Source organism: Spermophilus citellus (assembly GCF_964194105.1).
Source record: "Spermophilus citellus genome assembly, chromosome: 15".
NCBI classification, from domain to species: domain Eukaryota; kingdom Metazoa; phylum Chordata; class Mammalia; order Rodentia; family Sciuridae; genus Spermophilus; species Spermophilus citellus.
The window spans coordinates 67494836-67554245 of NC_138195.1; the positions used below are offsets into that span (position 1 = coordinate 67494836).

The 59410-nt window shown below is 47.8% G+C and overlaps 2 protein-coding genes across 9 annotated transcripts; one reads left to right on the forward strand and one right to left on the reverse strand.

Annotated features, from left to right (window-relative positions):
* The first annotated feature begins 8374 nt into the window (after positions 1–8374).
* On the forward strand, positions 8375–34822 carry ZFYVE27 (zinc finger FYVE-type containing 27). Of its 8 annotated transcripts, none has more exons than XM_081268154.1 (13): positions 8375–8577; positions 9910–10101; positions 15031–15101; positions 16937–17123; positions 22149–22244; positions 23971–24083; positions 24794–24933; positions 26133–26204; positions 27547–27567; positions 27730–27874; positions 31747–31793; positions 32316–32397; positions 33347–34822. In XM_081268154.1, exons 2-13 carry the CDS (start codon positions 9911–9913, stop codon positions 33409–33411), a joined length of 1230 nt encoding a protein of 409 aa, XP_081124280.1. In that variant the 5' UTR covers positions 8375–8577; position 9910; the 3' UTR covers positions 33412–34822. The 8 variants fall into 8 exon arrangements, with proteins under 8 accessions (XP_081124280.1, XP_081124281.1, XP_081124283.1 ...); XM_081268156.1 differs by lacking the exon at positions 8375–8577 and adding an exon at positions 10908–11001 and having other exon boundaries at positions 9932–10101; XM_081268155.1 differs by lacking the exon at positions 27547–27567.
* Positions 34823–40422: 5600 nt separating this feature from the next.
* On the reverse strand, positions 40423–45771 carry SFRP5 (secreted frizzled related protein 5). Its single transcript, XM_081268163.1, has 3 exons — positions 45082–45771; positions 43313–43390; positions 40423–41273 (listed from the first exon to the last, which is right to left on the reverse strand). Exons 1-3 carry the CDS (start codon positions 45602–45604, stop codon positions 40927–40929), a joined length of 948 nt encoding a protein of 315 aa, XP_081124289.1. The 5' UTR covers positions 45605–45771; the 3' UTR covers positions 40423–40926.
* Between the last annotated feature and the right edge of the window lie 13639 nt (positions 45772–59410).

The following is a 59410-nucleotide window of genomic DNA, read 5'->3' on the forward strand; positions in this document are numbered from 1 at the left end:
TATTAAGCTTAGATATTAGAGAAATCTAAATAGGAAAGAGAATCTGAAGACATACATCAAACTTTTTTCATTCATTTAAAATTTAATATATAATTCACACAACACAAATTGTCACATAACAATTCTCATTTTATTGTGTACGATCAAGTGGTTTTTAGTATATTCACAAGGTTGTGTGACCATCACCACTATCCAATTCCAGAACAGCTTCATCATTCCCCTAAGAAATCCTGTATCCATTGTCACTCTTGTTTCCTTCCTTTTCCAAGCTCCAGCAGCCACTAATCTACTTGATCTCTGTGGACTGGCTTATTTTGGATGTTTCATATAAGAGTGATTGTAGAATAAATGGCCTTGAAGCCAGGTGAAGTGTCCCAGCAACTTGGGAGGCTGAGTTGGGAGGATTGAAAGTTCAAGGCCAGCCTCAGCAACTTAGCAAGACCCTGTCTCAAAATAAAAAAATTTAAAAGGCTGGGCATGGGGCTGGGCATGGGGCTGAGGCTGTAACTCAGTGGTACAGTGCTTGCCTCGCATGTATGAGGCACTGGGTTCAATCCTCAACACTACATAAAAATAAATAAAGAGGGGCTGGGGTTGTGGCTCAGCAGTTGAGCGCTCACGTAGCTTGTGCGAGGCCCTGGGTTCGATCCTCAGCACCACATAAAAATAAATAAATAAAACAAAGGTATTGTGTCCAACTACAACCAAAAAGAAAAATAAATATTAAAAAAGTTTTAAAAATAAATAAAGATACTGTGTGTTCATCTACAACTAAATAAATATTAAAAAAAAAAGGCTGGGGATGTAGCTCAATGATAAAACACCCTGGGTTCAATCCCTCAATCCCTAGTACAAAAAAAAAAAAAAAAAAAAAAAAAAAAAGAAAGAAAGAAAGAAAAAGAAAAAAGAATATGTAGCTTTTTATAATTTGATTTCTTTCACTTAGCATAATGTTTTTTTAGCATGAATTAGTACTATATTCCTTTGAAATGGATAGACTACATTTTGTTTGTCCATTATTCATTAATTAAAAAGTTTTAAATAGTAGCAAAATATACAATATAGTCTACCATCTTAACTATTTTTCAAGTGTGTAGTTCAGTGGTATTAAGTACTTTGATGTTGTTGAAAAACTATGATCATCATCCATCTCCAGAACTCTTCTCATCTTGCAAAACTGGAATTCTGAACCCATTAAATAATACTTCTTCATTCCCTCTCCATTTAGACCCTGGTAACCATCATGATGCTACTTTCCGTTGTGGTGAATTTGACTACTCTTGGTACCTCATATGAACAGAATCATACAGTATCTGTCTTTTTGTGACTGGTTTATTTCATTTGGCATAATGTTCTCTAAGTTCATTTATGTTGTAGCATGTGTCAGGATTTCTTTACAAGGCTGAAAAATGTTCCTTTGTATGCATATACTACAGTTTGCTTATTTGTTCATCTGTCTATGGACACTTGAGTTGTTTCCACTTTCTTTTTCTTTTATTTATTTATTTATTTTTTGTACTCAAGATCACCCAAAGGTGCTTTACCACTGACTATATCCTTAACCCTCTTTATTTTGAGAAAGGTTCTTACTAATTTTCCCAGACTGGCCTTGAATTTGCATCCTCCTGTCTCAGACTCCTGAGTCACCGGGATTGCAGGCGTGCCCCACCACACCCAGACCCATTTTTAACTAGTATGAAAAATGCTGCTATAAATATGGGTGCATAAACATCTCTTTGAAATCCTGTTTTTTATCCTTTTAGGTGTATATCCAGAGGTGGAATTACTAAGTCACATGGTAATATTATTTTTAATTTTTTGAGGAAAATGCTATACTATTTTTTCCACAGCAGTTGTACCATTTTACATTCCCACCAACAGTGTACAAAGTTTCCAATTTCTCCATGTCCTCACCCATACTTATTCTTTTCTATTTTATTCATTTATTTAATAAAAATTTTTTTAGTCGTTGATGGACCTTTATTTTATTCATTTATTTATATGCAGTGCTGAGGATTAAACCCAGTGCCTCACACATGCTAGGCAAGCACTCAACCACTAAGCCACAGTCCTAGCCCCAGTATTTATTTATTTTATTAGAGGGGGTGCTAGGGATCGAACTTCGGGTTTTGTGCATGTGAGGCAAGCACTCTACCAACTGAGCTATATTCCCCGCCCTGCATTCATTTTTAAACAATTATTGAGTACCTACTGTGCCAGGACTCTAGTTGGTAGAAGCTGGAGCTGCCAAGATGTTTGTTCTTGGTCTCCCTGCATGCAGGAACTCAGGGGACAGTGTGGGGAATGAAAGATCATAGGTGTCTACTGGAGAAGGAACAGAGTTCTATGTAGATGCAGAGAAGGAAGTGAAGAATCATTTGGGGAGGGCTTCACAAAGGAACAGACATTCAACATGGAGGTGAAAGGTAAGTGGGAGTTGGTCAGGCAGAGGTGGAAAGGTACCCAAGCTGAGCTACCAGCACCTGTAGCCAGCTGTCAGGATGGCCCCAGCTGGTCTCACCTCTGGCATTTATGTGCTGTGTGATCCTCGTGCGTATTTAATAGGACTGATCTGCAAAACCCATAGACTGTGAAAGTGATGCTGTGTGACTTGAGAATACATCATACAAGACTTTGGGCTTCTTGCCTTGCTCCCTGTGGATTTCTGGGGGAATCAAGCACATGTCATGAGGACACTCAAAAAGCCATCTAGAGAGACCCAAGTGAATAGGGACTTGAAACTTCTGCCAGCTTGACAGTATGAGGCTGCCAGCATCAATTGTTAGTCATGTGACCAATACACCCAAGGATCAATGCTCAGCCTCATCAAGCCTGCCAATGAGCGCTGCCCTAGCCAACATCTGACAGGAAACTTAGGAAAGTCCCTGAGCCCAAACTGCCCACCAACCCGATCTCAATTTCTTAATCCAAACCACCCCAAACAGGAGGAGTCTGGGGGGTGTTAGCTCAGTGGTTGAATGCTTGCCTAGCATGAAATAATGTATGTTTATTGTTGGACAGTTTAGAAGTATCTTGTTACACAGTTATAACTAATAAAGCTAGAAGCGTGAAAATAGCTGGCATGTTGTGGAAATGGTGAGAAATTCATGGAGGCTGACTTGAAGGATCATAGGCAGAAATCTGAAGTTGAAGGGAGTCTCTGAAATCTCAAGTTTCCCAGAAATAGGGGGCGAGGGAGCCATCTGGTGGCTGGAGGCATGCCTTGTTCTACTGGGCATTTCCACTTAGTATTCCTTCAAGGGACTTAGTTTACTGATGGTGGAATTTTAGGTAGTTAGGACGTTGAAGTAAACAATTTTCTTCTTTCAGTGGGGTATGGTGGCACCACGCGCCTGTCATCCCAGTGACTCCAGAGGTTGAGTCAGGAAGATTGAAAGTTCAAGGTCAGCCTTGGCGATTTAGGGAGAACTTGTCCCTAAATTAGATTAAATTATTATTATTTTTTAAATAAAAAGGAGTAGGGATGTAGTTTGGTGATAGAACCCTTGCCTTGCATGTGTGAAGCCTTGGATTCAATCCCCAGGACCTTCTGCATATGAGTGCTAGTGCGTGCGTGCACACATACACACACACACACACACACACACACACACACACACACGCACATGCCAGCATGATATTTTTCCAAGAAGGGAGCTCAAACACTGTCTGGAAAGCTTTCCCCATCCTTTTTCTTAGACTAAAGACTAAAACTTATTTTTGCATAGACTTTTATTGTGCTCACTGCTTCATTCTGTGGCTAAGTCAAGTCAGTGGAATTTGAGCCTTGTTTAGGTTTGTCAGTTTCATAGTCATCATTTTAAGAGATGGGCACTGTCCGGGGTTTTAGATCCAAGGAAATGTGGATTCTTCTCTCCAGGAGGTCAACATCCAGAGTGGGTGGGAAGACATGCTGTCTAGCTAGACTACAGGGAAGAAGTGGACGGGCAAGCACACATTCAGAGAATATTCCTTGGGGACCTACCTACTTTGCCTGAAGCTGGACCCATAAAAGTTCCTTCAGGACTCTCAGTCTAGTGAGACTGGCCAAGTAAACAAAGGCCACTCATCTGCCAAGTGCTGGGCAGGGCCAATACTTGAAACCAAATCTGAAGGGCACCTGACTCAATTGTGGCTGCTGATGGGGGAGGTGTCAGGTAAGTTTTCCTGAAGGGGCGAAACCTGAGCTGGGTTATGGAGGAGGAGTAACAGTAGGCCAAATAAAGAAAGTGGGGAAGGCCTCCTTGAACTTGCAGGAGGAATGGACAGGAGGATTGCAAGTTTGAGCCCAGCCTCAGTTAGCATCTCAAAATAAAATATAAAAAAGGCTGGGGGGCCTGGGGATGTGGCTCAAGCGGTAGCGCGCTCGCCTGGCATTCGTGCGGCCCGGGTTCGATCCTCAGCACCATATACAAACAAAGATGTTGTGTCCACCGAGAACTAAAAAATAAATATTAAAAATTCTCTCTCTCTCTCTCTCTCTCTCTCTCTTTTTAAAAAAAAAAAAAGGCTGGGGATGTGGCTCAGTGGTAGAACGCCCCTGGGTTCAATCCCCATACCCCCCCCCAAAAAAAAAAAAAAAAAAAAGGAAGGGGAGGGTGGTGAAGCTGGGTATGTAGTTCAATGGTAAAGCTCCTGGGTTTCATGCCCAATACCACAAGGGGAAAAAAAAAAAGAATGTCCGAAGAAAGTCCGTAGAAAGGCAGAGTAATAGAAGAAGATGTGACACATTTGGGGAACTTCCAGAAGAGTGTCCTCTGGAGATTACAGGGTAGCACTGAAAACTTTCCAGTAAGAGAGTGGTGTGAACAGGATACAAAAGGGCGGAAGGGGGAAGAGTTGAGGGTGGGAGTGGAAACGTTTCCTTGGGGTTCAGAGCTAGGGCTAGGTGAGGAAAGGGGGAGGTGGGGCTTCCAGGGGCTTTTTGTTTGAGAGACCAAGAAGACTTCTGGGAGAAGACTCATTCTAAGGGAGGAGAGGCAGAGTCCAGGGTTTTTACTGGATGGGCCACAAATCTGAGACCATTCCTTTAAGGAGTAGTGGGGGCACTTCTGAGTATAGCTGAGTGATGTGTGTAATCTGATTTGGATTTATGTGTAGTCCTTCTTGTCTGGTTTCTGGGCTGGGATGATGAGGTAGGGTTTTGAGTAAAAGTAAAAATAGTGATGATTGTTAACAATTCGTGAACACGCATGCCAGGATTTTCTATTCTTTATCTCATTTAATTCTCACCACAGCCTTTGGAAGTTGATACAATGATTAACCCCATTTTATAGTTGGAAAAACCAATCAAGCGACTTATTCAAGGAGAAACCCTCCTACCTAATTCACATTGGGACTAGTACATGCCAGGTAATTGAAAAAGTTGACCAAAACAAAGAGTCATTAAAAAAAAATTCCTACATATTGTAAACATTTAATTTTATTTTGAGATAATTATAAATTTATATATAGTAATAAGGTCTCAGAGAAATCCCATATACTATTCCCCAGTGGTAATATCTTGCAACCCTTTTTTACAGAATGCCTACCTAGCAGGTACCGCTCTAGTTGCTGAAGCAACAATATGGGCAACATCTGCTGACTGAAGATCTGAGATTAAATGAGAGCCTCTGGAAGAACACCTGGTGTCAGAGGGAAGAGAGTGGAAGACAGACAGCATTTGAAGGAGGAAGAAAAATCCCAAAGAGACCTTGAAAGTAGCTGAAGGTGGTACTGCAGGATATGGAAAATGATAATCCCCCCAAACTGTGTGACCTGGAGAAAGAGGGAGGAGGAAGGCAATCATTAATCCTCTCCCAGTTAATCCTTTCCCAGTAACAATGGGCCCCATGGGAAAAAAGCAAACTTTTATCCCTTCCCAATCACAATGGGTCCTGAAGGGAGGAGGTAGATACTGAAATGTTGAGCCCTGGACTTTTACCCTTTCCTACTGTTGATGAGTCCTGGAAGGAGAAGAGCAAATAGTGAAGCTCTGGGAAACAATGAATCCTGGAGAAGATGAGCAGTGAACACTGAGTTCTGAACTTTTCCCAGCGACAATGAGTTTTTACAACTTCTTTCCTGACTGTCCAAAACCAACATGTCCTACTTCAGTCTCCAGTGATTAATTCACTCTCATTGTAACCTATAACACTCAGAGCCCTCTGTAACTAGAGGCCATTTTCTACCCAGAAAGTGAGCCCCTCCAGTGCCTGATTGATTGACTCTGCTGCGGAATAAAGAAAAGCTTGCTGATCTGTTGGAGGTCTGCTTCCATCCTGGGTATTTGTGCTTCCATAATGGCGCCCAAACCGTTTTGGTCATTTTTGCTTTACAGGTGTCATGAAGGCTAAGATGGACTGTGGTGCCAGGAAGGGAGAGTAGTGAAGAGTTTCTAGAGCTGCAGAGATGACCTGGGAGGAGGATTGGAAGTACTCCTTGGATTTAGCAGTCAGGACATCTGCGGGCAGGTACCCTAGTGGTGTGGAGGGAAGCAGGACATAGTGCAGTGAGGTGTGAGCTGGGTGAGGAAGAGGAGGTGGGTGTACACAAGACTCATACTGTAATACTCATGGGGATGACGTTTCAGTCAGTTTCCCCGTTAATGTGACCAAAATATCCAACAAGAACAACTAAGAGGAGGAAGAGTTTACTTGGGGCTAACGGTATCAGAGGTCTCAGTCCATAGACAGGTGACCCCATTGCTCTGGGCCCAAGGTGAGGCAGCACATCATCGCAGAAAGGCCCAGTGGTGGAAAACTGCTGCCCTGGTGGCAGCAAGGAAACAGAGAGAGAGAGAGAGAGAGAGATGAGGAAGAAGGGGCATTTCCTCCTACCTTCCTGAGAACTTTCTAAGTCAGTTCTCTTTCCCATTTTCAAATATCTAGGAAATCTGTAAATCTTAGAGTAACCATAAATTCACACACTTATGAAAATTACCTTGTGCACTATTAATTAGACCATATAATAAATAGATGAAGCAGCCAGGCACAGTGGTACCTGCCTGTAATCCCAGTAGCTCAGGAGGCTGAGGCAGGAGGACCATGAGTTCAAGCCAGCCTCAGCAAAAGTGAGGCACTGAGCAACTCAGTGAGACCCTGTCTCTAAATAAAATACAAAATAGAGCTGGGGGTGTGATTCAGTGGTCTAGTGCCCCTGAGTTCATCCTCGGTACCAAAAATATAAATAAATGAAAATAAATAAATAAATAGATGAAACAAAGACATGATGTTATAAGAAACTTATAATCTATTCCAACATTATCTATTAATCAGATAATGGAGAAGACATCAACCTAAGGATCCTGAGAATTGACAAACCACCAGAAATATCACCTGATTGATAATCTTCACACACTTTCTATGCTCACCACCAAGTTTCCTTTAAAGTAAAAGTTTGAGAACCTCAAAAGCATCTTTCTCGAGGTGGCCTGCATTCTCCCTTGAATGTGTGTCTCTACTCCCTAAATAAATCTGTGTCTCTAACTGAAGTGTCCTTAAATTAATTTCTGTGATGTTCACCAAGAATTCTTTACACCTCCTCTGGTGATAAGATGGTGGTTGGATCTGGAAAGAAGCAAGGGTGGGGAAGGGTAGTCCAAGCAATGCAAAGAAACAGGAGTTCATGGGGCATTTGAAGGTAACAATAGAGGCCTTCGGTTGACTGAGGTCGAGCTGCAGATGAGATCAGTAAATGCAGACCAGAGTAAGTGATGGTACGGTTAGGAGTGCTGGTTTCAGATGATGCATGAGGTTCAAATCCCAGTTCCCATTTACTTATTTGCCATTGTGTTGAAGAAGTTCCTTGACATGTCTCAGATTCCACCTCTGTAAAATGGCGGTAACTCTAAGAGGGTTAGGAGAGGACTAGATAACTCCTCCCGGAGCTTAGTCCAGTGAGAGGTAGCTAATGAGCCCCCATAAATGAGTGCTGTCATTAATGAAAAACCATCGGAGATTAACTGGGCCACATGGTGCAAGGGGACTGAGCTGGGAAAAGCCCTCTGGGAAAGAACACAGTAGTAACTCAGGAAACATCGAACCGCCTTCTCTGCTAGTCATCAGGCATACAAGAGAAATATTCTGCCTTTCCTGGTTTCACAGTGCCCAGGTGACTAGTCAGGTAAGTGCCAAAGTTGGGAGGAAAATGGATGAAGGCATAGATTCTTCAGCAGAGCTTCTCCCAACTGTTCTTGCTGTAGTCCTTCAGAGCGAGGCGGGGCAGCAGGGTGCAGGGTGGGCTTCCAGGGTTCCACAAGATTTTGTGAATCCCGGTAGAGCAGGGAAAGGCGCGCAGGTGCACCACTAACTAGGGCGCTCACCCGCGCTCAAGTGGGTGGAGCTAAACCGGAGCGCGGGGCGGGGCGGGCGTGCTGACGTCACGAGCACGCCGCCTCAGATCGCCTCGCGTCCCGGAAGCAGCGGCGGCAGCGGCGGCGGCGGCGGCGGAGGTTCTTGGACCCGCGGCTTCGGAACAGCCCTAGGAGGAGGCGCGACGTCGGGGCGGGGCGGGCCTGAGGAAACGCTCCGGGGCCCAGCGGCCTTCCCGGTGCCCCCTGCCTGGTTCTGCCCCTTCCCTTACTACGCCAGCGTCCGGGTAGGTGAGATGCCCTCACGCCCAGCCTCGGTGCGTCCGCCGATTGCAGACTTGGGCGCCTGGACCCCGCGGGGTCTGCCACCTGCTGGCCCAGCGACCTTGGGTGTGGCCTCCTCTGCTTGGCCTAAGGAGCCCCCATCAGGCCTCTGGCACTGGAGAGTGGCAGTCTAGGCCTCTGCCCGCGCTGACCTGCCTCAGCCTTCCTAGGCTCCTATCTTATGCCTGCCTTGGGTTCTTGACTCGGCCCACTGGGATTTCAGGCTCTTGGTGGCTTCTTTGTCACCTCCTCTCCTTAGGTCGCAGCGCGTTGCTTGGGACTGGTTTATGTCGCTGCTGGTTTGGAGATTGTTCCCCATTTGCTGTTTAGTGCTCTGGATAGGACTTTGAAATTAGGAAAAAACACGAAGGTTCTTTGTGACTCTTTCAGATAGGGGATCTGGGAATGGGGCCTTGAAGGTGACCACTGCCCCTAGGGATGGTCCACGAGGTTGATGGGTAGAGGGAGAGGAATGAATGGTTAGAGGATGGGTGCCGGCAGGAGAGAACACAGTCGCGCTGGAGGAAAGTAGTTCATTTACTCGTTCGCAAGCAGTTATTAGGCTTGAATACAGAAACACTGATGAGTGTAGGACAGCCAAAGTTAAGAGGGGAGACTGGCAGAAAAGTAGGGAGTTTTACTTTGAAGTTAAGTGTTTTGTTAGTTATGACCCTATTTATTGCCTCAGACCTGGCTGGGGCTGTCTGCAAAAAACGTCCTGGAGCAAAGGAGTGGCTGTTTAAGCTTCCCCCTGAAGCAGAGTAGGAATTGACCAGGTAAAGAGTGGGCGAAAAATATTCCACGATACTTCTCCTGAGAGCACAGACTGCCTTTCCCCAGAAACCATGTGTGCCTGATCATTATGGGGATTATTTATTCTGAGTATTGAACCCAGGGGTGCTATACCATTGAGTACATTCCCATTCCTTTGAATTTTTATTTTGAGACACGGTTTCACTAAGTTGCTGAGGGTTTAGCTAAGTTGCTTAGGCTCCTGCTTCAGCCTCCTGAGTCACTGAGATTAGAGGCATGCACTGCCACTGTGCCCAGCATGGCTTATTTTGATGAGTCTGTGGAGAAGAGCATTGAATGGATTTTGAAGAAGAGGATTTTATGTCTGAGTAATTCACTTCACCTTGATAAACTTCAGTTTTTTTCTCTGTGAAATGGGTATTTCACATGTAGCCCACTTAACTTGCCCACTTTTATTATCAGTGTCTCAAGAAATAATTCAAGAAGTGTGTTGGGAACTGGGAGTGCATTACAAATGTTGGGAATAATTATTATGGTTACAGGATGCAGACATCAGAGGGGAGTGGGCCAGAGCTGAGCCCCAGCGTGATGCCCGAGGCCCTCCCAGACGCTCCACCTGCCCCTACCAAGTCCCCAACGTTTGATCTTTTCAACTTGGTTCTGTCCTACAAGAGGCTGGAGATCTACCTGGAACCCCTGAAGGATGCAGGTGATGGTGTTCGATACTTGCTCAGGTACAGACTTTATGGAGTTCCTCTGATCTGCTTAGCCTTCTGCCTCCTTGCTCTGTAGGAGGACTGTGGCTATTTAGGCAGTGGTTGGGCTCTCTTTTCTGCCCTGGTGACGACTGGTTCTGGGTGGACCATTTGGTAGGCACTGGGAACCATCTAGCTTTTTATCAGGATTCTTTGGTACTGGGTAAGCTCCTGTCTCAGGATTGTTAAGACAACCTTGAATATTGGCCTTCTATAGCTTAGAACAGGCTTAATTTTTTTCTCCTTCTCTTCCAGTATTTGCATAATTAACTAGTATATAATTTTGAGCAGAACTTAATTACAAATACTTATGAATAAGCAGGTACCATTTTTGGTAGTTGTTTGAGATTATGGGTCTCAATTTTTTTCCTATTCTGATTCGATTTTCATCCTGTATAATTTTCTTTTTTCCATCCTTCAGCTTACTTTACTTAAGTGAAAGTTCCTTTTTTTGTGTGTGTCATTGGGGATTTAACATAGGGATCCTCTACCACTGAGTTATATCCTCAGCCCTTTTTTGTTTTTGAGATAGGGTCTCAGTAAATTGCTGAGGCTGCCATTGATCTTTCCATCCTCTTGCTTCAGCCTTCCAGTTCACTAGGATTACAGGCATGCACCATTGCACCCAGCATGTGAAAGTGTTTTAAATTACAGGTATATGACATTCCACTCCCTAATTACTTTAGTTTTTGTATCTAAATAATAAAGGACATATTCTTTCATTATCAAAATAAATCGTACCTAACACAACAACAAATAATTCCTTGATTTCTTCTTGTACTCAGTTTATATTCAGGTTTCCCTAGAATGTCATGAAGAATTGTTTTGGCCAGATTGTCATAAAGACCTTCAACTCTCTAAAGACTGGAAGGAGGCAGGGTGAGTGGAGTTAGGCTGCATCTAAGCATGCTGTTAAGCCTTCATCTTTGCCTCAGACTGGAAGTCGTGGGCCATTTATTATCATTTATGTATTTATTGGAGACAGGATCTTGTTCAGTTGCCCAGTCTGACTTTGAACTGGGTCCCAGCGATCCTCCTGGTGCATTTACTATTAACTCTCTGACCAAGACCCTAAATTTTTCTTATTCTCCCCTTTAATTTATGGCAGTATCTCTAGAAATGAGCTAGTCAGTGTTCCAGAGCCATGTTCTATACTGTAAGGTTATTGTGTTCTTGGTGCAAGAGGTAGCTGGGAGGGGGGCTTTTATATGGTCCTGGCACCACCAACTAGCTGAAATGAACTTTGGGCTTCCTCAGTGGAGGAGGTGAAGCCTTCAGAGAGTAGGGCTATGCTTTCTGCATTATAATATGTGGGTGTATGTGTGTATGTTTTTCCCTTTTGAGGCAAAGCAGAAATGTTATGATAATCCTGCTCTTCTGTCTTTCCTCTGGTAGTCTGTAGGCTTCTTGGCACACTAACCTGTGAGTGTTTTTCCATATCATGGAATTAGAAATCTAAGGAAGTAATGGGATTGGTTAGAGCTGGATGGAGGAGGAGCATCAGACCTAATCCCCTTCTGTGACCACCCCCCCCCCAACCCTGCACCCCACATTGTGGTCTTCTTGACCCTGGCAGAAGGAGTACTGGTCTGTGAAAGAGACTGTCAGATTAGTTTGTGTTTTAATTGTTCTTTTCTTAGTAAAGAGGATTTAATTTTGAAGAGGGATCTAGCCTTGGGCTTTGGCTGTTAGGTTTGAAGCCTGGAGCTGCAGTCAATTTTTTAAAAACTCTTTTGGGATCAACAACTTTACTGGGTTGGTCTCCCAGGACCCAAATATTAGTAAAGACATTAGGTGGAAGGGGAGAAGCTTTGAAATGAAATTGACTTTTTATACCTGAAATAGGATTGACTTTAGACCTAGCTTTTGTTTATTTGTTTTGTGATACTAGGGATTGAAACCAGGGGCACTCTACCACTAAATTATGTACCTAGCTCTTTTTAATTTTTAATTTTTTATTTTGAGGCAGGGCTTCACTAAGTTGCCTAAGGCCTTGCTAAATTGCTAAGGCTAACTTCAAACTTGTGATCCTCCTGCTTTAGCTTCCTGAGTTGCTAGGATTACAGGTGTTTGCCACTGTGCCTGGCTCCTTATTTTGTTTTTACCTTTGGTGACCACCGGAGGTTCTGAGGCCTGATTAGGGTGGTACAGGTGGACTGTGATGAATTTCAGAAGAAAGGCAAAGAGCCTTCATTTCATTACCTTACTCATAATTTTTATTAAAATGCACACCCCCTGTATAAACTCATTAACATCATTTTTTAAAATAATTTTTTAAGTTGTAGATGGACACAATACCTTTATTTCATTTATTTATTTTTATGTGGTGCTGAGGATTGAACGCAGGGCCTCAAACATGCTAGGCAAGTGCTCTACCGCTGAGCCACAACCCCACCCTCATTAACATCATTTAATAATAGAAATTTTCCAATTAGAGTACAAGAAAATACATTTAGATTCTGAATGCACTTCTTATTGGCAGCTTACCTTTTGTTTTCAATATTTAGTTATAGGTGGACACAATATCTTTATTTTATTTTTTATGTGGTACTGGGGATTGAACCCGGTGCCTCACACATGGTATGTCAGCGATCTACATCTGAGCCACAACCCCAGGCCTGGCAGCTTACCTTTTTATTTTTCTATTTGTCTCTACTCTATCAGCTGGCCTTGGCTAGACTGACACTGATTTTAGAATTTGGGTGTCAGTGGCTTTATTATTAGAGACTAAGGTGCAGCTATAGCTTGTCTGCTGTGTTCTATATCCCTAATCTTCTTTCTACCCTCTTTGGCGACTTCTGTGTTGCCACGTGGTGGTGGTGGTGGTGGTGGTGACAGTGACTGCTGCTGCATCTGTTCCAGTTCACACAGTGTGTGTTTGTGGGATGAATTCTGCATCCTAGTTTTTAATATATTAAAATAAAGTCTATATTGTTTTTTTCTCCCTTTGAATTAATATATGTTCAAGATAAATTCTCACTCTGAAACTTATGAATATAGCAGAGGAAAGTCACAAATGGAGTGAAAGAATTCCAGGATTTGTTCTTTCTTGATTTCTGTATTAGGTGAATTCTTTTTTTTTCTTTTTTCTGGGTTTTGTTTTTTTTTTTTTTTTTTTTAAATGGGAATTTTATTTATTTATTTTTTTTTTAGAGAAAGAGAGGAGAGAGAGAGAGAGAGAGAGAGAATTTTTTAATATTTATTTTTTAGTTATCGGCAGACACAACATCTTTGTTTGTATGTGGTGCTGAGGATCGAACCCGGGCTGCACGCATGCCAGGCGAGTGCGCTACCGCTTGAGCCATATCCCCAGCCCTGGGTTTTGGTTTTTGAACTCAGGGGCACTTGACCACTGAGCTACAACCTCAGCCTTATTTTGTATTTATTTAGAAACAGGGTCTCACTGAGTTGCTTAGTGCCTTGTTTTGCTGAGGCTGGTTTTAAACTTGTGATCCTATTGCCTCAGCCTCTCAAGCTGCTGGGATTACAGGTGTGCACTACTGTGATTGGCTCTAGGTGAATTCTTATACCATGGTTGTATGTTCTTATGAAATTGTAAAAAATGAATAAAGGAAAGTATTAAAGAAGAATGTTTATCAGCTTTTTTCACAGGAGAATATACCCTAACAAAACACAGGTGGAATGGTATTAACTAGGTTTCTTTTCTTTCTCTTAGTACTGGGGATTTTATCTGGGGGCCCTCTACCACTAAGCTACATCCTTCCAACGCTCCCCTCACTCTTTTTTTTTTTTTTTTTTGGCATTTCTAGGGACTTGCACATGCTATACAAATGCTCTGCCACTGAACTACATCCTCAGCCATCCCTTCTTTTTTTTTTAGTATTTTTTTTTAGATGTTGATGAACCTTTATTTTATTTCATTTATTTATATGCGGTGCTGAGAATTGAACCCAGTGCCTCATGCATGCTAGGCAAGCACTCTACCACTGAGCCACAACCTCAGCCCCCCCCATTCCTTCTTTTTTTTAAAAAAAAGAAATTTGAGACTTAGCAGGGTCTTGCCACGTTGCTAAGACCAATCTCAAACTTGGCAATCCTCCTGCCTCAGCCTACTGAGTTGCTGGGATTATAGGCATGTGCCACTATGCCTAGTTTAACTGGGTTTCCTTTTTCATTTTGGTATTGGGGATTGAACTCAGGGGCACTTGACCACTGAGCCACATCCTCAGCCCCATTTTGTATTTTATTTAGAGACAAGGTCTAATTGAGTTGCTTAGTGCCTTGCCATTGCGGAGGCCGGCTTTGAATTTGTGATCCTCCTTTCTCAGCCTCCCGAGCCTTTGGGATTATAGTCATGTGCCACTGTGCCCAGCCCCACCCCTTTTTTATTTTAGTTTGAGACAGGGTCTTGCTAAGTTGTTGAGGATCTTACTAAATTGCTGAGGCTTGCTGCCAACTTGCTAACTTCTCCCTTAGCCTCCTGAGTCATTGGAATTACAGGGATATACCATTGTGTCCAGTATTAACTGGATTTCTGTTATTATTATTATTTGTAATTGTAGATGGACAGAATGCCTTTATTTTATTTGTTTGTTTTTATATGATCCTAAGGATCAAACCCAGTGCCTCACACATGCTAGGCAAGTGCTCTACCACTGAGCTACAGCCCCAGTCCTAACTGGATTTCTTAACAGATATTTTATACATTCTTTCTTCTGGGAGAAAGTCTACAGGTATTCTAGTTTTCTTACCCCAGAGCTACGATATGACCTCTTAACTCTTCTCCTAGCCACCTGTTGGAGAGACAGGCCCACTTTCTATTTCTCCTTGGTCTTCTGTGCCCCACGCTGCCACCTCTTCTGGTATGGATGTCCCATCTGTGCTGCCCAGGCTTTTCTTCTGGCTGGAGGAGCGGCTCTCTGGTGATAAGGACTCTCTGTGTTGTAGGTGGCAGATGCCTTTGTGTTCCTTGCTGACCTGCCTGGGCCTCAACATCTTGTTCCTCACTTTGAATGAGGGTAAGAATTGCTTCCAGGGACCAGTGGTTTTTATGAATAAATGTGGGGGGAGAATACCAAGTTGGAGCTATATGTGAGGGAGTCCCTCTTCTTGCCCCAGGTTTGCTTTCCCTTGTGTCTGCTTGGTGTCAGAACAGAGGCTTCAGAGGGACAATGCAGGCTAAGCTATTAGTGTGACCTTGGGCAAAATTACTTAACCTGACTATTGAGGCCTAATTTTTCTTACCTCCAAAGGGAAGATATAGTAATGTTTTCCTTATACAATATTTGTGAGGAATGAGATAGTCTCGGTGTGATACTTATTAAATCAGTGCCTGAAATGGAATCTGTAGCCAGTACATGATTGCTGTTGTCATTAAGTTTATTGTTTCTTTCTTGACTGCTGATGCATTGACCTTTTTCAAATTTTGCTTTCCTAGATGATTTCAGAGGCCATTGGGGGTGTGGCATGGGGTCAGGGTACTATAAAGATGAACTTTACTATATAGATGAAGGGATTTTTCCCCATATCTGTTATTTTTATCTAGTTCAGCAAGTGAACTGGTTTGTGGGTGGGTGGGTGGGAATGCCTGCTGGGCAGTTAGTGGTGGTAAGGAGTGGTTGGAGCCTTTAAGAGATATGTGGACAAGTGGGTAAATGCAGGGGTCTTGGGTGGTGATGTTTCCTGCAGATCTTTTGTTATGATGTTTTCTGGGACCCAGCCCTTTCCCTGGTTGGTTTTGGCAGGTGGTTGTAGTTTAAAGTCAGCTCCTTCAGGAAAATGAGTGAAGGGTCTGGGATAGAATGTTCTGAGGAGCTGGCCCTTTATTTGTGTACTCTTTCTTATATTGAACTGATGTTTCTCAAGTGCCTCTTTTGTTTCCTATGGAGATATGAATTCAGTGGGTTGAAAATAAACCTAGTTCATACAAGATCTCCTGTTTCTTAGTGGAACTCTTCTTGGATCAAAAGTTCCCAGGATGTTCGATTTTTCTGAGTATATTTCCAAAGTGAATCAGCTTCTATGACATGTTTAACAACTATTTGTTTATTAAAATTTAAACTTTTTTTTTTTTTGAAATGGGATCTTGCTGTATTGCTTAGGCTAGTTTCCAACTCTCTGTCCTCCTACCTCCGCCTCCCAAGTAGCTGGGATTACAGACATGTGCCACCACATCTGGCTTAACAAGTATTTACTATGGGTCTGTTGGCTGTCTTAGCTTGTTATTGGGATGTTCTGTCAACATAAAAGAAATTTCTTCTTTGAATTTTATTTCAGCCTCCTTATTTCTCAGTTCACAATCTATAGTGATCTATAGTATCCTAAAAGCCAAAAGAAATGCTTCCAATCTGCACTAGTGGCCCAAAGGTCTGAATGTTGGTCATCTGGAGCTCCTAGCAGCCAGACTGCAGGCATGAGATGCCTATTGTGTGCTAGAAGTATTTTTTGTTTTTGTTTTGTTTTGTGGTGCTGGAAACTGAACTCAGGCATACTAGGCAAATGCTGTACTACTGAGCTATGCCTATAACCCAGTAGCATTTTTTAATGTATTAAAAATGAGGCTGATGCTATCTATACTAATGGGTGGATGGACAGCATTCCTTCAAGAGTTTATGTTAGTGGAGGAGACAGTGAATGTACTTGTAGTCTCTTGTGTGGTAATAGGATCCACACGGAAAAGCAAAGCTGGGTAAAGGGGGCTGGAGGGTGTGGGTGAGATAAGGTATCCTATAGGGTGCTCAAGGAAGGCCCCTCTGGCCCCAGGGGAGGTGAGGGATCGAGTCTGTGGGCTCTGGGTGGGCAGCCTCCTGGGCCTTGCTTAACTGCATTACCTACAGTGTTTTTGATTCCTTAGGTGCATGGTACTCGGTGGGTGCCCTGATGATTTCAGTACCTGCCCTTCTGGGCTACCTTCAGGAGATTTGCCGGGCACGGCTTCCAGAGTCCGAGCTGATGCGGAGGAAGTATCATAATATAAGGCAGGAAGACCTGCAGAGAGTTCGTCTTTCTCGCCCTGAAGCTATGGCTGAGGTCAAGAGCTTGTGAGTATGGAAGACAGGCCAGGGAGGTGGGGGAACAAGCACATTACAAGAATAACAGTAGCCACCTAAAGGTGCTTGCTGGTGCTTGCTGTTGACAGATGTCGTATTGGGCAAACCACCAGTGTTACTTCATTTAATCTTTCTAGCAGTTCAGGACTGTGGCTCTTATTATTAGCCTCCACTTGTGGATGCAGAAAAAGACTTAGGTAGCTATGAAGTGTCTGAGGTAGGACAAGACTCCAGATCCAGCTAACTTCACAGCTGTGCACTTTCCTCTAGAGATATGGTCTAAGGCCTCGACTATGCATGTGCCAGCAGGCGCTGCTGCTTGGGTTCAAATCCTGTCTCTTCCACTTACTGTATAACTTCAGACAAGTCACTTAGCTTCCCAGCACCTCAAGCTCCTCATCTGTTAAATGGGCTGAGGGCAATCTGGGTGCAACATCTGACATCCCACTGATTTCCAGGGTTAATAGGGCTTACTCCTAGGGTGGTTGTGAAAATTTCTCTAGTGAGGGGTACCCAGGAACTGTTCAGTAAATCTTCAGTTAGCATCACTGCACTGTGGAGAAATTTCCTAAACATGATAGAGCTGGTACTTTGAGGAAGCATCTTAATACTGTTGAAATATTACTTGTGCCAACTTTGGTTGCAGCTGACCTTTGCCGAGTCCTTTCCTGAGCTGGGTTCTGCAGGTTCTTACATACAGTAGGAGTGAAAAAGTTATATACAAATGGATACCTGGGCCCTGTCCAGCAATATTGAGTTATCTGGAGAGGGGCCCAGGAATCTTTTTTTTTTTTCTTTAAAAAGCTTTTTTTTTTTTTTTTTTAACTTTGAAGTAATTTTAATTAACAAAAGAAGTATAGGAATAATACAGATAGCTCCGGTACACTCTTTACCCAGATAGAAGATTTATTAACATTTTGACATTTTGGTTTCAACTATCTCTATTTTTTTCCTGAACTTCTTGAAAGTAAATTGCAAACATCATGTCTGTTTACCCCAACTTCAGCAAGTATTTCCTAAGAACAGGAACATTCTCTTATATATTTAATACTTGTAATTAGAATGAAGAAATTATGTGTACACACATACATATACACACGTGTGTATGTATATGTGTATATGTATATAGGGTGCTGTACCACTGAGCTACATTCCAGCTCTTATTTTTTGAGTTTGAGACAGGGCTCACTAAGTTGCTGGCCTTGAACTTGTGATCCTTCTGCCTCAGCCTCATGAGTTGCCAGGATTAGAGGGATGGGCCAGGAAATTTAGTTGGTAATATTAACATTAGTATTATTATTTACTGTATAATTATATCATAATCATATTTTGCCAGTTCATTAATAAAGGTCTTTATATCAATTTTCCCTGATTCAGGAGCTATTATAGGTCACATAATACATTAATTTTTTTTTGTGTGGGGTAGGTCTGGGAATTGCAAACCAGGCAAGCACCCTACTGCTGAGCTGCATCCCTAGTCCATACCTTTAATTTGTATGTGTTTTTAGTTATATTTGACATATTTGAATAGTGTAAGCTTATTATTTTGTGGAGGCTCCCTCAGTTTGGGTTGTTTGGTTCCTCATGATTAGACTCAGGTTATGCATTTTTGATGGGACTAAGACAGATGATGGTGTCAGAAGTGATGTTGAGTTCATTGTCACTGCTTCCATATAAGGGCCCATAGTGTCAGGAAATACTAACTTTGCTCACTTGCTTACGGTTTTGCCACTCTAAATTGTCATTTTACCTTCCGTTGTTTATACTTTGTGGGGAGATACTTTGAGACTACAAATATCTTGTTCCTTATTGCTGAGAGCCATAGCCAAGTCCGAATGACGCATGGCATTTTTGCCAGAACGGAGTGGTTGAGAGGTGATGCCAGCAAGTCATTGAGATGATAATGGTTATGTTAAGCTGTGTATATTAGACCCCTGCTGTCCGCCTCTGCCTGCTACTTTGGAGTTTCCATTTGGTTGGGGAAGTGCTGGAGGAGGTTGCTGGTTCCTGGAGGAGCCGCATGGCGTTTGGGAGAATTCCCAGGGAGTGTATGTGAAGTGTGCTGGTGGAGTTCAGAAATAAAGTTTGTTCCTGCTTCAGTGGCTCGTGATTTGTGCCCAGCCAGACTGCGGCACCTTATCAAACAGTCATGCATTGCTTTGAAATGCATAATAGGTCTTTCCTTAATCACTTTATTACTGTGATGGTCACAGGTAGTTTTCTGATTACTTTATATCCACATTTGTTAGTGGATATTCTCCTCTGAGAAAATGCTCTTCTTTCTTATTAGTATGAATTCACAGATTTTCATTTTATTCTGTGGGTTTTAATCTTTTGCTGTTATTATTTACTTTGATCAAATTGTCCTAAATTTGGCAATTTAGGTCAAGGTCATTTTTTTTTAAGAGAGAAAGAGAGAGAATTTTTTAATATTTATTTTTCAGTTTTCGGCAGACATAACATCTTTATTTTATGTGGTGCTGAGGATCGAACCCAGCACCCCGTGCGTGCCAGGCAACTGCGATACCACTTGAGCCACATCCCCAGCCCCAAATAGGTCATTTTTGAGCTGGCATTTTTCCCATCATTTTCTTTCCTTTTTTTTTTTGTGTGGTGCTGGGGATTGAACCCAGGGCCTTGTGCATGCAAGGCAAGCACTCTACCAGCTGAGCTATAACCCCAGCCCTATTCCCATCATTCTTTAACACTTCCTTACTTTATGGTACAATAGAATTTTCAAATTTATCTTATATCTTTCCATGCCCAAGTCCTAGAAGCAGCTGTTTCTACAAGGCGCCCTTCAGAAATCCAGATCTGAATACAGGATATGCTTATGGGTTCTGGGGTATATCTATGTCTTTTAAATTTTGAGGCAGAGTCTAAGTTGCTGAGATTGACCTTGAACTTGCAATCCTCCTACCTCAGCCTCCCAAGTCACTGGGATTAAGACGTGCACCACCATGCCCGACTCTGGGATGTATCCATGTTTAAAACAAAACTCCCTAAGTGAGTTACGTTCCAGGTGAAGAGGCATGGATCTTCATCCTGCCATTTATCCTCACAGTTGCAGAGCAGCATTTTTTTTTTTTTTTGAGAACAATTTATTTTTTTTTTTATTGGTTGTTCACAACATTACAAAGCTCTTGACATATCATATTTCATACATTAGATTGAAGTGGGTTATGAACTCCCAATTTTACCCCAAATGCAGATTGCAGAATCATGTCGGTTACACATCCACAATTTTACATAATGCCCTATTAGTAACTGTTGTATTCTGCTACCTTTCCTATCCCCTACTATCCCCCCTCCCCTTCTCTCACATCTTCTCTCTCTACCCCATCTACTGTAATTCATTTCTCTCCTTGTTTATTTTCCCATTCCCCTCACAACCTCTTATATGTAATTTTGTATAGTAATGAGGGTCTCCCTTCATTTCCATGCAATTTCCCTTTTCTCTCCCTTTCCCTCCCATCTCATGTCTCTGTTTAATGTTAATCTTTTCTTCCTGCTCTTCCTCCCTGCTCTGTTCATAGTTGCTCTCATTATATCAAAGAAGACATTTGGTATTTGTTTTTTAGGGATTGGCTAGCTTCACTAAGCATAATCTGCTCTAGTGCCATCCATTTCCCTGCAAATTCTATGATTTTGTCATTTTTTATTGCTGCGTAGTACTCCATTGTGTATAGATGCCACATTTTTTTTTTCCATTCATCTATTGAAGGGCATCTGGGTTGGTTCCACAGTCTAGCTATTGTGAATTGTGCTGCTATGAACATCGATGTGACAGTATCCCTGTAGTATGCTCTTTTAAGGTCTTCAGGGAATAGTCCGCAAAGGGCAAATAGCTGGGTCAAATGGTGGTTCCATTCCCAGCTTTCCCGGGAATCTCCATACTGCTTTCCAAATTGGCTGCACCAATTTGCAGTCCCACCAGCAATGTACAAATGTACCCTTTTCTCCACATCCTCGCCAGCACTTGTTGTTGTTTGACTTCATAGTGGCTGCCAATCTTACTGGAGTGAGATGGTATCTTAGGGTGGTTTTGATTTGCATTTCCTTGACTGCTAGAGATGGAGAGCATTTTTTCATGTACTTGTTGATTGATTGTATATCCTCCTCTGAGAAGTGTCTGTTCAGGTCCTTGGCCCATTTGTTGATTGGGTTATTTGTTATCTTATTGTCTAATTTTTTGAGTTCTTTGTATACTCTGGATATTAGGGCTCTATCTGAAGTGTGAGGAGTAAAAATTTGTTCCCAGGATGTAGGCTCCCTATTTACCTCTCTTATTGTTTCTCTTGCTGAGAAAAGACTTTTTAGTTTAAGTAAGTCCCATTTGTTGATTCTTGTTATTAACTCTTGTGCTATGGGTGTCCTATTAAGGAATTTGGAGCCCGACCCCACAATATGTAGATCGGAGCCAACTTTTTCTTCTATCAGATGCAGAGTCTCTGATTTGATATCAAGCTCCTTGATCCATTTTGAGTTAACTTTTGTGCATGGCGAGAGAAAGGGATTCAGTTTCATTTTGTTGCATATGGATTTCCAGTTTTCCCAGCACCATTTGTTGAAGATGCTATCCTTCCTCCATTGCATGCTTTTAGCCCCTTTATCGAATATAAGATAGTTGTAATTTTGTGGATTGGTTTCTGTGTCCTCTATTCTATACCATTGGTCCACCCGCCTGTTTTGGTACCAGTACCATGCTGTTTTTGTTACTATTGCAGAGCAGCATTTTTTAGATGAGGGAACTGCAGCCTGGAAAAGTTAAGTGGCTTCCCTGATATCTGCAGCTAACAAGAGCAGGAACCTTCAACTTTCTACCTTGGCAGGGAGCTCCGGAAAGGAGACGAAACATTTTGAGTGTCTTGCCAGACCATTTTCTCCATGCTTTTAGGATCCATCTGGGTCTTTAAAGAGGTTGGCCACCTCTGGCTAGGTCCCCAGGACTTCTCTCCTGCCTGGTGGCTGGATAGGGCAGGGCTTGCTCACTCACAGAAGTCCCTGTGTCTGCAGCTTGATCCAGCTGGAGGCTTTCCTGACCCGCCTGTGCTGTACCTGCGAAGCTGCCTACCGTGTACTGCACTGGGAGAACCCTGTGGTGTCCTCACAGTGAGTGGCCCTCCTTTCCACCTTCAGTACTTGGCATGGATTTGCAGCTGTGTCCAGTTTCCTTAAGCAGAGCCAGTTGCCTTGAGTGTCGTTCCTGTGTCAGGAAAGAACTCCCTAGTACCCTGTGTGTCCATCTGTTGTTTGTTTAGATGCTTTTTTTTTCTTTTTAAATGTGTGATAAAAATATTTTAATAGATAAACAAGTAGATGAATAATAGACAAATAAGTCACCATTTAATCTACCATCCTGAAATTGTAGTTGATATTGTGTTTGGTTTATCTTTTAGAGTTGGTCATGTGCCATATACATTATAGATGTAGAGCTTCATAGTATATGAGGTTTCTTTTTTTTTTTTTAAATACCTTTATTTTATTTTATTTTTTATGTGGTGCTGAGGATCAAACCCAGCGCCTCGCACATGCTAGGCGAGTGCTCTACTGCTGACCTACAACCCCAGCCCCTATGAGGTTTCTTTCTCACTCTTTTTTTTTTTTTTTAAACTAATGACATCATAAGTAGTTTTCTTTGTTGCTACAAAGCCTTTGGGATTATTTGTAATCCCAGATTAATGTAGATTATGAACCTGTTATAATCTGCCAGACAATACTATTATGTTTAGTCAGCTTCTGCTTTTCATTACTAACTCTTAACATGAGTGTTTTTGTGGATTTAGCTTTAATCTTGTGAAATTTTTTTCTTAGAATAAATTAAGGATGAAACTACTACTTGACTAGATATTTTTGAGGCTATTTATATATGAATATGAATAATATTCTAACTTATTTATCTAGTCTTCACCTTGTGCCAGGCACTGTGCTCAGTAGTTTCTGTGTATTATCTCATTCTCTGGTAACCCTATGAGGTAGGTTTTTTTTTGTGTGTGTGTGGTGCTGGGGATTGAACCCAGGGCCTGTGCATGTGAGGCAAGCACGCTACCAACTGAGCTATATCCTCAGCCCCAGAGGTACTGTTTTGATCCCCCTTTTATACATGAAGGAAGTAATGCTCAGAGAACTAAGGGATTTGTCAACAATAAGAAGGAGCAGAACTAGATTCAGTTGCCAGTTTGTCTCTAGACTTCAGAGTTGAGACCCTGAGAGTGATAACAGTTGAACCAGTTCATGTGCTGCCAGCCTCTGATGCTGCCACAGCCTTACCAATGTCAGTTGTTAGCAACCAGTGACTTGTTTGGTACTTTTTAAAAAATATATATATTTTTATTTGTAGATGGACCCAATACCTTTATTTTATTTATTTTTATGTGGTGCTGAGGATTGAACCCAGTGCCTCACATGTGCTAGGCAAGCGCTCTGCCACTGAGCTACAACCCTAGCCTATTTGTTGGTACTTCTTTCTGTTTTTCCTCTTCATTATTTTCTATCTTTTCCCTTTTTTTTTTGGTGGAGGGGGGAGTACTAGGTATTAAGCCCAGGGTGCTTTACCACTGAGCTTCATTTCCAGCCCTTTTTATTTTTTGAGACAGGATCTTGCTAAGTTGCTGAGATTGGTATCAACCTTGTGATTCTCTTGCCTTAGACTCATGAGTTGCTGGGATTACAAGTGTGTGCTGCTGGGCCATCTCCACTTGTTTGATTAGCAGATCTTGCCACTTTATTAACCATGCCCAGAGCTACTTCTCACTTGAATCTATATATGATTGTGCTCCAAACCTGTTTTCTTCTGATCTTGTGAATTTTGATCTTATGGTTCCTGTCTGTCATCCAGGTTCTACGGGGCTCTTCTAGGCACAGTTTGCATGCTGTATCTGCTGCCACTCTGCTGGGTTCTCACCCTTTTAAACAGCACACTGTTTCTGGGAAATGTGGAATTCTTCCGAGGTAAGTCTTAAGGAGCCTGAGAGCTGAGGCCCAGGCCAGGTCTGAAGACCAGGTTAGGTGGGCTTCCTGGCTCATTTGTGTTTATAGCTAATCTTGTGTTTGCTCTGCCTTCCACAAGGGAGCAGCATCACACTAGGGTTCTCTCTTGGAGGGCCATCTCCTGAATCTCAGGTATTAGTGAGGCTGATGTCTCTCCAGGGGACACTACCACCAGAAGGTCCCCTCTCCTTTCCCCAGGCAGATTGAATCACTGCTTACTGATATAGTGGCTTCTGGGAGATAAGGGAGGGATATATTTCTAAAGATGCCACCTGTATCCCGGGCTGCAGTCACCTAGAGTTGCCACCACATCTCTTGTGTGATCCTAGAGTTTGTTGTCTGGCGTTTGAAGTGCGGAAGCAGTCTGGAGGGGCCCAGTGCTTGGGCATTTGTCATATTTGTTTTCCTCCCTGTCATCAGGTGATTAATTACAGAAGTCATAATTTATGGAGCACTTACTGCATTGAATCTCTAGCAGTCTTGGGTAGGTGATGGTATCCCTGTTTTGTTCATGAGGCTTAGGTTAGGTAACTTGGCTCAGGTGACTCTTTCCTGTAGCAAGGGTGTGGTGCTGGAGAAAGAGGCCAGCCAGTTGCAGAAGTGGGACCCCCGGAGTGCCACTCATTCTGTCTTATGTCTGCCTCTCACCCTCTTCACTTTGCCTTGGGTAGTGGTATCTGAGTACAGGGCACTTCTGCAGCGGCGAATGAACCCGAAGCAGGAAGAACATGCCTTTGAGAACCTGCCACCACCAGATGCTGGTGGGAAGCCTGCTCTGCTAGACAGCACACCTGCCCCCACACCCACAGAGGTAAATGTCCCTAACCATCAGCAAAATCCTGCTGTGTGTGGGTGATGTGATGGGTCTTCTTCCTACCAGCTTGTTCATGTTGCACAGCTCTTGGACTGGCCTCTCTTGTAATTCCTGCTTCTTCCCAGGCCTGATCTCCAAAGGCTTGATAACTTAATAAGTATAATAGAAATAGCTGCCCTGTGACACAGCCACATCAATGTTTATAGCAGCACAATTCACAATAGCTAAACTGTGGAGCCAACCTAGATGCCCTTCAGTAGATGAATGGATTAAAAATATGGCATATATACACAATGGAAGATTTCTCAGCAATAAAAGAGAGTAAAATCATGGCATTTGCAGGTAAATGGATGGCATTGGCGAAGATAATGCTAAGTGAAGTTAGCCAATCCCAAAAACACAAATGCCGAATGTTTTCTCTGATATGAGGAGGCTGACTCATAGTGGGATGGGGTGGGTAGCATGGGAGGAATAGACGAACTCTAGATAGGGCAGAGGGGTGGAGGGGAAGGGAGGGGGCAAGGGATTAGCAAGGTTGGTGGAATGTGATGGACATCATTATCCAAAGTACATGTATGAAGACACGAATTGGTGTGAACATACTTTATATACAACCAGAGATATGAAATATTGTGCTTTATATGTGTAATAAGAATTGTAATGCATTCTGCTGTCACTTATTTTTAAAAAATCAATTAAAAAATTAAAAAATTAAATAAATAAACCTTGAAATTAAAAAGAGAAAGAAGAAGAAGAAATAGCTGCCCTGTGCTTTACTGAGTACTGACTCTGTGTCAGATACTGTTCTCAGGGCCTCATAGATGTTGATCCCATTGAGTTTAGGTTCTGCCTGAGAATGAGATTATTCTCAGTGGCACAAGAGAAGACTGAGGCACAGAATGGCTCCCAAGACCCTGGGGCTAGTAAAGGGTACACCAAATCTGATTAAGCTCCGGTTTTAGAGTCCTGCTGTCAGCCACTGTGGGGCCAGCCCTGGTCTTATTCCCTTTGCCCTGGCCCCGTAGGGTTGGAAGTTCCTGTCTTTTCTGCAACTTCTTTCTTTCTTGGAGTTGTGTCATTTCCTCTGGCACAGAGACAAGTGTTTTGAGAACCTGATTGCTGGCTTGGGAGGGGCTGTCTTCTTTGGGGATCAGGGCTGTCATCCTTCTCCTCTGTCACAGAGTTTCTTTTCCTAGGATCTCACTCCCGGCAGTGTGGAGGAAGCTGAGGAGGCTGAGCCAGATGAGGAGTTCAAAGATGCCATTGAGGTGAGTGCCCTTTCCCAGCACCCTCTGATGACCAGGCCAAATATGGATGGCCCTCGTGCTATGGGATTTAAAAAATTCTCTTACATCCAAATGAGAAGCCAAAATTTGTTCAGAGCTAGATGGAACTGTTCAGTTGAAAGGGTGCCAGCAACCCCTGTTGTCTGTCCTGTCATCTATTCTGGGTGCTCAGGGCAGAAATGGCTCTGAAAGTCTGTGGGAGACACCCTGCTGGGGAGTCGATAACTTCTTACCATTATTGAACACTATGAACTTGGTGCCCCTGATGTAGGGAAGGCAGATTTGGAGGAGGCCAATGCCCTGAGTCTTTGCTCTTTTGCAGAGAAAGTTTCATAAGATATCCTTTTGGGAAGTTGGGAAAAGTGTTTGCATGGCCAAGTGCTAGGTTAGGGGAAGTTCAGCAGTCTTGATCTTAGAACAGTGCTTTAAAGTGGTGGTTTGAAGAAGTGTTTTATTTGGGTTGCAAACTTTAAAGTAGTTTCTTGAGCCATGTTTAAAAATGGGGATTGTTTTTTCCCCATAGTATTGGGGATTGAACCCAGGCCCTGCACATTGCTAGCACGTGCTCTGCCACTGCAGCAGTCAGAACAGCTAAGGTACCACTGTCTCCTTTGGAGAAGTCACATGTTGCAGTTATACATAGTCCCCAACATTTCCTGTTGTCTCCGGTCACTGAAGCCTAGTAGTGGTTACTAATCATTGTCACATTTTCACTATTGTTTTTCTTAGAGTAGATAATCTTTCTTTTCATATTTCTTTGTAAAGTGAGAAATTGAGATGGAAGCAATGGGCATCCTGTGAATTTTCACCTGGTCTGTGACTCACACCTGACTCGATTCACTGTTATATTAGCCCAGTCCCTGTGGGTATTTGCATTTTTGATGCTACAGAATTTCTCTAAGTCTTGATATACGACCATAGGCCATGACTCTGGGGAGGATGGAGATATTATAGTGGGGACTTGAAAGCATTTTTGTTAATTGACCCACAGTAAGAAACACATTTTGCATCTTGATGCAGTTCAAGTTTATTATCTGTAAGATATGTAAAACTTTAGTGAAGCCAGAGTTCCCTGAAGACATCTTAAGGGATATTTTCCTTCCTACCCTGTTCTGTTCTATTCCAATAATGACCAACCTGGCTTTCTCCAAGCTTCTTCTGTGCTGGGCTTCTTTCAGGGGTGGGCATCCATTAATCTCATGCAGTGGGTGGTGCTCAGAATTTGAGTTTCCTTTTTTCTGGAGGACCCCTTCCCAGCACTTTCTTTCTACTACTCTCTCTCTGTCTTTCTGTTTTCTCTCCTCCCCTGCACCTTGGGAGGCAGGAGACCCACTTGGTGGTGCTGGTAAGTAGGAGTGTTGGTGACATGGGCAGGGGCTGGGTGGGGGAGGATGACTGAGCCAGCTCTGCCACACTTCGTGGGGTCTGCTGTGCCTGGTTGCCTCTGCATGCCAGTCTTGGTTCCTTGACAAGAGGTGAACAGGACTGAAACAAGCTGTTCCCACAGGAGGATGATGAGGGCACCCCATGCCCTGCAGAGGATGAGCTGGTCTTACAGGACAACGGGTTCCTGAGTAAGAATGAGGTGCTGCGCAGCAAGGTGTCACGGCTCACGGAGCGGCTCCGCAAGCGCTACCCCACCAACAACTTTGGTATGGTGTAGGAAGAGAATGGGAATGGGAGTGGGGAGGCTGGAGGAACTTATGGGACTGTGTGTGTGTTGGGGTGGGGGGGCATACCTTGGCCATAGAGACAGAATCTTGAAATTGTGTGGGTTCTGATTTGTGAAAAGAGCAAGGAGTAAAGGTGTGTCTCTGGAACCCTGGGAAATTAGCAGATGTTCAGAGATATGAAAAATTGTGCTCTATATGTGTAATAAGAATTGTAATGCATTCCACTGTTATTTGTTTAAAAAAATCAATTAAAAAATTTTAAAAAATATTAGCAGATGTCCATTGGGGCTATCGAAAGAATGATAGTGAGTTTCTTCTTGTCCTTCCCTCCTTATTGGACATTAGCTTGCTGGAAGAGATCTCAGTTTGGGAACTTCCTTGCTAGTCTGCAGAGAGCTGTAATCCTGAGGCAGCAGATCCTCAGGATGCAGTCCAGCATTCTGGCCAAGCACAGAATGGAGCCTGAATGCCTGCTACAAATCATAGTTCAGCTGAGTGTTCTTTAGCAAATTATTTCCTGTCCCTGGGTCTCAGTTTTCCCTTCTATAATAGGGGATAAGAGTTCTCACCTGGTAGGGTTGTTCTGGTTCTCACATGTGAGAGTATGTATAAGGGTTTGCACAGTATCTGGCTGGTTCATGGGAAGTGCTTAGTAAGTGGGTACCATTAATATGGGAGGCCCTGACCTGTTCTGTAGGTTCCTGGGAGTCTGTCTTGGTCTGATAAGGTCAAATTTGTAGTTTGGCCAGCCTTTATTTTACTGGGTGGGTCAGGGAAGGCAGCTTGGAGAGGGGTGGACTGGACTGTTAGTACAAGTTGGAAGCCTGACTTGGGTTTAGAACTCTGGGAGCAGAGCCAGACAGAGCCATGGTGGAAGTCTGGAGTAGCTAGTGACCTGAGAGCTGTCATTGTGCCTGTACTGTTCTGGTGTTCAGTGAGTTCTAGTTCTGTGCCCTAGGAAAAGTCCCTGGGGTTTTCTTGAGGAATTTGACTCAGGGCCTCCAGGGACCTGCCTTCTGCCTCTACAGCCAAGCATAGCTGTTGTTTTCTCAGGATCAGAGATCCTGGACCTGCTTTTTCCTTCTGCTGTGTGAATGTCTCCCGGCATTCAAGATCCCTTCTTTTACTTGTGCTGAGACTTCTGTAGAGCACTCTGTACACTTGGTGCACTTGTACGTATGTGATCCCTGTGCTCATGGAAAATGTGATGGGCAGGCACTTCTTATGGACCCAGAAGCAGCCAGATTCCAGAGGTCATAAGTAATACTACTTAAGGGTTATTACTCCTGGTCCAGTAAATAATCTGTTTATATCTGTGCGTTTCAAGTAAAGCACTTAGGTGTTCCCATTTTGCGGATGAATAACCTGAGGTAAAAAAAGTGATTTTTCCAGGGGCTGGGGTTGTGGCTCAGTGGTAGAGCTCTCGCCTGGCATGCACGAGACATTGGGTTCGATCCTCAACACCACATAAATGTAAAATAAAGATATTGTGTCCACCTAAAACTTAAGAATAAATATTAAAAAAAAAAGTGATTTTCCAAAGACTTTAGTTAATAAATGGTAGAGCTGGATCCCTAGTCCAGGTCAACTCATTCTGCTCCTGCAGTTTTTCTTACCATCCTTACTCTATGATTTTTCTATGTTTTGGTATCTGAAGTCTCTTGTTGTATGTCCTGTTTTTGGTTTGAATATTCCCTCCAGAATGGGCAAAGGCTTTTTTTTAGGTTCCCTCAAGGATGGCACAAGCAGACATACTTCTTTTCTCAGGCCCCTCCTTGCTCCTCTTCCTTTGAGACATTTCCCTCCCCTGAAATGTCCTTGATCTCTTTGCTGTGAGGACAGGTGTAGCAGCTCTGCTTCTGAGATGTCTGCTCCTGGGTCTGGGTCCCCTGGTCTAGGTGAGGTGAGCTGCTCTGGGACTGTCTTTGTTTGTCTGGGCTGCTGTAACACAGTGCACTACACTGGGTGGTTTATAAACAAAAGAAGTGGATTTCCCACTATTCTGAAGGCTGTGGTCAGATCAAGGTACCAGCACGATTAGATTCCAGTGATGGCCTATTTCCTGGTTTAGAAAAGGCACCTGCTTGCTGTTGTCTCCCATGATAGGATGGACAAGGCAGTTCCCTGGGACCTCTGTGAAAGGCCTTCCTTTGTAATACTATCGTTTGGGGATTAGGATTCAATATGTGGACTTTGTGGGGACCATGGCAGGTGCTATTTCATCTGGCTGTTGGTACATGAGGCCAGTGCATGGGAGGAATGAGGACCAGTTGCCTAGGAATGTCTGCTGTGGCCTCCAAGTGGGAGGGTGCTTGTGGGGAGACCCCTTCTGTCCTGGAAGCTGAATGACCGTTGCCCTGTCAGGCTGTGTAGCCTTAGGCTCACCTGCTCTCACTGTCTCCATGCCATCGTCACCTGGTGAGTCAGTGTGAGTGAGTCCAGGCCTTTGCTGAGAACAGGGGCAGAAAGAGTGGGCAGGCATTGGGAGGAACAAGGTTGCCCGCCTCCTGTTGCCTGGCTGAGCTGTTGTTAGTTTCCAGATCCCTCCCTGGCCCTAGGCCTGTTTGTTGCTAGAGGGCTGTTTCCCTGGATTCTGTGGCTGCTACTGGCACTGATTCTCCATCCAGTTCAGAGGAATTCTTGGACATGGGCCACAGTGTCAGTCTTTGAGGCTCTCCTTTTCCCCTTCCAAAGGTCTTGCCCTTGCCAAGGGGAGCAGAGGCAGACTGGTTGCCTTCCTCTGATTCTTAGCATAGGAGCCAGCGTCTTGGAGAAGTCAGTTTCCTACACCACCAGCAGACATGGCTCAGCTCTTTTCTCTCCTTTCCCTGCCTAGGGCTGGGAGCAAACCAAGAGCACAGTGTGAGCCTCAAGCACCTTGGCCTCAGTCTTCCTGGCTCTACTTAGTCTTCCTTTCCTTGAACCCAGGGGACATTTACTTCAAGCACCTGGGCCTTAGTCCTTCCTGACTTTAGCTAGTCCTCTGTTCCTTGATTCTGGGAAATCTCCTTTAATAAGAGCTGTAGGTGATCCTGTCTGGGCAGAGTAAGGAACCACATGGAGCTGTCAGTACAACTTTGGGGCCATTGTGGAGGTGAGGGCTGGCCTTGTACCTGGCCAGCCAGCCATGTGGCCTGGGAGGCACAGGTGCTCCCTGAAGCTGATAGCAGCTCTGGCCAGGAACACCCCCCCTCCATCCTTCATCTCTCCTTACACCACCACCCGCCTCCTTCCAGCCATTTTCTAAGCTGCCTTTGCCTCCTTGGCTAGTTGGAAGCTTTGTCTTCGTACCTCTCCTGTTGTTAGGCAGGATCGCCTCTGGGCTTTGTCTTCTCGTAACTAGCATGCAGCTCACAATATGGGAGCATTCTGATTGACCTTCATGTTTTCTTGGAAGGTGCCTGGTTCCAAGCTGTTCTCTTGGAATCTTATGGTGACAGAAAGTAGGGATCTGTATTTTGGGAGGCATTTCTGCCTCTACCCCACGGGCAGAGTATTGATAAGGAGACGCTCAGAAGGGTCTAGTCAGGCAGGTTCATTTGAGGATGCCTGTGGTCAGGGCCCTGCCGGCTTAGCTAGATTCAGGGCATAGATTCTTTTGGTATGCTTGATTTCTGCTGACCCTATAAGCACTCCAGGGACTAGAGCCATGTTAAGGCTGGAGATGAAGACAGGGGCTGTCAGGTCTTTCCTTCTGGCTCTGAATCTCGGCTTCGAGGCCTTGCTCACTGTGCCCAGTCAAGGAGCTGGGATGGGCCTTTGTTCTCAGCATCCCATTTAGAAGAGCCAGGAGCAGGTGAGTTGAGAGGTCTGGGCTGGGTCAAGGCTGAATTGCTGCCTCTGTTTCTCAGGGAACTGTACAGGCTGCTCTGCCACCTTCTCGGTGCTGAAGAAGAGGGTAAGTCTGTTTGTGGGTGTGTTTGCCTGGGGCAGTATACTTGTGACTGTGGGTTGTAGGGGAGTTGAAGGAAGTCATTGAAGAAGTCTGACTGCAAGTCTTGTGGGTCCTGGTGCCCACTGTTTGCTAAAGCGTGCATGTCTGGCCTGCCCCTCTGCCCAGGCCTTCACTACCCTGACCATGAGGTGTTTTATCTACTGTCACTTCTTGTTCTGTCTGGGCACCCTCTCGGTCCCAGTTCTTTTTTTTTTTTTTTTTAATATTTTTATTTTTTTAGTTGTAGTTGAACACAATACCTTTATTTTACTTTTCTGTGTTGCTGAGGATCAAACCCAGGGCCTCGCATGTGCTAGGTGGGCACTCCACCTCTGAGCCACAACCCCAGCCCCTCAGTCCCAGTTTTTTTGGTGGGATTGTCCTGTAGAAAGGAGGGAGTGGTTGGGGGCTCCAGATACTGGGGCTGGGGCTCCAGATACTGGGGCTGGAGCTCCATATGACATTGACTTTGTTTTTTGTCTGCAGCGGAGCTGCAGTAACTGTGGGAATAGCTTCTGCTCTCGGTGCTGCTCCTTCAAGGTACCCAAGTCCTTCATGGGGGCCACAGGTGAGCAGAATAGGCTATGGGTTAGGGTGGTGGTTGGGGGTGGGCTGCTTCCTGCCCCTCAGGGGGAGGCTGAATTGTGGGAAAAGAGTGAGGGATCCTAGTCCAAGGTCTGTAGTCTTATCTCCTCCATCCTGCTTAATGAACAAAAACTGGAAACCATTTGTTACATGCAAAGAATAGGTAAAACAGACCTGGGGATTATGAAGCTCTAACAGAATGAGCGCCTGTGATTGCTGCCTGGGGTGAGCAGGCAGAGCGTTTGCCACATCTCCAGGCTCCCCACTGCCTTCCCAGAGGAAGCCCGTGCTGGACTTTATTCTTATTACCTCAATAATGTTTTTAACAGAATTTTTAAAAATTAGTTTTTTCTTTTATAAAAGCTATACATGCTTTTAAATAAAACAAATATACAGATAACCCTGTCACCAGCATGGGTGTAGGATGAGTGTGTGCCTGTGTTCTTAAGAATGTGGTCATGTCTTCCTTCTCACCTTTGTGAGGTGTTACAGTGTCAAATCAAGTTTTTTTTTGATCTGTGATCTCATAAGTAACCCATGCTTATTAACTAGAAAATTTGGAAATTACTATCCAGAAGAAGGAAAAGAAAAATAATCCTGTAATCTTACCACTCAGAGATAACTGCTGTTAAAATGTTTTGGGAAGTTCTCTGGTATTTTATTTTAAAAACATTTTAAAAGGTGTTCTGTTGCCAAAAGAATTGCTAATGGGTAGGACACCTGAAAGAGGCGTACTTTTGGCATTGTCACCCAGTGTCCCTGTTCTCCTGGAATGAGGCATATCAGAGGGCATGCTAGTGAGCTGGGTGAGGAAGGGCAGGTGCTGGGCGGTGGGTGGTCTGTGAGGGTTTGGGGAGGTTTGGTCCTAGTACCTGGGGCCATGAGCCAAAGGGCTCAAAGGAGTGTCTCACCAAGTTCTTTTTTCTTTTTAGCTCCTGAAGCCCAGAGAGAGACTGTGTTTGTGTGTGCCTCGTGTAACCAGACATTGAGCAAGTGAGAAGAAGCCAGGCTCTGACCCGACTGGCAGTAGTCCTGGGCCAGCAGTAGACCCCTACTCTCCCCACCCCTGGCCCCCTGTGGTGTGTGCCAGGCAAATGTGGCCTGAATGCTAAGTAGGCTTCTCCTTCCTTCCCCGCTGTCTCCACTTGGGGCTGGTGATGCTGCACTAAAACCCCAAGGGGAGAGGAGCCCCAGGGCCTGGCTGTTGGCTCTGCTCTGCCCTGGACTGAGTGGATTCAGGACTAGGCAGTGTCCACCAGAGGGTAGCAGTGAGCTAGGCTTGGTGTCAACTGGGCTCTGGTGGTCAGGGCCAGTCTGGTCAGGCCTGGGGATTCAAGGAGACCTGAGGTGGGGAAAAGAGGCTTTCCTTATGGGGTACTGGGCCAGTTCCTAGCCTCAGCCTGTAGAAGACCATGGAAGTGCCACACCCTGGCTCTTCTGTTTGAATGTCCCTCTTTCAGTTATCAGGATCTGATCATTTCCCCACCAGAAGGTAGCCAGGGCTAATGAGACCAGGGAGATTCTAGAAAGAGTTAAAGTTCCTAGGTTCCCCCCAAGGGAATGTGTATGGGTGTTACTGCTGACTGAGTCTTTCAGCTTCAAGTGGAACACAGCCTGGGGAACCCACCTTGTAGGGACCTTGACTTGTGAAATCTCAGTCCACATGCTCTGGTGCCTTCTGCTCCGCTGGGCAGTTACAGGACACTCCCTGCCCTGAGTCTAGGGTAACCCTTCTCCAACCTTCCTTCCTTCCTCTGCCCCTTGTTCCGTGGAATGTGAGGCCAGGTGAGTGGGCAGAGGTCCTGAAACGCTTGACCTTTGGGGTCCTAGGAAGTGTAGGATCTTGCCAGGCTGGATCCTAGATTCCAAGGCTGTTTCCTTCAGTTACGGCATAAGACCACTGGGGTCCTCATCCTCTTTGCAACAATTTCACGTTCCCTCCTGGACTCGGGGGCACCTTTGTCTCCCCCTAACCTGTGAGCTGGCTCAGGCCCTCTTCCTTTGCCCTAGAGCTGCCCTCCTTTTTGAAGTATTTATTTATTTATTTCATGGTTCCTGGGAACATTCAGTATAAGGAATGGGATGAAGAGCATGAGGGGCTTCTCCTGCCTTGTCCTCTTTCCTGGGGTCATGGGCTGCCTGGGACCCAGAACCCCAGAGGTGGAGATGCTTCTGATTTTTAAGCAAGTGAGGGGACAGGCAACCTGTCCTAGGCCAGTACCCTCTCCAGTGCCAAGCACTGGCAGCCAGTGAGGCACCAGGTTCTTGGGGACCAGGCAGGCCTTGGTGTCCCTTCTCTGTCCCGTTAAGAGATGAGGGTTATGTTCTCTGTGCTTATTTACACTGGAAAAGAGTGGAAAGGATCTCTGTGTGTGTGGAGAATCACCAATAAAAGGCCTCAAGCTTCTTGTGTCTTCAGCCTGTCCGTGCGTTGGTGCTCTCCCTGGGGCTGGAGGCCCTGATCTCCCTGCACTGTCTGTATTTGCAAACCTGCCCTGGGCCTGTGGACCAGCTTTGCAGGGTGCTCTTGAGCACCCTTAGTGACAGAGATGTGGGAGCTGCACCCTCATTGCCTGGTCTGAGTGTGAGCTGAGAGGAGGAAAGCTGTGCTCGAATGGGGAGGGCTCAGCACGTGTCAGTGGGATTGACTTGGGCTCCATCTTGTGACTAGACTGAGGGCCCAGGCCCAGGGTTAGGCTTTGGACCAGAACTTGGTGAATGTTAAACAATGATGCTTTAGAATGGAAAGATTTTAGCTAATCCCTCTGAGAAAGCCAAAAAGGGTTAGCAGGCTGGGAGGCTGGGAGTAGCAGGAAAGAGGATTCGTGTCAGGTGGGACTGCAGGCCAGCTCGAGATCTGGTGCGGGCTGGGTACTCATTAGGCGCTAGGCCCTGGGCGAGCGCTTTACTTCTTACTTGGTGCTCATTACAAGCCTTCGACAAAGGCACTGTTCTTCCAGAGCAGGAGCAGAGTTCAGCAGCAGCAGGTGGGTACCTACCGTGGCCTACTCCACACTTGGCCCTCTTAACCATGTCCTTTACCATGGACTGGAGCAGTGTGAGAACGAGTTGCCCCCAGTCTGTGCTGCTTTCCTCAACTGTAACATGGTCACCATGGTGACACCGACCTTGTTGGACTGCTGTGTGGGTTAAGTGAGAGTCCATAGGAGGCGAGGAGCCCTGCCCCTGACATCCAGTAACCACTGCATAGGTGCTCACTTGGCGTTGCCATCGACAGCCTCTGGGGAGAGAGCCAAGCAAGCACTGCCCGCATGCTCTGCAACAGCGTTTTTTAAGTTTCAAGCCAGAGAATAATTTTTAGATTATTTTTCAGAGAAAATGTCAGGGAGAACATGAGTGTAGTTTGAAAAAGTAGCGTCAATATCATTTTATTTTTGGAAAATGAAAACAGAACCTGCTGTTGGTGGCATGCTGCCTGCTGCAGGAGGAACTCGGAGGTTGTGCTCCCAGGCGTGGGTTCCAGAGGTGGGAAAGGGAAAGCCGGGGCCACCTCCTGGGCTCCTTGAGATAGTGCGACAGCAGGCCAGGGGTGTTCTCTTACAGAGAGGTTTGCAGGATTGTGTGGGTGCTATTGCTAGTCGGGGTCAGTGTGTGGAGAGGACCACACATGGATATCTTTAAAGAATTGGATGCCTGCTTCAAAAGACACCTCCTAGTTCGTTTTTAGGCACCTGGTGGGAGGGGACAGCTAGCAGGTTCTGCCGCAGCCCTGGCACCTGCTCGGGCAGACCTGGAACCCCAACCCACAGCCTGGCCTGGCTTCGGGGCTCTGCCAGGCCTTTTGTCGTGGTGTTGAGCGGCTCTGGTGAGCCCTGGCAGACCTTGAACCGGGAGTGGTTTCTGGGATCATCAGGATCTGTGGCCTCAGGGGCTGAAGCTAAGGCGAAGCTCTGTCTCCATCTCTCCATGGGACCTTCAAGGTACCCTTTCAGAGATGCCTGACTTCTCTGCACATCTGTCCTCAGCTGGTGGCCACAGGATGATAGTGGTACCTGCAGTCAGAGTGTTAATGCCAGGGTACCTGCTGAGTACCCTGATAGTCCCTGTAACCCCGGGTATTCTTAACTGGGGAGAAAATGGAAGCATGGGGAGGTGAGTAACCTGCAGGAAGTGAACTGGGTTGTAGATGCTGGTGGGGCCCGTGTAAGAGAACTGGATGAACACAGCACTCTGGGCACTCACCCTCCCCTCTCTCCTGCTCGCTCCCCACTAACTCTAGAGCTAGCCTCTGAGCCATCAGAAGGGGCCTGCCCGCTAAACACAGCCTTTCTCTCTTCCCCCATCTCCAGGGAGGTGGGCTCAGCCTCCAGCAGAACAGAGGCAGCCTTGTGGCAGAGCCCCCTCCCCCAGCTCCTGCCACCCCACCTTCTGTCTTCACCCAGAGCAGCACATTCCATTCTCTGGCACAGCTGGGGGCTGGGGATTTCGGGCTCCCCTGGCTGCTTGCTTGCTTCAAGGCCCCAGCAGAGCCTGCAGTCTGGGCTGGGACGCTGGGTCCCAGCCACATACATTCCAACACCAACTACCCCCCACGTGAGATTTCCTAAGGAGTGAACTTTAGCCAGGATTACAGCCGACTAAACAGTTGTGGGATGTAAGCTTCCTTTGTGGGGACTTCAGTCTGGATGTTGGCAGGGGTTAGAAGAGAGGAGGTGGGGTAGGCTGTCTGGGAATCTGGAGAAAAGCCACTAGCTCCTCTGCTTGTCAGGGCCTTTGGAGTGGGATTGGAACAGGGCTCCCAGAAATCTTCTTGTGAGGCAGATTGGTGGGAGCATGGCTGCCTGCACCCCTTGTCTTGTCCTTGGTTTTGCCTGTGCATACAGTAGTGTGCTAAGAATGTGGTCAAATTATAGCACCAACTTGTATGCCATGTGACCGCCAACAAGTTCTTAACCTCTCTGAGCTACAGCCACTATCATTAAATTACACTACCCTGAAGAGCTGTTGGGAGGCTTAAATTAGAATATTAAGTGATTTTTTGGGGGGAAGTACTGGGGATTGAACCCAGAGATATTTTATTACTGAGCTATGTCCCCAGCCTTTTAAAAATATTTTTATTCTTAAGACAGGTGTATATCACCATGCCTGGCTGTGAAAATGTTTTGAGTAGTGCCTGCTACCCATCATGGCTTTGATATTTATGAATTACTAGTATTAGATGTTTTCTTCCCCGTATTGGCTGATACACCACCTGGGGATGCAGTTCTGAAACAAACCTCAAATGTATGTTCTGTAATTCTGGCTTTAGTTAAGATGCATCTGCTTTTTCTCTTCCTTTCTGACATTTGTCTCTTAGTTGGTTAAGGGAGCAGGAATTTTACTGAGCACCTACTATGTGTAGGCACTGCTTGGTCATGGTTTTTAGTTAATAAAAATACAAATTACCACTTAATGAACATTTTCTAAATGTTGTGTGTTATTTCCAGGTATTTTCCATGCATTTGACACTTAACACTGAGCAACACCATCTTACAGCTGGCAATGTTCCCAATGTCACACAGTCACTAAGTCACAGGGTCAGAAGCCAGAATCGGGCTGTCCTGCCTCCTCTCACACAGCCTGAGTGTGCAGGTGCCTCCCCTCAAACCTTCCTGCTTTACATCAGAACTCTTATTATGTACTGAATTGAAAAACTTCATCCCCTACTCTCTGGCCACAAGAGGGTGGCCATGTGACTTAGTTCTGGCCATTGAGCTACACGTGGAAATCTACCCGGTAGGGCTGGCTGGGAAATTACTGTTTTCCTGATCAAGAGGGCTGGAGGCAGCTGGCGTGTGGTTTTTGCTCTTAGCTCTTCCCCACCTTGCTGCCCAGAATGTGGTTGAGACCTCAGGAGGCAGATGCATCATCTTTTAACTACAGCCCTCCCCCACTGAGCAGGAAGACGAGGAGTCTAGGGCAGACCTCCCACCTGTCCACCTGCAGACCTCCTCTGTGGAGAAGCCCCCAAGTTCCTGTGCCATTCCACGTGGTCAGGGGCAGGCCTTTGCTGACCCGCTGGGCCCAGGTGCTCTCTGGGCAGCACAGCTGTGGCTTTCCATGCCGGCCAGGAGGGAGGGCCCGCATCAGGCAGGGCCTGAGAGAATGAAGGCTGGGGGTTGAGGCCCTGAAGGACCTCTCTGGTACTTTGGGAGGATTCTTGTTTGCAGAAAAGAGAGTCCCAGGGCATGTGCTGACAGCAGACGGGGACATGCCTGTGTACAGCAGGGCCTGGGTCCCTTTGTGAGGGTGGGTGAGAGCAGAGAGCCTCACTGGGCTGCATGGGATGGCTGGAGGGAGCTGCCTCCCGCCTGCCGGCTGCCTCTCACTACTGCCAGTGCCTGACAGATCAGCATTGTATTTCAGCCTGAGGTGGGCTCAAGTCCTGTGCTCAGCGGAAAAATAACCCGGTCCTGGTTGACCAGAGAAGTGTCCGTAAATATTTGGTCGGGGTGGGAGGCTGGGAGACAAGGGGCAGATTCAGGGAGCCAGGCAGGCCCGGCCAGGTTGGCAGGGTGGATGGCAGAGGTTCCCTCAGGGTGAGGAGGAATGGGGAGGCCTCTCTTGCTCCCGCCCTGTGCTGAGAGGCCACCTGGCTGCCCAGGGTCATTCGCAGGCAGGTTGACCACCTGTTTGTGAGAGAGAGCTGACATCAGAAAGGCCAGGACACCGTGCGCTGGTCCCACTGCAAAGCTGGCCTGGGTCTTTCTGGAGATGCCACCTTCCCCCAGCACCGTGGACTTCAGGCTCTCTGTGTGTGCCAGGCTGGCCCTTGTCTTGGAGGAGCAGCAGACCTCCAGCACCAGGAGGAAAACCCTGCAGGGGTGCCTCATCCCTCATTCTAGGGGCAGCTGCCCTGTCCTTCAGCTTCTGCTGACCCTGCAGGGAGCTCTTTCCTGGGACCACCCTTTCCAGATGCTGGCAATTTGAGAGGCAGCCGCTTCTTGCCTCTGTTCAAAGCTTCACGGTGGCTGCCTCCATCTGCTCTGAGCCCCCTGAAAACCCGTTAGCCCCTCACCCTCTCCCTGCCTCAGATGTTACCTTATCTAGATGGAGGTTCTCAGCCCTGGTTACTCATCACCCGAGTAGTGCCTAGAAATACTGATTTCTGGGTGAGATTTGACAGAGTTGCAGTAGAGTGGGGCCTGGGTTTTTTTTTTTTTTTTTTTTAAAGCTCCCTGGATGATCCAGTGGTGATGTGTTAAAATGCAGCTTGATACTGTAGGCCTGGAGTGGGGCCCGAGATTCTGCACTTCTAACCAGTTCCCAGGCAGTGCTGCTGCGACTGGCCTGGGGACTATGTTTAGAGGAGCATTAGTCTACAATCTGGCACCTAAGGTGGGAACCGTGTCCAGAGATACCCAAAAGCCACAGGGGAGGAGTGGCACACCTGAGGCCTCTGGTTCTCTGGTTGCTCCCTGTAGCCAGGCCTCCTTGGACTTGGCACGCAAAAGGGGACGCTGTGTGACTGTGGGAGAGTTCCGACCATGGGAGCAGGCTGGGGGACTTGGTACTTTGGTCCTTCCTCAGGGACAAAAAAGGGTGATCATCTTTATCACTCGCTTAGTGATTGGGATGCAGGGTGTCCCTTGCTATGTACTCTTGGGAGCCTACAAAAAAAAAAAAAAAAAAAAAAAAAAAACGGCATTGCTTTTCTGAGGCTTCCCAGGGAGGTCTAGGTGGCCAGCCTGTGGGGTTAAGATAAGGGCCTTTTGCAAAAGTCCACTCTACACCTCCCTTGTCCCACCCTTCATAGCCAGCTAATAAACCACCTGATCTAAAAGAACTCTTGTTTTTCTTTTTTATTATTTAATTAAAAACTTAAAAAAAAAAAAAAGAAAAGCCAAACCCTACCTGCGTCTGTTGTCTAGAAGCTATGGCCTCACAGCAGTAGCAATAACTTACACCATCAGAGTGATGCGGAGGCTGAGGAGTGGGCCGGAAGGAGAGTGCCTGGGGGAGGGGGCCTTGCTGTCCGGTCCAGCAGGGCTCTAGGCCTGGGGTAGAGAGCTGGGTAAGAAGGGAAGCAGGGTGGGAGGGCATCGAGGCAACTCCTTTTCTTTGGAGGGCTGTGATGGGATACATAAAAGGGGAGGGGGGCAGGGAGACCTGATCCCCTGGGAGCTCAGCCTAACAGACCCCTCTTGAAGTGAGGCCCCACCAGCAGCAAAGGGGAGCTGTCACCATTGTCCACTCTGGAAGCCCCTCCTCAAGCTGCCCGAGCCCTTTATCCTTCCCTTGCTTTCTCCCCCCTCTGCCCACTTTCGGAGACCCCGGGGCTTCCCCCAGTAGAGAAAGCCCTTCTCCTAAAAGAGATGCCCAAGACCCCAGGACCCCTTGGTCAAGGAGGATGAGTTCCAGGCCCCAGGCCCCTCCCTTGGGGTCTGCACAGCTAACAACTTTGCTTGAAGCCACCCTCTGCCGGAGACTGGGTCAACCTGGGAGTCGGGGCAAGGCCAGTGGCAGGGACAGCAGGCAAAGCACAGCTGGCTGGGTGGGACAGGGAGCACCTTCAGTGGGGCTCTGCAGCACCGTAGAAGAAGGGGTAGTAGAGGGAGCAGGGGTAGGAGAACATGAATTTGACTGCAAACTTCATCTCCTTGTTCTTCTTGTCCCAGCGATAAACAGCCATGAGCAGCAGCTGTCCATCCACTTTGCGGCCCATGACCAGGAAGCTGCCCGCCAGGCTGTCCAGCTGTGGGCAGGGGCAGCCCGCACCGTTCTTCATGTGCAGCACCAGCCTCTTGGTGTCCTTGCGCTTCAGGGGACCTGGTTTGAGCAGCTTCTTTTTTTTCTGGGCTCCAATCAACTTCCGGTCCCCATTCTCTATCTTGATCTCCTTGATGCGCATTTTGACCACTGTGGGAAAGGAGGGGCAGAGGGACAGCCTGAGAAGGTCAGTTCCATTCAGGACAGTGGTGTCCCCAGATTGGTGTCAGTGTGCTCTGGGTGTTCGGAGTCTGGGAGTCAGGGGCTTGGAGGGGTGTGACTTACTGGGGCACATTTTAGTACTTAGGAAGCTCCTATCAGATACTGGACTTTGTTTCATCCTCAAAGTCCTGGAACTGGGGAATAAGGGAGTGTCCTTCCAAATTGTGGAGCTTAGAATGAATCAAGTCTGGCTGACTGCAGGGCTCGACACTTTCCAGGGCACCAAATGCCAGGGGGCAGCTCTGGATGGGCAGTGAAGTGGGTGTCGGGCTCCCCAGGAAGGGGAGGTTGGGGGTTGGGCTGACCACTTGGAGGGGGTCCTTGTGATGGACTTCATCATCTCTGGAAATGGCTCCAATGGATTTCTTTCTTTTTTTGTGATAGTGGGTTTTTTATTCAGGGGTGCTCTACCACTGAACCCCCCCCCCCGCCTTTTTTTAATTTTTATTTTGAGGCAGGATCTCAAAAGTTGCCTGGGTTGACCAGGAACTTGTGATCTTCCTGCCTCAGTCTCCTGAGTCACTGGGATTATAGGCATGCACCACTGTGCCTGGCTCCGGTGGTATTTCTAGTTGTGTGTGATCAACCAGGCTGGGTGTGCGTGTGCGTGCGTGCGTGCGTGCGTGTGTGTGTGTGTGTGTGTGTCTGTGGTGAGAATGGTAGGGCAGTGGTGGACTGGTAATGTTTAACAGCCAGCTTTGGGGAGGACAAGCCCTGCTTGGTGGCATTTCCTGAAACCCACTAAGGCTGACCACACCACTGGGCATGGAACTGGGAAGAAGAGATGCCCACAGAAGAGCTCAGGTGTGGACACACCACTGTAATCTGTGTGTGCGAGGGAGATGGTGCAGTGGGGTGGGACTGTGCATGTGCTAGATATCTCTGTGTCTGAGAGTATGTCTGGGGTCAGTATAGGACTATGAGTGTGGTGTTGGGGACACATGGATGAAGGCAGGACCCTTGGCCAGGAAGTCATGGTCCAGGTCACTTGAGGTAGCTACAGAGAGCTTAATAGTTGGGAATAAGCAGTCCTGGGCTGAGGGTTGGAGTGAGGAGTCCCTCAGGCTGGTGTCTCCCTTCTTTAGATCTCTGGCCCTCTTCTCTGAGAAGCCAGAGAATAACTTGCCCATTCAGGGAAGGCACCTGTTCTCAAATTTCTTTTCTGTCTTCCCTCGTCCCTGCCCCCTTCTCTCTCTCACACACACACCTCTTGCACCATAGCACTATTCTTTTTCCAAACAGGCTACTAATGTAAAAGACTCATCTGGGCTGGGGATGTAGCTCAGTTGGTAGAGTGCTTGCCTTGCATGTACAAGGCCCTGGGTTCAATCCCCAGCACCACAAAAAACAAACAAACAAAAAGACTCATCTGAAGTAAGGATATTATTATTATTTGCCTTTTATAGATAGGGAAGCTTAAACACAAAACAGGGAACTAACTTGGCAGATCACTGGCAGAACTGTGTGGTCCCTGAGTTTGCTAGATCCTAACTAGACTTGGCCTGGACTATCCCAGGGAGGTTCTGGGATGGCGCTGTGGGGACAGATGACCACAGTACTCCTGGCCAGAAGAGCCCTGAGGCCCAGAAATGAGGAGCTCCCCTTCCATGTTGGAGCTTTCTCCCCACTGTGGCCCCATCGTTTCTGGGATAAGCCTGCCTCCCCCAGTGAGACTTTTCAGCAAGGGGGGCCCCACTCCAGATGGGGCCAAGGTGGGGATGGTATACAGGAGCCCTGGCCAGGGATGGTTGCTGAGGCCCATGGACCATGACCTTGAGGGGTTTCTGAAGCCCCTGGTATGATGTGCATAAAGAGGTTCATTTCTCTGAGGAGAGGGCTCATGATTATCATCAGATTCTAAAAGGAGTTGGTGATGCAAAAGCTCTTTGGGTTCATAGATGTAGGCACATGTGTGCATGTGGCAAGGAGGCTGCTGGCGGCAGTGGCCAGGTGGGCACCATACTCACCAAAGTCGCTGGAGCACATCTGCTCCATGAGGCCATCTGCACTGTGCTCTATCTCACACTGGGCGCAGGTCTTGGTCACTGAAGAGAGAAGGTGGGGGTGGAGTGGGCAGTGGTTTGTCAGGGGTTTGGAGTCCAGAGAACCACTTAGGGTGCATGCTTCTCCACTGACCATCCATCCCTCAGCCCCTCAAATCTCCACTTCCTCGTCAAGAAATGGGGTGATGGCAATAATACATCAACTGGTACTGACTGATTGTGACAATCACTAAGAGACAAGATTATGTAGGTGTGCACAGACCCTGGCAGCTGCACCATGATGCTCATTGTTTTCTAAGTTTTATTCCATTTAATCTTCAGCTTATGAAGCAGGTATTATTTCTATTTCAGAGAAAAAGAAACTGAGGCCCAGAGTGGTTACCAAGGTCTGCAAAGCTTGTGAGAAGCTGGCTTAGGATTCAGGATGGGTGGGGGTTTTCAGGGGCCATGCTTGGGGGTAACCAGTGAAGCTGGCAGAGCTGGGCTGAGCAGTGCCCCCTCCAAGGTGCTCAGCTCAGCATTGCTAAAACTTCTGAGTTTTCAAGGAACCCCAAACTCCTCATTTTTATATGAAGTATTCTTGAATTTCATCTTTTGGCCACACAAACACTTATTCAGGCCAGTTGTCTCCTGCTTCCCTGTCGATTCTCAACGTCCAGGATAGGGACTTTGCCTTGTCTCCACACCCCAAGGCACATCAATCTTGTAGGACTGGGCAGATGAGGGTAAGATTAGCCCAGGAGTGGGTCCAGTTATTTTTTTGGGAGTAAGTACAGGAAAAGAGGGAGCAGTACTGCCTCTTTGGGGAATTTCAGCATTAGGAGTTTCTTGGTGTCCTTTATTAACTGTCCAGGCCAGGCTTGCCTGCTGGATGGGGCACTGGGTACCCAGCCCCCCTGGAAGGAGGAAGTGGGAGGGTGTGCAGACTCCATCTGGGAAGAGCTGCATGTGGCCTAACACAATGAAGTGGAGGTTGAGACCAAGCAGATATTAGGAGTTACTGGAGAGCAGGTGGAAGGGATGGCTTAGAGTCATACAGGTTTCATGAACCTGAGATCCTTTATGGAAAGGATATTAACGCTCAGAGAAGTCAAGCAATTAATCTAAGGCCTTCTTCCTAGTAGGGGCAGAATCTGTTGCACTGAGTTTCCCCAGAAGACTTCAGCCCAGGATTTGGGGAAGCAGGAGAAATAAGGGTTCCAGGCATAGAAAACGAGAGGGGGATAGCCAGGGAGACCCTTATATAGCCACCCCCCCCCACACACACACACATACATCCCCTTCTCCCCTCCCTCTTCCTCCTTCCCAAGGTCCCAATACCGGGTAGGGATGATGCTTGTCTTGGTGAGAGGCACTGTCCAGGTGAAAGGCATTGTTTAGCGACCTGGGCATTTGGGGACTCTGGGAGGTGATAAGGCATTTGTCCCTAGGGCACCCAGAGATTTAGCAGTTTGGGAAGGCAGCTCTGCAAGGGGCGCGGGGCAGGAGTTGGAATAGAGAACCAGTGGGAATGTCTAGAGTGCGGCCTCCCTGCAGCCGTGCTCTGACAGACCACGGGAAGGCGGAAGGCAGCAGGAGACCTTCCCCGGGGCTCAGGGATGAGTGGAAATGGCGTGTGTGCGTGTGCAGGGTGTGGCACCTGTCGGGTTCGCAGATCTGTGCTAAGGGGTTGGGGAGCCCAGCTTGCGCTCCAGGGCCGTCGGAGCGCGCGGGGGCGGCCGTGGTGGCGCTACCTGGAGGCGCGGTGGCAGGCAGGTGCCCGAACTGCACAGCAATGCAGAGGTCGTTGTCCAGGGGGAACTTGTGGCAGTGCAGCATCTCGGGCCAGGGGAAGCCGTAGGCCTCCATGAGCGGCGCGCAGCCGGCGCGCACGGCCTCGCACAGCGAGCGGCACGGGTAGATGGGCCGGTCGAGGCAGACGGGCGCGAAGAGCGAGCAGAGGAAGACCTGCGTGTCCGAGTGGCAGCGCTTGGCCAGCAGCGGCAGCCAGCTGCTCGCCTGCTGCTTCACCTCGGCCAGGCTCTCGTGCTCCAGCAGGTTGGGCAGCCGCATGCGCTTGTAGCCCACCGTGTGGCAAAGTGGCAGGTCGGCGGGGATGTCGAGGCACTGCGGCGGCTTGGAGTAGGAGCGGCCGTGCAGAGGCTCGGCCTGCCAGCCGTAGTAGTCGTACTCCTGGCCTCGCGCTGGTGCCCCGTGCAGCGCCCCCAGCAGCAGCGCCAGAGCGGCCGCCCGCGCGCCCCCCGCCGCCGCCTGCATGGCCGCGTTGTCCCCAGACGCGCGCCGCAAGGCCCCCGACGCTCCCCTGAAGCCGTAGCGGAGGTCGTCCAAGTAGGTGGCAGCCTCCGCTCAGCTCTAGGCGCCCGGAGTGATCCTGGCGCCTCCCACCATGGGGCTCCAGCCTTGCCGAGCACCCCAGCCAATCTCCAGCCGCCCGGCCCCCGCCCCAAGGCGCGGAGGCAGGGTGGGGCCCCTCGATCCCTCCCGCCCAGGTCCCGCTGGTCCCGCCCAGCGCCATTCCACGCCCCTTTTGGGTCACAGTTCCCTGGCCACTGCCAGGCCAGGCTGTGCCTCTCCCCAGGGTTCCCTCACCTCCCTCAGCGTTGTGCGCCCCTGTCCTTCTCCATCCTTCCTCCTTATCTCTCTTCGCCAAAGTCTCTCCTGTTCCTTTTCTCACTCACTTCCCTTCTTATCTCTCTGCTTCTGCCTTCCCGCCTCCGCTCTGCGGTAGCTTCTGGGTGCCCACTGTCTCCCCGTCCAAGCCAGTACTGCTTGGCCCTTGTCTTAGGACATTCATTGAGCTCCTGACTGGTGCTGGACCTTTGTGGCTGCGGGGGAACCAGACAGATAAGACCAGACATCACAGCTTAGTGGGGGGTGAAGCTCATTACGGTATCTCCGAGCTCCTACTAAGTGTCGGAACAGTTCTCTGCATGGATCAACCATATAGACTTCTATTTCTAATGACATAGCTAGTACCTCCTGGCTTCTGTGCGCCAAGACTATTCTAAGCACATTGCACAAATTACCTTATTTAATTGTCAAAGAAATGCTTTAAATTGGGTAGGCTCTATTATTATCCCCACTTTACAGATAAAGATACTGAGACCAAGAGAGAATAAGTATGGATTAGAGCCAACAACTGAACCCAGATAATCTGGTGCAGGAGTCAGAGCTCAGAAAACATCAGGAGGTTTGGATTCTGAATCTGTGGGGTCAGATGGCTACAGAGGGGCTCAGAGAAGTGAAATGACTGGCCCTTGGTCAGAGTCAACTGTGAAGGAACCAGGACTTGAATCCATGTATTGGGCTCCCAAGGTCAGGGCTTAACCATGCTGCCAGAAGATCACTTCCAACCTGGGGTAGGAAATGCTGTGGGAGGAGGAAGGACATGACAGTGTCTCTGGGAGGGCATCCAGGGAGGCACCTGAGGATTTCAGCAGTGCCATGCTTGGTGTCTGGGCCTTGCCTTCCTTGACTTTCCTGTGAGAGGAACTTGGAGGAAAAACTTGGTGGGAGCAGGGACTCTTTCTTGAAAGCCCTGCCTAACTCCTGACACCCTAGCCTTTGGTGGGGAGGTACCCTGGGAGGAACCTCACATGAGGCCTTGGGAATCTGAGGCTGGCTCTGCTGAGTGGCAGGAGTGCTGCGGCCCTTGCCTCCTGTCCTCCTCCCCTCCTCCCTGCTCTCTAAATATTTCCAGGGCTCCACCACTTCTTGCAGTGGGGGTGGAAAAAGGGAAGGGACAAGTCCTTAATACTCAACCAATATGTATGGAGCACTTGCTGTATACAAGGTATGGGGATACAGATGTGAGAAGACACAGCCCTGCTCTATCTGATCTAGTGAGAAGTGCCAAGGCAGGGCAATGGAGGCAGAAGAAGTGAACAGACAGCCCAGCATGGGGCAGGGCATCTTTTGATGTCCAGGATGACCTAATTGGGTCCAGGTAGAGCAAGCTGGGTGCCTTTCCTTCCCCTTCTCCCTCTCTCTATCCTGAACATTAAGAGGTTCTGTAGATGACCAGTCAGAAAGAAGGTAAAGGATGGGTCTCCACGGGGCCAGGCAGCATGGTGCAGTAAGGATACAAGAGCCCCAACTCGGCAGACAGAGCCAGTTTCAATTCCTGGCCCCTTACTAGCTATGTGACCTTGGGCAAGTACTTAACTATTCTGATTCTTAAATCTTTGTTTGTAAAGTGGAACTTCCTTAGCAGTTACTGTGATGGGCAAATAAAATGAACAAATCAATGAATAAAAAGAAAGTCCCCTGCATAGAGCCAGCATGTGAAGGGCACCTGGGAATGTTAGATCCCCAGAGGATTGTGAAGTTGGGATAAAAATGTGGAGTGTGCTCTGAAAGCCTCCTTAGATACCTTGGCCCTGGCTTTGGCTTGGGACTCTGAGCAGTGATTTTGCTCCCTGCACACTGGCTCCCATACTCTGGCTCCCCCACCTTTCTTTGGGCTTGGCAGGCTTCTGCCCTCCAGGGAGGTGTGGCCCTGGGCACTGGTGGGGGCGTTAGGACCCCCCAGGTGGTTGTGCAAGGTGCTGGCTCCTTAGGTAGCTGGTTGACTGGGCTGTTCTTGGCATCCCACTGCTGACCTGGACAGAGCCAGGCATTGTTCCCACTCTGGTTGTGTAAGAAGAGCACATGGGAGCCAAGGGAGTACCTGGCAGCTCTGGGGGTTCCAAAGGGCAGTGGGGCCAATCTGGATGCCTCCTAGAAGAAAAGAAGGGGCAACTTTGACTTTGAGACTCCTGCATCTCCCTGATGTGGACTCATGATGGGAGCGAAGAGGAGGGAAGCCCTTCGCCACCCACTGAGCCAGTCATGGCTGTGCCAGGGGCAGTCATGAGGGGAGCTCTCTGTCCGTGGCTGGCCTGTTTCCTTGGCTCTGTGGCTGAGAAGAAGGCCACTCTCTTATGTGGTGCCCTTTTCCAACTACATTTCTGGCTGAAACAGGGCTGAGGCAGTGGGTGGAACACCTGGTGTCCTGGGCATGTGTCCATTCTGAAGTGTCTGTGGTCTGTCCTGGCATGTGTTTCCCCAGCTGATGGAGGGGACCACTTGTTCAAAAGAACCTGTACTTGTGGTTTGTTATGAGCAAAGTTCTATACAGATGTCCACTGACACCTCTTAGGTTATATGACCTCTTTGATCAAACTTGTTAATTTTATTATCAAATCCTATATTTTCCTACTTTGTTATTGTCTATTTCAAGTGGTTTCCAAAATGTGGTCAGGATACCCCAGGGGGTTCCCAAAACCTTTTCAGGGCTTTGTCTACAAGGTCAAAAGTATACATACATAATTCAAAGTTCTATTCAAAGTACAAAATAGAACGATGGATTTTTAAAAAAAAATTTTTTGTTTTTAGTTGTAGTTGGACATAATACCTTTATTTTACTTAATTATTTTTATGTGGTGCTGAGGATCCAACCTTGCACATGCTAGGCGAGTACTCTACTGCTGAGCCACAACCCCAGCCCCGTGGATTTTTTTTTTTTTTAATACCAGAGATTGAACTCAGGGAATGCTTATGTGCTGAGCCACATGGCCAGCCCCTTTTTTGTATTTTGTTAGAGACATTGTCTCACTGAGTTGCCTAGGGCCTTCCTAGTTGCTGTTGCTGAGGCTGGCTTTGAACTTGAGATCCTCCTGCCTCAGCCTCCCAAGCAGCTGGGATTATAGGCATGCACCACTGTGCCCAGTGAGACCAATGGATTTTTAAGATAATAGAGTAAGAAAAGATTGTTAATGTGGCTTTGGATTCTATATTTCAATGAGCATTTAAGAAACTACTATATGTCATTTTTTTTTAGTGGTATCAAAGAGGAATATCCATGTTTATTCAAAAAAGCTATTAAAATACTCCTCCTTTTTTCAACTGTATTTCTGGGTGAGGCCAGATTTTCTTCATATACTTCAACCAAACCATATGTGGCAGCAAATTGAATGCAAAAGCACCTATGAGAATGCAGCTATCTCCACCCTTTGGCTCCCATTGTTCTTGGGATACAGTTCTTACCCAAGCTCTGGGTAGGCCAGGGCTCCTTACTGGGCACTCTCTAGAACCCTGAAGCTTCATTTGCAGCCCTCATCACACTGATGATTATGTAATCATGTTTATTTGATCAGTTTCTGGTTTCCTGTTGGACCAAGAACTCCACAAAGCTGTCTCTGACACCATCCATCACATGTAGGTGCTTAATAAATGGCGCACAATTGAATGACTGAATGGCTGGATGAAGACTTGGTGGAAGGAAGTGGTAAACAAAAGGGTCTTTGGAGTCATTTGGTTTCAGGCTGGGGACCAGAACCTTTTTTGGGCTCTGCCAGAATTCTTGGGAAGCACAGGAGAATAACACGCTAACTTCAGGGGGAGTGAGTGGTGTCTGAGTGGAGTAAGTTGAGTGCTGTGTCAGCTGCTTGTTTTGGGGGCGGGGTGGGGAATGATGGACAAGCCCCCTAAGCTTAGGTCAGCTTCCCGCTACCCTTGGATACTTGCTTGACCTCCTAGGTACCTGGTGTTAGCGCTCTGCTAACATTTCATTATCCCAATAGCACCGTGACAGAAGCATTTTCGTTCTTTTTATTACATGCAAAAACCAAGGCTCACAGATAGTAGGTCACTTGCCTGGGATCACACAGGCAAGAAGCAGAATCAGGACTCAAACCCAAGACTTCCTCCTATGGTTTGCAGATTCTTGGCTGCATGTGAGAAGTGCCAACCTGAAAAAGGCTGACCCAAACTGCCTTGCAGGGAAGAGGGCCTGAGGGGAGCAGACCCTTCAATGAGACTCAAGGCACTAAGGCTGCAGCAGGCCGCAGGCCGCAGGGCCTGTGACCTCAGGGAGGTCACAGTCTAGACTGGAGGCCAGCTGAGGAACAAACACGAGAGGTGCTCCAGAGTCACTCTGTGGAAGGTAGAAAAAGCACTCAGTGCAGAGTCAGAGGCCCCTCTGCCTGCCTTGACCTCTGTGGCTTGCAGGCTAAGGGAATTCAGAAAAAACAAGACTCCCTGGGCCTCAGTTTCCCATCTGCAAAACAGGGACTGGAAGAATTTCTTTGCAGATTTGTTGGGAAATTAAATGAAGGTGGGAGAACCTGCTGTGTAAGTGCTGAGGGGGTCTGTGCCATCCCAGGAAGTGGATGTGCAGGCCCCCTCTTTCCTAGCCTTGGCTATGGGGATGTGGGCCCATGGGGCCCCAGATTTATAAAATGTGGTGGCTGAAAGCTGTCCTCTACTCTGTGGGGCCCGACCACCCAGGGACTGTGAAGGCAATGCTAACAGGTCATAAACTATTCTCCGTGTTTCCCCAAATCAACACAGAATGGTTCATTAGGCTGTAAATAAAAGAGCATATTTCTTTGCTTTGGGCTGGAATGACATGCTCTCAGGACTGAACTCCAGCTCTCAAGCTGAACAGAAGTCAATTGGCAGCCCATGAAGCTCTGATTAATATAAAAAACAGAGGCTTAGAGGGGGCGGTGACTGGGTCAGCAAGGGACAGCAGGTCAGTGGGGCCTCTGGGACTTTGTGCTCTGGGTGTAGGAGAGGAAGTCAGGAACCCCTGGGAGGACCCCGGGGGCAGGACTGCCAAGGGGAAACTCAGGGCAGGAGCATTAGGAGTGGGGGCCAGCTATTGGGGGAATCTTGGGCAAACAATGTCCTCATTAAGGAGAGGGTGCCGGGCAGGCGGAGCTGCGAAGGCCACAGCCAGTGGGGCGAGGACATGGTGGACTGACCCTCCTCTCCTTGACTCCAGCCAATGGAGCAATTGTCCTCGGCAAGGAAGAAGCTGGGGCCGTGGCCTGGGAACAGCTGGATGGGTCCTGGCCTTCTTGACTGGCCCCAGAATGGCCCCTCTGTGCTGGCTGCTGAGAGTTCAGGCCCCAGGGGGCTACCTGGTCCTCATCCTTCAGCCTGCATTCGGAGCTCATGCTCACACAGCCTCTCTGGAAAGGGCTCCTTCTGCCCACCGTGGGAAACCCATTGGTCTCTGAGACCTGGCTCAGCCCACTTCCGGTCAGCGCTCCTGTTGCAACTCCACCTATAGCGGGGGGCTGGTTGCTTCTCATCTGGGCTGTGGCCTGGGCTGGGTCATCAGGACCACTGGGCTGCTACTGGCGTTTAGTGGACAGCGTTGGCACAGCCTTCCCCCACCCAGAAACGTCCCCCCCAAATGCCCACAGAGGCCCTGTGGAGGGACGCCTGGCGCATGGGCTTTCATCACTGCTGTTTTTAAACTAGAGCTTGCAGGTGACAGAGGCGGTGCGTGGGAACCCGGCAGATAAGACAGATAAGGGGCAAGTGTGGCTAGAGCTGGCACAGGCCCAGAGCCCTGCCCACGGTGGCCCCTGCCCAGTGTGAACTCCCTCCGGGGCCTGACATCCGGGGCCTCTGCAGCTCGGCTGTTCTTGGTGTTCTGATGGGTCAGGGTCTATTCTGATTGATGGCTATCAGCTGGAGTCCGTCAGTGTCAGTGTTGTCCCGGTGGCTACTTCTTACCCTGCATATACCTCCGTGGTTTTTGGTGTTTAATCCTAAGAGGGACGATGGATAGATGAAGATTGGGGATTAACTTCTTTTCATTGTGAATGGTCCCTGTACTCTTGGGCCTTCCTGGGCTAGGTTGGCTGATTTGGGCGTATCCCATAGTAGTTCACAAAGTACTTTTTTTTTTCTTTAATGCGTGGACACAATATCTTTATTTTATTTTTATGTGGTGCTGAGGATCGAACCCAGTGCCTCACCCATGCCAGGCGAGTGCTCTACCTCTGAGCCACAACCCCAGCCCCCCCCAACTACTTTTATATTGCAAAGCAATATAACTATGGAAGCTGATTAAAATACACATTGTTTAGATTGCTGGGCCACCCACAGGGATTCCAGTTCAATGCCTGTCTCTTCCAGGGGCTTTGGACGCAGTGAGCTTGGGACTTGGATAAGAAATGATGGCCTGGGTGGGAGTGGGGGGGTGTGTGTGCACCTGGTCCCCTGTTCTGCACCCCTGCTGGTCACAGTGTCTCTCCAGTGCCCTGCTCCTGAGCCTCTTCTGACTGAAATGATGACTCTTCCCTTCTGGGAGCTCCATACAACTGGAATTCCCTCCTGTGCCCTAGTCCCTGTCCCTTGTCCCTTCTGCTTGGAGTGGTTAGTTGAGTTCACGCCCTTCTTATCTGCTCAGACCCAGAACAGGGCCCTGATGGATGATGGTGTCATCAGACAGTTAAGTGTCAGGCCTGTGCTGAGTGCGCTGTGGTCTCATTCCAACCTCCATTCAATGCCCTGAGGTAGGTGTTACCGTCCTCATCCTCCTCCTTGTGCTCCCTGAGAAGGCAGAGGTGACAAGGTCACACAGTGGGGAGGCTCCCAGCTGGATGTGACTCCACCACACACACCCTGAGTGCAGTGAGGCCCCAGCCTTTGCCCCTGCCTGGTTGTCATCCTTGCCCCCAGGGAGCCTGGCCTGCTGCTGTCATTGGACTATTATTAATGAGGATTTACCAGGAGTTCCTGGGTCAGGAGAGATTCCAATGCGAACAGTAGCTGAGAACTCTTGGGATCCTGGTGAGGCCAACTCAATCTTTTTTGGTACTAAGATTGAACCCAAGGGTGCTTAGCCACTGAGCTATGTCATCAGCCCATTGTATTTTATATTTTGAGACAGGGTCTTGCTAAGTTGTCTAGGCCTCGCTGAGTTGCTGAGGCTGGCCTAGAACTTGCGATCCTCCTGCCTCAGCCTCCTGAGCCACTGGGATTGCAGATGTGTGCCACTGCACCTGGCAAATAACCCCCATCTGTTATCTTGTTCCGTCCTTGCAGCTGAGGGAGGCAGGCATAAGTAGTCTTTATTTTACAGATGAGAAAACTGAGGCTCAGAGATGTTGACTTATTCCACGTCACCGAGGCAGTAAATGACTGGGTTGGAACTGAACAGAGGTCTGACGCTCCTAACATTCTGTGCTTTTCTCACAGCCCCATGGGTCCAGATTGTTCCCAAGTTAGGAAAGCTAAAAAGGCCAATTTTCCCCTCCCGGACCCACCCTGAGGTCACTGAAGATGGCTCAGGGTCCACTGCAGACAGAGGTCGGTGCCCTGCTGACCTGGTCATGTGCAAGGCAGCCGGGGTCAGGGAGAGGTGCATTCTTTCCCCTCAAATCACAATACCCAGGCTCTGGCTTCCTGGAATTTTTGTTAGAATTCCAAATCACTTGGCAATAAGTTCTCTCCCTCACAGTTTTTGCAGACGGGCCTGGAGCCCCTTCCACTCCCGACCACACACCTTCACAACTGGTGTTTTCTGTTCTAAACGGGTGCCAGGGCCCTGTTAGGAGAAAGCAGCTCTGATGGTGAACCGAGAGGCAAGGTGTGGGCAGGAAAGCCAGAGGCCAGGGGGCAGCTCAGGAGCGATCATCCCTAAGAGGCAGGAAGGCCCTTGGCCCTATGCCTCAAGACCCAGAATATCTCCCTGGCCTGCTTTGTTCTGTGCCCCCCTGGGGTTGTACTTCTCCCGGAGTCCCAGTTTGCCCTTCTCTTCAAGGAAAATGTAATGCCACCCTGGAGAGAGGCTCAGGTGAGCTAATGTCTGTGAAGAGCTAATGTGAAGAGGTTTTATCACTATAATTATTTGATTTCCAGGAGGTCAAGTTTGCCTCGGCACTTTGATTGGTAGAATCTCTGCAGTGATGGCCATGCTCCCTCCTTGTGCTCTCCTGTTCAGTGGCCACTAGGCACATGTGGCCAGTGCTGCCGAGGAGCTAATTTTTACTTGGTGTTTGAGTGAGATGAAACTCACACGACACAAACAGCCATCTCAAGTGGGTCTTTAAGTGGCATTTAGTACATTTATAACATGATGCAAGCATCGCTTTCTCTCTAGTTCCAAAAATTTGTTTTCTTGGAAAGAAACCCCCATACACGTTAAGCAGTTGCTCCCTACCCCCTCTTTCCCCAGTCCCCGGTGACACCACAACACTTTCTGTCTTTATGGATTTGCCACTTCATAGAAAGGTACATCTTCACATCCTCGAGTGACAGTTTGTGACTGGCTTCTTCCTCTTAGCGTTGCTTTTGAGGTCATCCCTATTATAGCATGTATCAGTACCACATTCCTTTTTCATGAATGGATACTATTCATTTTGTTGAATTTTAACTAATTAAAATTTAAATAACGTCATGTGGCTGGTGGGAACCTCCGGGGTCCTTCTGGGCAGGGGAGGAGCAGGGCTTCCACATGTGTGCCAGTCCCTGAGAGGGCCCCAGGGGAGATGAGAAGGAGCCAGAAAATGAAAATTCTGAGAAAAATGTCCCAGGTGCTCAAAGGAGACCAAAGCTTGTTTTGTGGTCTTATCGAAGTTGGGTGCTGGGCTGTGTGGTGGGCTTGCTGACACAATCCTGGCAGCAGCCCTGTGACATAGGTCTGTCCTATCTTCATCCCTGTTTTACCCAGCAGGAGACTGGGGCCGGGTGCTGAAGTAGCTTGCTCAAGGTCACACCCTCATAGGTAACAAGAGACCACTCTATGAAGCTTGGCCTGGCCCTGGCAGACACCCGTGATCTTCACCTTGGGATCACACAGTCTTTTGGCTTTATCCCAGGGAAGGCAGATCAGGGCCCAGCCCGCTGCTCCCTAGCAACCCCACACCAGAGGCTAACTGCCCAGGACCTGGGTGCTTCTTCAGAGGCAGGAGGGGTGCTAATGGATTAGGGAGTAGCCTGTCTCTGTTCCCCGTTGCTTATCAACCAGTAACCTGGCCTGTGGGGCCCCTGCCCTGCACAGGCCCCCCGCTGTCAATTGATCGGGAAGGAGGCTCTGTTAATTGCCCATCCAGAGTAAACAGGGCTGGGATGAACTGCCTGATAGCAGCTGGCTTTCCTTGGTGGTGCTGCCCTTTGCCCTTTGGGAAGAGGCAAAAGAGAGTAGAGGGAAGGGGTGGTCCTGGAAGTGTCTTTACAGTGGGGGAGGGAAGGCTGACTTCTCCCAGCCCTAAAGAGTCGATCTGTATGTCCTGGAAATAAGGACCTGCAGGGCTGTTTGCGGTGCCCTTTCAAAAGGGTTGGAATGGGCGCCAGTAAGACTCTGACACACAGCCCTTCTCATGTCTCCTTTGGTCCATGCATCCACTCATCCATCCATCCAGCCATCACCCATCCATCCTTTCTTCCACCCATTCTCCCCTTTTATCCGTTCATCCACTTTCTTCCTCCTTCTCTCATTCGTCTATTATTCTCTTACTCAATTTGCATATTCGAGGGTCCATGCCTCTCTCCTTCCCTTCCTCCTTCCCACCTCTCTTTCATCTTCATCTTCTTTTCCTCTCTAGAGGGACTATGTGTTTCTGGGGAGGAGGTCGATGGAGGAGTCCTCTGGGCCCTTCCACTGGTAACCCGTCCAGCTGTAGGGTTCTGAGTCTGGGCCCCTACACAGCCCTGACCGAGTTAACTGCTTGACTGCAGATATGCTGTCCACTCGCTTAGGTTAGATGCAGTCTCACCATCCCTGGGGGAGGGATAACACCCTGCTCCTTCAACCTTGGGACCATATAACTTGTTGTCCAAACGAGGACCCTTTGGAAAGTGAAGGGATTATTGACGTCATGCCTGGACTGTGGAATAACCTGGGACTGGGTAAAATGGAACTTTTAGCCCTCATTCCACAGCCTCAGCCTTAGAGGCCTAAGGCGCAGGCATCTTCTCTCCCGGAGCTGAACCTGGATTTGGAGTGGGTCCTGGGAATAGAAGCACATCAACATCAATCCCTCGGTCAGTTGGGTGTCTGACTCCCTCTGGGACCCCAGAGCCCATGTTCCAGTAGGACATGGAATAGTCTCTAAAGTACTTTTCAGAAGTTAGTTCATCCTAATAGCCCTGTGTGGAGGACAATGTAGAGATCACTAAACCCCTTTATCAGATGGGGAGAATGAGGCCCAGAGTATGAAAGGATTTGCAAAAGCCTCACAGACAGAGAGACCCCTAAGTCCACACTTAGGTCACTCATTAAAATAACATAGAAACCAAATCAACCATTTCTAAGCCCCAAACCTGTGTCTTCTTTACAAACAGGCCACCTGAGGGAGATGTGACTTCCTAGTTACCCTTTGGCTGGCCAGGAGGGGCTGCTTGATCCCACATAGGCCCTAGCTCAAGGACCCCAAGAGCTACCGTTTAGCAAGTCCCTGTTAAATACCAGGCACTGTCCTGGGCTCTCAGTCCAGGTTGGGGAGCAAGGAGGCAGCCAGAGAACAGGCTCCCGGGACCCTCCCTCCTGCTCTCCCCCCTCCTGTGGAGCTCTTAGGTTGACCAGGTTGAATGTGTTCTCTCAGGCTGCTGCCACCATCAGTCCTGAACTGCTGCGGCTGGGAGATAAGATAGCAGCAGCCCATTAATCAAGGCGCCTGGCAGGGAGGGCTGGGCAGGGTGAGACACCCCCACAGCACAGGTGCAGATAAGCCCCCTCCTCTGGCTCCCTGGGGGGCTGGGCCAGTGGAGGTTGCTGGGAAGTTTGGCCTCTGGGTTCCAATCTCAGGTATCTGGAGAGGTGGGGGACCTGCTGGGGCGCTGGGACCACTGAGGTGCTGGGAAAGCAGTGTGTGGGCTGGATTTAGAGGAGCCAGGAGGGGGTGGGGAGGCAGCTCCGCGTTAGAGCGCTTGCCTAGCCTGAGCAAGGCCATGGTTCCATCCCCAGCGTGGGGAAAAAGAGTGGGTTGGGGGAGTAACTCAGGGTTCTCTCTCAGTTGCCTCTGTGTCCTAAGATAAATCACTGCACCTCTCTGGGCCTCTGAAAATAATACAGTGGGAGGATTGGGTTAGATGTCATGAAGGGCCCTTACAGTTTGGAGGTGACTGGCACGTAGGTGGGCAAGGGGTGGACTCAACCCATTTATAGGGAGAGGGGCAGAGGACCACTTTAGCTAAGGGACAGTGGGCTGGATGGGAGTTGTCCTACTACCTGTACCTGTCACCCCCACAGGAGAGCAAGACGTGGTGGTAGGGGCAGGTAGGGGTAGGGAGACAGGGTCCTTCGGTCACTGCACTTTGGCAGGGCCTAGGTACCCCCTTGGATAGGTGCCTGGATACTGGAATACTGGAGTTTGGTTCCGATCCCAGCTCTGCTGCTCCTCTGTGTCACCTTGGGTGGGTTCCTCATCTGTACCATGGGGATGATACAAGTATCTACCCCTTGTAATCCGGTGAGGTTTTTCTAGGAGGATCAGTAGAAGGTGCTTAGCTTGCTGCCCCGCAGGTGGCAGGCATTCAGGAAGTATCGCTTCCCCTCCTTCCTTCCCAGCCAGGTCCACAGGCCTGTCCCTCTTTTTGCAGATTCAGCAGAAGAAGAGGTGGGGAAACTCAACCCAAAGCAGTTGCAGCCACGCATGCTGGTTCTAAAGTGGGCCAGTTTTATTTTTAGAGCTAATAAACAACAACTTTAAAATAACCAACATTTATCATCTCATACCACTTTGGTAATGGCTTTGCTGGGTGGTTATGGCTCAGGGTCTCATGACACCAAGATGTTGGCCAGGGCTGTTGCTCACGGAAGGTTTGGTTGATTCTAAGCCCACTTTGGCTGTTGGGTGGCTTGAGTGTCCTCTCAACATGGCAGCTGGCTTCCTGGAGCAGGTGATCTAAGATGGCCAGTATGCAGGAGGTGTGCTGCACTCCTTACCTGGTCTCTGGAGTTGCCGATCATCCATCTACTTTCTTCTATTCAGTGGAAACAAGTCACCAAGTCCAGCCCACACTCAAGGACAGGCAGGGCATTTGTGGATTCGTGAATGTATTTTACAACCACTACAAATAATAACAGTTATTCTATGCTAAGGTGCTCTGTGCTAGGAAACTGAAACACACAGTCTCCAATCCCCACAACCATTTCTTAAGTCAGGAATTACATTTCTTCTTTTTCTTTTTTTTGGTTGTAGATGGACACACACTTTATTTCATTTATTTATTTTTATGTGGTGCTGAGGATCAAACCCAGTGCCTGACAAGTGCTAGGCAAGTGCCCTCCCCTGAGCTACAGCCCCAACCCAGGAATTATATTTCTTTTAAAGATGCAACTACAGTAGTTCAGAGAGGCTGAGAGATTTGCCCAAGGCCACCCAGCCAGGATGCTTTCCTACCCACTAGGCCATTCCTCACCCCAGCTAAATCCCACTGAGCTGCCCCAAGCCAGCCTTGGGTCTGAAGTCATATAGGGTTGATGGGGGAAGGCCTCTGGCTCTAGGATTAGAGGTAATGCATGAGACACCAGGTGCAGGAAGAGTGAGCCATGTGGGTCTGGGTTGGAGGTCTACTGTGCCATTCATTTCTTTTGTCCCTGCAAAGGCAAGCATCCAAGGCATGTCACTGTCTTGCCAGTCCTGTGGGTAAAACTGAGGCCAAGCCTGCAAGCCTCAGATTAGGAAGTTCCTCACTTGGGAAGGATTCAGACCATGCTCCTGACTCCCTGCAGCCTGCTCATCCCCGCTCTTCCTTAGGTTCCAGGGGTCCCAGCTCGCCTTCCTCCCCAGTGGTTCCAACCTGGAGGGATGGCTAAGCATTTGCCCACTTCTACCAGCAGAGGGAGCAGGTGCTGTGTCTGCAAATCTGGAAGGTTCTAGGTGAGGTGGCCGCCTGGCCGGAAGTGCTCTTGTCCCTTCAGCCCAGAGGCTGACTGGAGTGGGGTGATACGGAGCAGAGCTGGCAAGGGTGGGGGCTGCATCCTAGAGCTCCCCCAAAAAGACCAGCCTCAACTTCCTGGAGATGGGCTATGAGAAAGGAAGAAAGGATGGAGTTTCCTGGGCTTGCCTGCCACCTCAGATCCAGCCCCACTTACTGTGGGATCCAGAAGAGGGACAGAGTCACCAGTTTTCACTGTATGATCCGTTCAGCCAATGTCATTGCACACCTACTGTGTGCAGGCGTGGGGGGCACGGGGGAAGCACAGCCTCTCAAGGGCTGATATTTCTGTGGGAAGCTGGGCAGGCCAGGTGTGCGGGCCAGGTGTGCAGGCCAGGTGTGCGGACCAGGTGTGCAGGTGGAGTAATTGCACATGGGACATAGAGGAAATAAACA

What these genes read in the sequence shown, in the direction of transcription:
- SFRP5 (XM_081268163.1), bottom strand. Translation starts at nt 45,604, where the DNA reads ATGCAGGCGGCGGCGGGGGGCGCGCGGGCGGCCGCTCTGGCGCTGCTG. An exon ending in GCCTGCCACCGCGCCTCCAG is followed by an intron (nt 43,391 to 45,081) that starts GTAGCGCCACCA and finishes TTCTCTCTTCAG; the next exon opens with TGACCAAGACCTGCGCCCAG. An exon ending in GATGTGCTCCAGCGACTTTG is followed by an intron (nt 41,274 to 43,312) that starts GTGAGTATGGTG and finishes CCTTTCCCACAG; the next exon opens with TGGTCAAAATGCGCATCAAG.
- ZFYVE27 (XM_081268154.1), top strand. Translation starts at nt 9,911, where the DNA reads ATGCAGACATCAGAGGGGAGTGGGCCAGAGCTGAGCCCCAGCGTGATG. An exon ending in CTACCCCACCAACAACTTTG is followed by an intron (nt 27,875 to 31,746) that starts GTATGGTGTAGG and finishes TCTGTTTCTCAG; the next exon opens with GGAACTGTACAGGCTGCTCT. An exon ending in TCTCGGTGCTGAAGAAGAGG is followed by an intron (nt 31,794 to 32,315) that starts GTAAGTCTGTTT and finishes TTTTGTCTGCAG; the next exon opens with CGGAGCTGCAGTAACTGTGG.